Raw genomic sequence first — 72,089 nt, forward strand, 5'->3', positions numbered from 1 at the left:
GGGTCTGGAGGAAGAGAACACAAGGCCAACTCATGCTGACTTCCTAGAACTAAATCAAATGGAAACACTTCAGCTATGACAGGAAATATCCTCTCCATTTACACAGGTCGTACACCTAGTAAATGACTTTGTAACTTTACTTTATTCTCTTCATTTATGTAGGGTGTATACCAAGTAACCAATGGAAACCTCTAGAAGGTATTTAAACCCCAGAAAATGTTGTAATCAGGCTCTTAAGCCCCCTATCCTCAGGCCCACTCCCACCCTGTGGAGTGTACTTTCATTTTCAATACATCTCTGCTTTTGATGCTTCACGCTTTCCTTGCTTTGTTTGTGTGTTCTGTCCAATTCTTCGTTCAAGATGCCAAGAATCTGGACACCCTCCATTATGACATATTCTGGTGAGCCAGCCAGGAGGTAAGCCCAAAGTTTGGGATTTATTTTTCACCTTTTCCTTTCTGCTCCATACAGGGGAATATCTCCCTCTCTCTCTCTTTTCCTTTCCAACTCGGTACCCTTGATGAGCAGCGCCTAAACATGGAGGCAACTGCCGGTTTCTGGCTGGGGCCACTCTGAAGGACTCTTTCCTGTCTTTTTTGGTTGTGGTCTTTGATCCCTAATTGTGCAACAGCTCAGGGCAAACTCACAGCTCAGGGCGAACTCACACATGTTTCAGGTAACCTAAACCTTCTTTTCTTACGTTAAATTCTTCCCTAATCGTACTCAACTGACTTAGGACAAAAGAAGCCCACCCAGCCTCCATTCCTATTATTATAGTTCATGGTTATCACTCTAGTGGAACAGAAAGCATGGGAAAGCATGGCCTTATCAAATTATAAGGATGCTAAAAGTCGGGGATTACAAACAGGAACCAAAGGAAAGCTAATAGTAGGCAATTGCCTCTGGAGGAAAGACATGCAAAGCAGCACCAGTGCCCACCTAAGGTCAAAGACGTCTGACACTCTTAAGAGTGGACCCCAAAAAGGGTTACCCCAGGGGATCTTCTGGACCTCAACCTCTCCAAGGGGAATCCCCTTGGCAAAGGCTCTGAGGCCTAATACTAAGCCCTCCTTAGAATTTTATCTTGCCGTTGCAATACTGTTGGCCCCCATATTGTTTGGAATCTGGAGTTTGCTGTTGAATGGGAAAATGGAATGGAATTGCATGTATCCAGGCTTTGGTGCTGCTGTTCTAAGCAGGGTCAGGCCTAATTAGTATGTGATGTTCTCCTTTGGTGCTGTTTGGCCCCAGTGTTCTTTAGAGTCTGAAGAAGGTTGGCCTTTAAAAATCAAACTGCCACGGTAATTGCTTTACCCAAAATTTTGATTCACAGCCTTCATTGGATTACTTATTGAGGCAAACAAAATAAAACCGGTGAGCTTGTATTGCTATCTCGTGGCTAGGGTTCCAAGGTAAAAGCTATTGAATCTTTGTTTGTGTATGTATATGCATGTCTAGATATGTTTATTTGTATGTACACTTATAGCTATATGTTGTGTTCACCAAATTGGCTTGTAAGTAAAAGAGCATTCATAAATTAAGTAATTAAGTCTAAGCAATTTTCAAGTTCACATAAGTGTAACTTTACTAAACATGCTGGTTTTTAAATTATTGGTAAAATAAAAATCGAAATGCCTTCAGAATTGTCAGCATAGATTTTTGTCTGGATTTTATATTTGTCTCTGCTAGATATTTTGAAGTGTCAGGGTTTGGCATAGAAGGTAATAAAACTATAAACCCAGTCAAAGCAAAATGTTCTTAGTTTGCATGCCTATTTTTGTGAAAAATAAGAGTAATTTAATGTTAGCTAAATCTTCTGAGTTATTGGCAAAAATACCCATGTATTTAACTTTGAGACTCTTACTTAGGTTTACATGAGCACCTAAATGATGCTCACTGTTTATTAAAAATATGGTTAACAAGGAAATAGCTAACTTTAAATGATAGTGTCTAATATCTCAGTATACAGAAATAATCTAGATAAACTGTTAAAAGTGAAAGAATTGTGTACAATGAATGGGATAAATGTTTTAGGCAAACTTGTGTGTAAATTAAAATCTTAAAATTATTTTTGATGCACACTTAATATCTGCATCATTTCCAATAAAGAAAGGGTTGTGATATGGTGAAATATGTTTCTAAAATCATGTATTGTTCTTATCTATAAATGCCCATATCTGATAGTTCAGGGTTTCTTGCTCTTTAGGGTTTCACTACAGTTTTAGGTTACTAAAGATAAGAATTCTAGTTAACACATAATTCTGCATACAAAATGTGCCAGAAAATGTTGTGCTAATAGTGAGAAAAAAGTAATTTTGTCTAATTCATAAGTTCCTAAAAGTTAGTTCAAATTACAGATTTGAAAAGGTTATCTATGAAACAATGTAGTAAGGAACCAGTAAATATGGGGAAAAGATGTAGAAAAAGTTTAGATAATAAAATTTTCTTTAAAATATGATAGAGAATTGGCTAATTAACATTTTCATAGTTAAAGCTCTTAGTCTTGATTAATGCAAAATAAGTATTGTAAAGAAAGCCATCAGCAGTTTGGCAAATTTTTAAAATATAGTTAAGCATGAAGTTGGATTTAGTGTGGAGCCAAATTTATCACATGCATGCTTCACGCTATGTTTAATGTTTTGCATATATAGTGCTGGTACTGGAGTACTTATTGGTTGTTTGCCCAGAGTAAATCTCTTGATTACACAGGATGTATGAAGATATTGGTGAACTTAAGGTTATTATATTGTGTATCAGGAATAAAGCATTCATTGTGTGGGTTTTTTGGGGCTGTGCGTAACACACCTCCAAGGTAAATTGAGTAGAAAAAATGTAGGTTTGGTTTCCTGTTTGTTTTTGTTTCTAATTTTTATTCATTTGCTGTTTATTTTCCTCTGGCTTTGCTTGTATATGCACATATCAAACCATATTATATATATAAGTTTCTAGTGGAAGGCTTTTATTTGTTTCTGTGAATTGATATTTTGTTTCCTATGCATTTCTGGCAAGTCATCGTTTGTTCCATTTATCTGAAATTCCTAGGCTAACTTTGTTGGGACCACAGGAGTTGATAGAGCACACCAGCTTTTTAACCTTACACTAGCTTTTGGGATTTTAGGCTTCCTGATACTTTATATATGTTGAGTATAGTTTTGTAAACAGAATTTGAGTCATATTTCTCTTTCTGCCTGATTTCTCAAAAATTTGTAAGCTATTTGAAAATATTCTTAATTCATGGCAATGGTTTGCATACAGTCAAGCAGGGTCACTAGGGCCGCTCAGGGAGACAGAACCCAAAAATCTGGCAAGACAGCAAAAGGGTAAACATTTCTTACCATTCAGACTCTGGCCTCTCTCTCTCTCTGTGTGTGCAAATTGGTTAAATGAATGGTAAAAGTCACCATTTATCTCCTCTGTAAAGTTTTGATTAATACAAAAGAGAATTCTGAGGCTGGTCTTAAGCTGTAGTGAATCTGGTGTGTTTTGTGTGTCTTTCTGTATTGCTCTGTCATAAAGAGGAGTACCTTAGGATAAAATGCATGCCTAGAAAGGAACTTCCTCAATCTGATAAAGGGTATCTATGAAAAACCTACAGCTAATATAAAATTTAATGGTATAAGACAGAAAGCTTTCCTCTTGAATTCGAGAATAAGACAAATACACCCCCTTTAACCACTTCTATTCAACATTGTACTGGAAGTTCTGGCCAAAGCAATCAGGAAAAAAATCCATTCAAATTGGAAGAAATAAAACTATCTCTATTCCCAGATGATACGATCTTATCATAGAAAATCCTAAAGAATCCAAAAAAAAAAAAAAAAATCAGAGCTAATATATAAATTCAGCAAAGTTGTAGAATATAAGATCAACACACAAAATTCAGTCATATACCTACATACAAGCAATGACCAATCTGAAAATAAATTAATTCCATTTACATTATCAAAACATAAAATACAGTGAAATAACTTCAACCAAGGAGGTGCAAGACTTGGACAATATGTACTATACAATAGTGCTGAAAGAAATTTTAAAAACATCTAAAAATGGAAAGACATTCTGTGTCCATGGACTAAAAGACTTAGTAGTCCTGAAATGGCAATACTGCACAAAACAGTCTACAAATTCAATACAATCTCTATCAAAATTCCAAAAATTTTTTTTGCAGAAATGGAAAAGCCAACACTAAAGTTCACATGGAATTGCAAGACACATCCAATAGCCAAAACAATCTTGAAAAAGAGGAACAATACTGGAGGACTCTCACTTCCTTATTTTGAAATTACTGTAAAACCTATAATAATTAAAAACAATGTTGTACTGGCATAAGGGTAGGCATATAGACAAATAGAACAAAATTGAGACCCCATAAATAAAATCATACTTTTTTATATACCACATTTTCTTTATTCATCTACTCATGAACACTTAGGTTGATTTCATATCATGCCTATTGAGAATAGTGCAGCAGGAAATATAAGAGTACAGCTGCATCTTTGACATATTGATTTCATTTCCTTTGAACAAATACCCAGTAGTGGGACTGCTGGATCATATGATTAGTTATATTTCTTTCTTTTTTAAATGGGATACATGTGCAGGTTTGTTACATAGGTATACACGTGCCATGGTGGTTTGCTGCACCCATCAACCCATCATCTACATTACGTATTTCTCCTAATGCTATCCCTCCCCTAAGCCCCCACCCCCAGACAGGCCCCAGTGTGTGATGTTCCCCCCACTCCCGTGTCCATTTGTTCTCATTGTCCAACTTCCACTTATGAGTGAGAACATGCAGTGTTTGGTTTTCTGTTCCTGTGTGTGTTTGCTGAGAATGATGGTTTCCAGCTTCATCCATGTCTCTGCAAAGGACATGAACTCATCCTTTTTTATGACTGCATAGTATTCCATGGTGTATATGTGCCACTTTTTCTTTATCCCTATTATTGATGGACATTTGGGTTGGTTCAAGTCTTTGCTATTGTGAACAGTGCTGCAATAAACACACATGTGCATGTGTCTTTATAGTAGAATGATTTATAATCCTTCAGGTATATACCCAGTAATGGAATTGCTGGGTCAAATGGTATTTCTGGTTCTAGATCCTTGAGGAATCGCCACACTGTCTTCCACAGTGGTTGAACTAATTTGCACTCCCACCAACAGTGTAAAAGGGTTCCTATTTCTCCAATCCTCTCTAGCATCTGTTGTTTCCTGTCTTTTTAATGACCACCATTCTAACTTGTGTGAGATGATATCTCTTGGTGGTTTTGATTTGCATTTCTTTAATGACCAGTGATGATGAGCTTTTTTTTTAATAGTTTGTTGGCCGCATAAATGTCCTCTTTTGAGAAGTATCTGTTCATATCCTTCACCCACTTTTTGATGGGGTTGTTTTTTTCTTGTAAATTTGTTTAAGTACATTGTAGATTCTGTATATTAGCCCCTTATCAGATGGATAGATTGCAAAAATTATCTCCCATTCTATAGGATGCTGGTTCACTCTGATGATAGTTTCTTTAGCTGTGCAGAAGCTCTTTTGTTTAATTAGATCCCATTTGTCAATTTTGGCTTTTGTTGCCATTGCTTTTGGCATTTTAGCCATGAAGTCTTTTCCCATGCCTATGTCCTGAATCATATTGCCTAGGTTTTCTTCTAGGGTTTTTATGGTTTTAGGTCTTACATTTAAGTCTTTAATCCATCTTGAGTTAATTTTTGTATAAGGTGTAAGGAAGGGGTCCAGTTATGGTTTTCTGCATATGGCTAGCCAGTTTTCCCAACATCATTTATTAAATAGGGAATCCTTTCCCCACTGCTTGTTTTTGTCAGGTTTCTCAAAGATCAGATGGTCGTAGATGGGTGGTGTTATTTCTGAGGGCTCTGTTCTGTTCCATTGGTCTATATATCTGTTTTGGTACCAGTACCATGCTGTTTTGGTTACTGTTGCCTTGTAGTATAGCTTGAAGTCATGTAGCGTGATGTCTCCAGCTTTGTTCTTTTTGCTTAGGATTGTTTGGTTATATGGGCTCTTTTTTTTGGTTCCATATAAAATTTAAAGTAGTTTTTTTTGTGTGTGTGTGTAATTCTGTGAAGAAAGTCAGTGGTAGCTTGATGAGGATAGCATTGAATCTATAAATTACTTTGGGCAGTATGGCCATTTTCACAATATTGATTCTTCCCATCCATGATCATGGAATGATTCTCCATTTGTTTGTGTCTTCTTTTATTTCCTTGAGCAGTGGTTTGTAGTTCTCCTTGAAGAGGTCCTTCAAATCCCTTATAAGTTGGATTCCTAGGTATTTTATTCTCTTTGTAGCAATCGTGAATGGGAGTTCACTCATGATTTGGTTCTCTGTCTATTATTGGTGTATAGGAATGTTTGTGATTTTTGCACATTGATTTTGTATCCTGAGACTTTGCTGAAGTTGCTTATCAGCTTAAGGAGATTTGGGGCTGAGATGATGGGGTTTTCAAAATATACAATCATGTCATCTGCAAACAGAGACAATTTGACTTCCTCTCTTTCCATTTGAATACCGTTTATTTCTTTCTCTTGCCTGATTGCCCTGGCCAGAACTTCCAATACTATGTTGAATAGGAGTGGTGAGAGAGGGCATCCTTGTCTTTTGGTGGTTTCCAAAGGGAATGCTCCCAGCTTTTGCCCATTCAGTATGATATTGACTGTGGGTTTGTCATAAATAGCCCTTATTATTTTGAGATACGTTCCATCAATACCTAGTTTATTGAGAGTTTTTAGCATGTAGGAGTGTTGAATTTTATCGAAGGCCTTTTCTGCATCTATTGAGATAATCATGTGGTTTTTGTCATCAGTACTGTTTAAGTGATGGATTATGTTTATTGATTTGCATATGTTGAACCATACTTGCATCCCAGGGATGAAGCTGACTTGAACGTGGTGGATAAGTTTTCTGATGTGCTGCTGGATTTGGTTTGCCAGTATTTTATTGAGGATTTTTTCATTGATGTTTATCAGGAATATTGGCCTAAAAGCTTTTGTGTGTGTGTGTGTCTCTGCCAGGTTTTGGTGTCAGGATGATGTTGGCCTCATAAAATGAGTTAGGGAGGAGATCCTCTTTTTCTATTGTTTGGAATAGTTGCAGAAGGAATGGTACCAGCTCCTCTTTGTACCTCTGATAGAACTCGGCTGTGAATCTGTCTGATCCTGGGCTTTTTTGGTTGGTAGGTTATTAATTACTGCCTAAATTTCAGAACTTACTATTGGTCTATTCAGGGATTTGACTTCTGCCTTGTGTAGTCTTGGGAGGGTGTATGTGTCCAGGAATTTATCCATTTCTTCTAGATTTTGTAGTTTATTTGCATAGAGGTATTTATAGTATTCTCTGATGGTAGTTTGTATTTCTGTGGGATCAGTTCCCCTTTATCATTTTTTATTGTGTCTATTTGATTTTTCTCTCTTCTTCTTTATTAGCCTGGCTAGCAGTCTATCTATTTTGTTAATCTTTAAAAAAAAAAAAAAAAAAAAAAAAAAAAAAAAAAAAAAAAAAAACCGCTCCTGGATTCATTGATTTTTTGAAAGGTTTTTCGTGTCTCTATCTCCTTCAGTTCTGCTCTGATCTTAGTTATTTCTTGTCTTCTGCTAGCTTTTGAATTTGTTTGCTCTTGCTTCTCGAGTTCTTTTAATTGTGATGTTAGGGTGTCGATTTTAGATCTTTCTTGCTTTCTCCTGTGGGTATTTAGTGCTATAAATTTCCTTCTAAACATTGCTTTAGCTGTGTCCCAGAGATTCTAGTACGTTGTGTCTTTGTTCTCGTTGGTTTCAAAGAACTTATTTCTACCTTAATTTTGTTATTTACTCAGTAGTCATTCAGGAGCAGGTTGTTCAGCTTCCATGTAGTTGTGAGGTTTTGAGTGAGTTTCTTAATCCTGAGTTCTAATTTGATTGCACTGTGGTCTGAGAGACTGTTGGTTATGATTTCCATTATTTTGCATTTGCTGAGGTGTGTTTTACTTCCAATTGTGGCATCAGTTTTAGATAAGTGTGATGTGGTACTGAGAAGAATGTATATTCTGTTGATTTGAGGTGTAGAGTTCTGCAGATGTCTATTAGGTCTGCTTGGTCCAGAGCTGAGTTCAAGTCCTGAATATCCTTGTTAATTTTCTGTCTTGTTGATCTGTCTAATATTGACAGTGGGGTGTTAAAGTCTCCCAATATTATTGTGTGGGAGTCTACGTCTCTTTGTAAGTCTCAAGAACTTGCTTTATGAATCTGGGTACTCCTGTATTGGGTGCATATATGTTTAGGATAGTTATCTCTTCTTGTTGCATTGATCCCTTTACCATTATGTAATGCCCTTCTTTGTGTTTTTTGATCTTTGTTGGTTTAAAGTCTGTTTTATCAGAGACTAGTTTTTTTTTTTTTTTTAATCAGAAAACCCCTTCTTTTTTTCATTTGTTTGTTTCCATTTGCTTGGTAAATATTTCTCCATCCCTTTATCTTGAGCCTATGTGTGTCTTTGCATGTGAGATGGGTCTCCTGAATACAGTACAGTGATCAGTCTTGACTCTTTGTCCAATTTGCCAATCTCTGTGTTTTAATTGGGGCATTTAGCCCACTTACATTTAAGGTTAATATTGTTATGTGTGAATTTGATCCTGTCATTATGATGCCAGCTTGTTATTTTGCCCATTCCTTGATGCAGTTTCTTCATAGCGTCAATGGTCTTTACAATTTTGTATGTTTTTGCAGTGGCTGGTACCAGTTTTTCCTTTCCATATTTAGTGCTTCCTTCAGGAGCTCTTCTAAGGTAGGCCTGGTGGTGACAAAATCTCTCAGCATTTGCTTGTCTGTAAAGGATTTTATTTCTCCTTCGCTTATTAAGCTTGGTTTGTTTGGATATGAAATTCTGGGTTGAAAATTCTTTCAAGAGATCCACTGTTAGTCTGATGAGCTTCCCTTTGTAGGTAATCTGACCTTTCTCTCTGGCTGCCCTTAACATTTTTTCCTTCATTTCAGCCTTGGTGAATCTGACGATTATGTGTCTTGGGGTTGCTCTTCTCAAGGAGTATCTTTGTGGTGTTCTCTGTATTTCCTGAATTTGAATGTTGGCCTGTCTTGCAAGGTTGGGGAAGTTCTCCTGGATAATATCCTGAAGAGTGTTTACCAACTTGCTTCCATTCTCCTGGTCACTTTCAGGTACACCAGTGAAATGTAGGTTTGGTCTTTTCATATAGTCCCATATTTCTTGGAGGCTTTGTTCCTTTTCATTATCTTTTCTCTAATCTTGTCTTCATGCTTTATTTCATTAAATTGATCTTCAATCTCTGATATCCTTTCTTCCACTTGATCGATTTAGCTATTGATACTTGTGTATACTTCATGAAGTTCTTGTGCTGTGTTTTTCAGCTCCTTCGGGTCATTTGTGTTCTTCTCTAAACTGGTCATTCTAGTTTGCAATTTCTCGCACTTTTTTGCAATGTTCTTAGCTTCCTTGCATTGGGTTAGAACATGCTCCTTTAGCTCAGAGGTGTTTGTTATTACCCACCTTCTGAAGTCTACTTCTGTCAATTTGTCAAATTCATTCTCTGTCCAGTTTTGTTCTCTTGCTGCCGAGGAGTCGTGATCCTTTGGAGGAAAAGAGGCATTATGGTTTTTGGAATTTTCAGCCTTTTTGTGCTGTTTTTTCCTCATCTTCGTGGATTTATCTTCCTTTGGTCTTTGATGTTGGTGATCTTCAGATGGGGTTTTTGTGTAGACGTCCTTTTTGTTGATGTTGATACTATTCCTTTCTGTTTGTTAGTTTTCCTTCTAACAGTCAGGCCTCTCTGCTGCAGGTCTGCTGGAGTTTGCTGGTGGTCCACTCCAGACCTCGTCTGCCTGTGTATCACCAGCAGAGGCTGCAGAACAGCAAAGACTGCTGCCTGTTCCTTCCTCTGGAAGCTTTGTCCCAGAGGGGCACCTGCCAGATGCCAGCTGGAGCTTTCCTTTATGAGGTGTCTGTCCACCCCTGCTGGGAGGTGTCTCCCAGTCATGAGGCATGGGGATCAGGGACCCACTTGAGAAGCAGTCTGTCCCTTAGCAGAGCTCGAGCGCTGTGCTGTCAGATTTGTTACTCCTTCAGAGACGGTAGGCAGGAATGTTTAAGTCTGCTGAAGCTGCGCCCACAGCTGCCCCTTCCCCCAGGTGCTCTGTCCCAGGCAGTTGGGAGTTTCATCTATAAGCCCCTGACTGGGGCTGCTGCCTTTCTTACAGAGATGTCCTGCCCAGAGAGGAGGAATCTAGAGAGGCAGTCTGGCTACAGTGGCTTTGTTGATCTGTGGTGGGCTCCACGGAGTTTTAACTTCCTGGTGGCTTTGTTTACACTGTGAGGGGAAAACCGCCTACTCAAGCCTTAATAATGGTGGATGCCCCTCCCCCCACCAAGCTCAAGCATACCAGGTCGACTTCAGACTGCTGTGCTGGCAGCGAGAATTTCAAACCTGTGGATCTTAGCTTGCTGGGTTCCATGGGGGTTGGATCCACTGAGCTAGTCCACTTGGCTCCCTGGCTTCAGCCCCTTTCCAGGGAGTGAAAAGTTCTGTCTTACTGGCTTTCTAGGCACCACTGGGTTATAACAAAAACTCCTGCAGCTAGCTCGGTGTCTGCCCAAACAACTGCCCAGTTTTGTGGTTGAAACCTAGGGCCCTGGTCACGTAGGCACCCTAGGGAATCTCCTGGTCTGTGGGTTGTGAAGACTGTGGGAAAAGTGTAGTATCTGGGCCAGAATGCACCATCCCTCAGGGCACAGTCCCTCAGGGCTTCCCATGGCTAGGGGAGGGAGTTCTCCCAACCCCTTGCACTTCCCAGGTAAGGTGACACCTCATCTTGCTTCTGCTCACCCTCTGTGAGCTGCACCCACTGTCTAACCAGTCCCAATGAGATAAGCTGGGTACCTCAGTTGGAAATGCAGAAATCACCTGTCTTCTGCATTGATCTCACTGGAAGCTGCAGACCAGAGCTGTTCCTATTTGGCCATCTTGCCAGTCACCAAAATCATACATTTATGGTCAACTAATCATCCCAAGTCTCACACTGAGATACACAGAGCCTAAAGAGGGACAAGGAAAATCTTTCTTGGCATTGCACAGGTCCTCCTCCCTACTTCCTCCCTAACTCCCAGCCCTGGAGCAGAACTGCTTCTCAAAGCTGACCTGGCCTCCTTCCCTCCCTTCTTTCCCTGGTTGTCCAGATCTAAGAGTGATATTGTCCCTCTGCTGCCCTCAAACATGGCTCCTGACCTCTCCCTTTATATCTCATGATTGCTGGTCCTTGAGAGTTTCCCTGGCTCCCTGTCCCTTCTTCCCCACCAGTGTCCCATGTATGAACCCACAATGGTAGGAAGGATCAGGCAGCATGGAGGGAGAAGAGGAAGGCAAAGAAAACAAGAATGAGAATGGGAGGGCTTCGCTGTTGAGCCAAGAACAGAAGTTTGTAGGTGACCCCCTCCTTTAAATGAGGAACAGCTTCCTCCCCAACATGGTCATCACCATGCCCACCTACCTGCCATTTAGTTTTCTTCAAGGATTAAAGGGGAGGTAGCAAGGAGAGCCTTTAAATTACTTGACAAAAGACTAGGCCATGATTCCGTTTTGTTTATTCTTCTCTCCCTAACTCTGCCTTTCCACTCTCAGTTATTGTGCCCATTCCTCTGGGAACAGTGGAACACAATAACACTCACTACACCCTGTCTTTGGGCCCCTCCTCTCCTTCCCTGAAAGAATGAAAGTGGCAAAGTGGCAGGAGCAGGATTGGCCTGTGGCAGACGGAACAAGGCAATGAAGGAGGAAGAGGTTTCTTGGGAGTGGAGAAGGAGCTAGAAGGAACCCAAAAAGGCCCACGGGTAGAAGCCATGTCATTGTTTGCTGGGAGGGAAAAAGTGGAGACCTGAGTCTGTCATAGGGTAGGCTTGCCCCACTCACAAGCTCTTGTGTCTCATCCACAGCAAGCAATGGCATTCTGCTCCCTGAGTCCCTGACTTCCAATCTCAGTCCTCACAAATGCATACAAGTGGAAAAAGCCTGCTGTCCTCTGCTCTCCCAGACCCTTTCTTATCTTTTTCTGCTCAGCTCATCTTCTCTGGGAGCACAGAGACTGGAAAACGAGTTCACACCCCCTCACACTTGGCTCAGGTCTTCAGTTCCATCTCTGCCTGTGGGATCAAGAGTTGGAGCATTCTGCCTCTTCACTCTATCCCATGAATGAATAATCTGTCCATTTCTCCAGTTCCTGAGCTTTTGTATGCTGTCTTTCTCTTGTGTCCTCAGAAAGGCAATGGAGCTCCTGTCTATTAGCCATGTGCTGAGAAGATGGTGGGCAGTTATGCAATAGAACGACATCTCTTCCCTTTATCTCATTCTGCCATTTATTTCCTTACTTCCCATGTCTCCATGGACATACGTTTCTCCTCTTTTTCTGAGTTGGCAAGGGATGACATGAGTAGTCAGGATGCATGGGGAATGTGGCCCTAGGAGACTGTCAGAGGGCTGAAAAGGCAGACCGGGCACTAATGAGTCAGCCAGGAGCCCTGATTTCTAGGTCCTGTTCCACAGCCTCAGGGATAAGAATGTGCTTTTTCCTGGAGCCCTTGTATTCAAATGATGGTGGAGTATCTGAACTTGGAATAACAAATCTCAATTCTCTGTTTCTGCTCAGACCCATCTAAAGGCAGTCACTTCCTGCCACTTGCCTTAAATAATTGATCTCTCAAATAGAACCCATGTTCCCTTCTCTCAAACCCTGCTGATAATGATGCCAGTGTAGATGAGGACCTGCACGATAAGCTTTGAAGGTAACAGGCATTATAACAGGGGTAAGCAGCTTTGGGAAAGTGGAGTGCTCTTTTGCTGACTTGTTCTGGGGGACTTTGCTGTTTCTCGTGAGTATAACTGCTGGGTCCATTGATCTAGTACATCCTTGAATTTTTGAGTTTATAAAAATTCTTTATAAACTTCTTTATAAAAGCCACATGAATAAATTTATTTGAATGGTGGTATGATAGCAGCTATCCAGGATGCTAGCAAACATGAATTCACACAAAGAGAATGGAGTCCCCTGCAAGAAGTTGAATTTCCCCTTTTAGTTTCAACGCACAATCTCAGATCATTCTGGGTTGGGGGAGTGGTGAGGCAGTCATAGTCTCCAAGCCTTTAGGAATATAATGAGATCCTTTCCTCCCAGGTCACTTCCTCCTTTTGGCTTAGCACTTTCATTCTTTATAGAGGCCATTATATGAGGTCACCCCTTTCCTCTTTCATTTCCACTTTATTGGCTTGAGGATGCACCTAATAGCATAAATACTGTCCACAAAAATTCCACCCCTAGCCATCACCTCCCCTCCATTTTCAGGAATCTCAAGTTGAGGGTTTGTAGTATATTTTGGTTTTGTTACTCATGAACAGTATACCTAGCTGAACTGGGACATCAGTGTATTGTTTCAGGCTGACTAGAGAGGAGCATCTCTAGAACAGAATGAATGTCATGTCAGAAGGCTACCATTCTGACCATCATTAGTGGGCCTAAAAAAACCAGCTAGAAATGATGGAAAACTCATTAATGAAGAACGCTTAAAAGCTGGGCAAGTAGACAAAGTTTATTTTCTTTTCTAAATAACTAGCTGAAGGAAGAATGAAGAAAGTTCCAAATGTTTAGGAAACACCGACTGTGGCCAATCATTGTGTCAGGCATGCTCACATGTGTGCATTTAATCCTCACAGTAGCCCTAAGGAGTAGGAATTATAATCCTCATTTTATACATTTGGAAACAGGCTTAGAACGGTCTCCTGGTGGAAAAAATATCTGAAGACGTCCATTTCAAAAAAGCAAACATTGGCCATTTCTGAGTGATTTGGTGACAAAGTTTTCTTTATTGTCTAAATTTAACATAAAACATGTCATTTTCATTACAAAGTACAATTTTATGGAATACTAAATAAACATATATAAATAAGCCTTGGCCAACATTATAAACCAGGATCTGACATAGATATAAATCCATGACTTCCAACTTCCCTTGACGTCACATTATCTTCTCTTAAGAGATAGTCACTTTGGCTAATAGGGAAAAGAAGACCAGTAACATCAGAAAGCAATTTCCATCTGGCCTGGTTCTGACTGGGGTCATCACTCTAAGCCATATGCCTTACTTTGCTCTGACACTTCAGGATGTTCCCTTCTGGTATCAGCTGTGCACCAAAGCTAAAAGTTCACAAGGTTCTCCTTGCCATTCTCAATAAATCAGTTTTGCAAAATCTCCAGGCCTTCTTGCAGAGTATTCAGGCATATAGGGTTGTACTTGATCAGCCATAAAGATGGGGCTCCCTTTAGGTCCTGCAGCAGTATGGCAACAGTTTGAAAGCCTCCACACAGTCCACATAATAATGAAAGTCAGAAAAAGACCATTCACCACTTATCTGTGCTTTCTACAAAAACAAAACAAAACAAAACAGATACCTGGATGAGGGCCGAGACTGCCTCCCTCATCATTTCATTGTATGTCTATGTTGAAACAGTCAGCAAGAGGAGAGATATCAAGTGCTTGCAAGGTCCCTAGGTCTGTCCTTACATTCAGACCTTTCCTTGCTACTTGTAATTCCTTGACAGAGACACTGTGGTAGTGGGTACTCAGGAGAGAAGCAATGAGAATGGGACAATTCTCTCAGGGCAAACGTTGAATCCTCTCTTTCTATTACAGAGTAAAGTTCCCTGAGTCCTGGCCTCGATTGTTCATGTAGATAGAATGGTAGCTATTGAAATTGTCCCTAGTTTAGTAATTCTCTCTGAGCTCCCTTAAGAGGGCCCAAGTACTCTTTCCATTTCTCTTGACAAAGAATAAAGAATGAGACTAAGAGCCTTGACCATCATATGTCTGTTGAGCACTTGATACTTGAAAAATTTAGATGACTGGGGGTGTGGAAGTTTTGAATAACCAGATATATACATATAGATAGATAGCTAAAGGTATTTCATCACTACATTTTCATTTTTTTATTTATAAAATACTCCTTATGTATCACTCTTGTGCTAGGCACAGAAGATGCAATGCTGAATAAGACAATCAGCTTAGATTCCTTTTTGTGAAGTGTAACATGTACCCTTCCCAAATGTTCTATTAATGACAGATTCCTATCATTGGGTGCCTCATAATTTTGTATTATTCCATCACTTCTAAAGTCAAGGTCTACATGGTAATTTTCCTCAGTCTGAAGACAGTAGACATGCTTCCCTTCTTCTGTGGAGTTTCTGGTGTCTAAGAAGGCTTGATCGCCTACTAAAGTTTCTCTTGCATATGCTACATGTATAAGGCTGCTCACCTGTGTGAGTTCTCTGGTGTTTAATAAGGTGGGAGTTCTGAATGAATCTTTTTCCACATTCATCACATTTAAAGGGCTTCTCTCCTGTGTGAATTCTTTGGTGTGTGTGTAGATTTGTGTTATGACTAAAGCTTTTCCCACACCATGAGCATCTATATGGTTTTATTCCTTGATGGGTCATGAAGTGCTTATTAAGATCTGAACTCCATCTAAACCTCTTGTCACATTGTTGACATTTATAGGGTTTCTCTCCAGTGTGAATTCTCTGGTGTTTAATAAGATCAGAGCTAACTCTGAAGCTTTTCCCACATTCCTGACATTTAAAAGGTTTCTCCCCTGTGGGGCCTTTCCCATGAAGATCCATAAGTTTTGGAACCTCTTGTTTACAAGTTGCAAGTTTCTTTCTTTTCTTCCTTGGAAAAGCTCGATGCCATTTCTGTACACTGTGTGTATCACCAGGATTTTCCCTGCCCATTGTTTTCTGGGCAATTTTCATTCTGGTCTTTTTTGATACTTTGCATCCTGATGTTTGTATTTCTGATGTAGAAACAGATATAGGATGATCATTTCCAGTGTCATTTTTTAGCTTTAACCCTGTCAGAATAAACAGAATAATCAGCCATCTGTGTCCCAGTGCAAGAAAGCTACATAAATGGAGGGAAAAGTCAATGATGATTGCTTTAAAAGAAATACAGGAACAAGTGATTTCTGGTCCAGTCTGGACAAAATGGCATAGACCCATTTCTCCTTGATCCTCCCTGATAGGCACAACAATAAACCCATTAAGTAATATGAGATAACTAAAAGAAAATTCTTAAAATGTTAAGAAAAAGACAAACTGGTTTGGGACCCCACAACAAGAAAAATAACATAGCAGGGTGGCTTATATCCCCACACCCAACAGAAGAAGGCAATTATCAACAGAAGCCTGCCTGGGTAGGCTTATTGTTTCCTGAATGTAAAAAGAAGTGCAAATAAAGCCTTGTTGATTGAACTCTGGATAAAACAGAATATGTGACTAACACCAATGTGCAGTTCGTCTTGGGCAAACATACATGATTATATAACTTTAGCACTGGAGCTGCTGGAAAGGTAAAAGCTAAATGGAGTTTCTGCTCTTCTTTACGTTTTCCATGAACTAATGACAACTTCAGAAGACTAGTAGGATTGTGTACTTTGTAGTTCAGATGGCTACATTTTTGAGCATTAACTTGCAGCATATTTCACTATATTTGTAATTTTCTATTTATTACAACTGGACAGCTCCAAACTCTTATTACTATTTATTATCTTGTAGCTAGGTAATAGTTCACTTTTTGCTTAATTTCTGCAAGCCAATAAAAGAAAATGTATTTAAGTATCGAGATGTTCAAAGGAAAGAGTAAAAAGTATTCATGGGGAAAAAGCTCTGTTTAACACATGTTTTATTGGATTGCATTATTAGCTGATTTCACTCACTTTATATTTGCAAAATAATTGACATTTCTAATATTTATTGAAATTGCTTAATTTGCACACCCTGTACTCTACACACAAAAATGTATCAAATATAAGAATGAAGTTAAAATTGTGACTGATTCACTTTAGCAGCGTGAATTGCCCAGCTTTTTGAAGATACAAGCTATAATATTTGTACTTCCCTATGTCTGTGCCATAAATGCTTGAAAACATTAAAGTTTTCTGGTTTTATCTTTTATATCAAAATAATCAGTGTAAACCTTGGTTGGTCCCTGAGTTCACTGATATTTGAGGTAATGGGGACCTGTAGACATTCTGACTAGATTTACTACCATGTGCCTTTGCCTACTTCTCTTTGATATAGCAAAATATTTAATTGAGAAATCACTTTATGTTACCATGGTGGATTTCCACTGTGCTATAGCCGTTTTCCTTTGGATTCCCATCAGTGGTGCTGCTCAGTGGCTTGCATATAGACTTGCTATGAAGAAATGCAGAGGCAGCCCATGCTGCCCTGTTTCAAAGTTGAACTCTTTAAGCCCTTGAGAGCGGGCTTCACCCACTATTGCAGAGGCATTTTGCATTTGTCTGTAGCAAGAAATTCACCTTCTCAGGCCAGGCGCGGTGGCTCATGCCTGTAATCCCAGCACTTTGGGAGGCTAAGGCAGGCGATCACTTGAGGTCAGGAGTTCGAGACCAGCCAAGCCAACATGGTGAAACCATGTCTCTAATAAAAATACAAAAATTAGCCAGACGTGGTGGCACACACCTGTAGTCCCAGCTACTCAGGATGCTGAGGCAGGAAAATTGCTCGAGCCTAAGAGGTGGAGGTAGGAGTGAGCCAAGATTGCATCACTGCACTCCAGCCTGGGTGACAGAGTGAGACTCTGACACACACACACACACACACACACACACACACCCACACACACAGAGAGAAATTCACCTTCTCAAACCAGTAAAATACAGACTTAATTCATAAGGACTGGAGCTACACATTGATATGTATCACCTTAGAGCAAGAGCTATGTTCTAGGAACCAAATCACAATTTTCAGTCATGGAACAATATATCCCATGGCAGAAGACTTTACGTGTGATCTGCTCTACTTTCATGCAATAATTTAAACTTTGATTGCCCAGTAGTCCTTTAAGTTAACATTTCTGTCTACTGCTACTGGATTTTTGTTGCAAAAATATATTAATGACCCACATGAAACATACTAAGTGAATCATTATAAACAAAAGGGAAAAATGATTAAGAGAAAATTAAGTGACTATGTTACACCACTTATCCCAAACTAGAGAATAAGCCATTTCAAGCAACATCTTTGAAGAATCGTATGGTGTGAATTGGTTTGTATATGTTGGTATGTATTTATTCACACATTCATATACACTCAAGATACAGTTGGCCTAATTATAAATGGGGGCATTGGTAAAACTTACGAAGTGTCCTCATACTGAATTGTAATTTTCTCTTACCTGTAAAGTAAAATTTAGATCAATCCCATGTCTTTGTTAAATATATTTTTTACCAGTCCTAAATTTAGGGTTTATTTCTAACTAGATCAAAATAAATGTAAGTTGTGGAACTCATTGAATATGATGGATATGCTCTACATTTGAATTTCAAGAGGCAATAATACTATTGGAATTATGTGAATTCTAACTCATTTTAACAAGGCAACCTGACCTGCACAGGATCACTTGAATGTTATCTTTTTTAGGATTACACTAATATTCTTCTCACAAAAGGTCTATAAAATATTGTAGTTGGAAAAATAATTATATCAAAATGTTTGGAAATTAGAAACTTTTCCTTAACTTTTATTGATATTGACTTGAATTATTATTTTCTAAACTAAGAGCCATATGCCTACCTGTAAATCTTTCCACATATCATTTAAATTTTTGTTTGTATTGTTATTGTTGTTGATTTACAGATTAGTTATTAGTTTTTTGTAGAATAATGCCATTGATGTGCATGCTTTTATGTTTTTTACAAAAGGGTGTGTTTGGATGAAAGTTTAAAAAAAAAAGCTAAAATCTTCCACAGTCAAAACAAAATAATTCTACTTAGAATGCGGAAGTGTGACATGTATTTATAAAAAGCTCTCGAGGGGATCCTAATAATCCATTTATTTCCCACACATCATCAAGTTGAAAATCAATCAGCTGTTGGAACACTGGGACTCTCTCACAGGGGTGCATTTTCCATAAACAGAGGACATAACATATTACTTAACTTCTACACAAAGGGAAGGAAGAATCGTTACCTAGAGAGATGACAGTCTCATAGATATCCTGCATTACATCATTGTAGAGAGTCTTCTCAGGAGGATCCAATAATTGCCATTCTTCCTCAGAAAAATACACAGCCACATCTTCAAATGTCAACAAACTCTAAAGAAGAGAATGGGCTATAGTTTAGTACTTGCCACTTCAGAAGCTGTCCTACCACCCATTTCTGAATCACATGGTAGGCCAGGTGCTGAAGATGTTAACAGTACAAGATTTAGAGTAAAAGAGTGAGAAGGCAGAAAGGAAGGAGCAAAGAGGATCAGTAAATCACCTGGGAGGTGCCCAATTCCCACTGTGCCAAGCCTAGTTGCCTAGAGAATAACTGGGGCTAAAATGTCTCAAAGCACCTGCTGGACACTATGAGTCCTAGGAAGTAGGGACAAGCAGAGACAAGGCCACGGTCAAGTCACCTGAAAAAAGCCAGAAATAACAGCTCACCGGGGACTCAGGCAGGATGAGTTTAGATGCCATCTTTCAGTCTTTGGTTCTTTTCTGCTCAGAAAGGGCTAACATCTGTTGATCATGCACAGCTGTGTGTAGAAAATAGTCAGGGAAAATTTCTCTTTCCTATTTACAAACATCCCGAGCTGATTTCTAAAATACAGAACATCAGGATGCCCTCAGTAAAGATGGGTCACATTGACAAGTGTGTGTGTGGTGCCAAGAAGTGGCCATCTCATTGTAAATAAGAACCAAATATCTACCACTCATACAACCTGTTCCCCAGTTCATGAATTCTTTAGATTTCACAAAAGAAATTAATCAAAGGAAATCTATTCATTTTTCCTCTCATAACATAAGCTGGGCAAGAATTGAAGGTTTGAAAATGAAGGGCTCAGGTCCTCCAGCGTACAGTAGATAATGTGGGAGACTTTTGTTTTTTATTATTTTTTCCTAGTGCACAATTTTCATCACATTCTGCCACTGATAGCCCATGTCTGACCCCAATTTTTCCTACAACTTGTGAGGGGGAGGTGGCCCCACCTGTCCCTGTTCCATCTTCTCCTCTCAAGTTTCAAAGGAGTAGAGTCTACAGTGTGAATAGCAGGGTTCTGTGGTTTGGATATTTCTGTCCCCCAGGCTGACCCCCACCTTCAACCACCATTGACCCACTATACTCCCACGTGGGAGATATTATAGCTGCTAGCATGGCTGGCCGCCTGGAAAATTCCCATGGCATTCTAGGTGAACTAATTACCATCACAGCTCCCAGGAGAAGACAATTATGATGAAGCTCCTCACCTCTTTCATATACAGGCTGGGTTTCTTTGTGAGTGTTCCAGCCCAGCTGTTCTTGTAGTACCCGGTATGTATTCCAATATTCTTTCTGGAACACACCCATTGGTTGGGGCTCTGCTGGCTTCCACTTGAAGCCTGGGGCCACTGCTGTTCCTCCCAAGAGCACTGCCTCCTTTCCCAGCTCATGGGCTGTGACCTAGAAATAATCCCCATCCTCATTAGCACAGAACTTACTTTTGGTTTTGGGGTGGTAGTGGAGGGAGGAACAAGAGCAGAGCCCAGATTTGGGGAGTGCATGACATTAGAGAAGTAATAAAAAGAATGAAGAGTGCCACTATGTTCTCATAAAGAACTATACTCAAAATCTGGGATAATTAGGATAAAATAGAAAAAGCTGTGACTACTGCAGATCCCCACCCCTCAACCCAGTGGCCCCCACCCCGATGCACAGAGCCCTGGCTCCAGCCACTAGCAAAGTTGGGTGGGCAGCCTGTTCCCCTGCTGGGTAACTTTCACTGGTTTGCTTTCTTAACTTGGATCCTTGTTTTAGTGAATTTTTATCTTTTGGTTTTCTGTAAAAGAAAAGGAATTGAGTAAAAAAAGCTTTCCTGTTAGCCAGTTTCCAATCATCCAGGAAAGAATTTCACAGGGAATGAAGATGGATGGAAGAATAAATGGGGGGAAGAGTTGGGCTCCAATCTCTCTTCACATGATTTGGTAGTAATAAGACACCAAAAATATGCCCTGCCCTGGATTTTTCAAGGTAGGCTCCTGAAAAAAGGAAGTGTGCTGCCATCTTCCAAGGACAAACCTTGGTTTCCCACTCACCAGCAGGGCCAATGACAAGCCACTAAGTGAGGGCAATGCAGGTTCTTTCCTCCCAGCCCAGAGATGTGTGTTCCTGCTACAGAAGATACTACCCCTCAGCATCCTGATTCCCTCCACTTCTCTCTTGGCAATTGTCTTCTTTCCATATCCTTGTTTCCTTTTTTTCTTTCCATTTTGTTCTCTTTCTTTGCAGTCTCCCCAGAGCCGCTTGATTCATACTTCTGTTTGGTAACCTCTCTCTCCTTTGGTCTCTGTAAGTGCTGCCTATCTTGTGGATCTTCTCCCCTTTCCCAACTCTTTCTTGCCCTTTATTTCTCTGTTTCTAAGAACTCAACTCTTTTCTCCTTGCCCATGCCAGACTAGGCCCACCACCATCAACTCACCCTGGCCCTAGAGAAGACAAAATGCATTTATTTCCTCTAAGACCAGGAAAGGTTGTGCTAGGAATTTTGAAACCTGTGGACTGACTATTGCTGCATGTATGTCATTTTAGATCCTTGCTAGCTGTCCTAAATGAGCAACAGAAGAGGAACTTAATCTAGTTCTCTGATAACTCTTCCATTCTGATAAATTCACTTTTATCCTACTTCATTGTACATGTAGGGAATCTTTCTTCTTACCTCATTCTTTGTTCCATCAGGCTCCCTCTGCAAGAATTCCACCAGGACCAGAGCCTGTTTGACATTCTGTGGATGATGCTTCTGCACCCAGTTCTGGGTCTCCTTGGGCAGAATGCTCAGGAACTGCTCTAACACCAGCATTTCCAAGATCTGCTCTTTTGAGTGGATCTCTGGCCTCAGCCACTGATGGCATAATTTCTGAAGTTGGCTGATGGTCTCAAGCGGTCCAGTTGCTTCATGATAACGGAAGCTCCAGAAGTGCCTGCAAGCGCTCTCAGGACCAAGACTCTCTATGTTTGCGCTGTATTTCTTACTCTGACTGAAGTTCTCATTCACAGACCCACTAGTCTCCCACATAGCCCCCATCTGGGGGTTTGAGCATGAATCCGCCTTCAGCTCTCTCATCGTCATTTGCTCTAGGAACAGTTTTACTCTTGTGTGTGACACTGACACCCACCTGGTACCACCTTTGACAAATGAGGGTGCATCAGGTTTGGTACCAAATCAATGAATTGTTCTTCCCAAGAGCACTGAGGGAGAGCAGAAGAAAAGTACATGTCAAGAAGAAAACCACATGACACATATTTACTTGCTATTTATTGTAAGAGGAAAATGAAGAGAGAAGTTCCTGTCTGGCTTCTCCTCTAAAATCAACTGTCAAGAATTGGAACATTCATGATGTTAGATTACTCAGAAGGTAAGTTTCTCTCCTTTTCTTTGTTTTTCAACTTTGAAACAAAGCATAGCTAAGAGAAGACAAATGCCAATCAATCAATGTATTTCCTGTTTTTTTTTTTTTTTTTTTTTTTAACAGTTGAGGAAAGATTGGTGGGTGAGAAAACTGGCACCAATTGGCCAAAATGAACTTTGAGATTATCCAATACTTAATCTGTGGGTTTCCTGTCCTATATTGGCAAATAGGGCCTATTTGAGTTTCTCGAAACTTTAACAGATCATCCCAATCATTTTTCTTTAGTCAGAGGAAAAATAGTTTCTATACCCCTTCATCTCACTTAGACTGAAGACTTTACTAAATGGAACTCTTAATATTCCCTTTTATACTGTATCAATGCTGGTAGGAGAACTGAGACAGCAAGATCAGAGTAGAAGTAACTAGAGAAAAAGTAAGCAAATGTCCCCCCGCTAAGCAAGCAGATCATCAACATTTGATGTGGCAAGGTGTAGTACTTCTTTGAAAGACTTATAAAGGGCACTGCACAGGTTTGTACTTGTGTATTAAATCTTTTGTTTACTTTAACTGGAAAACTTTACAGATGGCCTTCCTTTACACATATACAAATGTCAGGTGGTTAAAAACAAAAACGAAAGAGAGATGGTGATGATTAAGGTTCTTCATAGACGGGAAGGGTCCTAGTAATGGTAACCTTTCTCCTGACTTAACATGTCCTCAAAACTGATTTTCCCGAGGTGATCCAGAAGAAATAGCAACAAAATTCTTTCAAGGATGCCACAGGTATTCAAAATAATGGTTGGCTCCTTGCTGACCATTCAGGCTCAGGAGGTACAGGAACACTTCGTGTGTGTGTGTGTGTGTGTGTGTGTGTGTGTATATATGTCAGCAGAAGCCATCGTCTTTAATGTTGAAATGAGTCTTTCTTTAGTGTTATGTTCATAAGCCATCAAAAATCAGGAAGTTTCGCTGGGTGTGGTGGTAGACATTACTGCCCCAAATCCCCATCCCTGATTCACTACAACTTCTAGATCAACCACAGGGTTGCCCACAAGAACTCTGAACGTGGGCAGCCTTTGAGTGTGATTCACTAGCATCCCTGGGTTATATTTGTACATCCGGTAGAAAGAAGTTGCTTCCGTAGGTAAGAAGTGGCTGTAGGAGCCCGCGGTCAGGCGGCCTCGCTGTGGACAAGTCCCACCAGCTCTCCAGCCGATCTGCCGCCTGTCAGTGGCGCCACTGCCTACTGAAAAATACTGTATCACGTCCCCCACCCCCATTCCTCGCTACACAGCAGCCCCAAAGGCTGCAACTGGCAGGAGCGGCCGGTATTTCTCAGGGGATCGCCAGTCAAATCTAAAGAGAAAATCAGCTTCTCGGTTACCTTCAGTCAGCTCTGGCTTCCCCGGAGGCCACTTTCCTCTTCCTCCGCTCGACTGCGCCTCTGTGGCCACGCCTCCCTGCTCTGGGTAGCAAAGCTCTCCGCTGCTGCGCGAATGTCAGGAAAGCGCGGGATGCCTGGCGAGTGAAGCTCCAAGATTTGGGGAGTCTTGGAATATCAGTTCCCTCATTCGATCCCTCCACCTCTCGAAGACCTGACTCCGACTCACTCTTCCAGGGTCGAGGTCTGTGGACCTGAACCGGAATCAACCAGAAAATGAAAGATGCATTTCCGGTGGCTTTGTGACAGCTACGCCCAGCCATCCCCCTCCCTCTACCTGCGGAGTCTCAGCCTAGCCACGTTAGGAACTGTCCCGGGGGTGCTTTCCATCCTAGAAGAACCAACCTCCTGCTCCAGTTAGGTCCTGGGTGCAAGAAAGAGTTAATGCTACCGGGTCTCCAGCCCTGCTGGAAGCCTAGAGAAGCCCCTCAAATGGCTCTTCCCTGGGAGCCATGTAGCTTAGAGACTCCTGGTGCCAAGGTCTCCTATCCCTGATTTGCCAGGTATTGTGCATCCAGATTGTTCCTGCTGGCTTCCCGGAGGCTGGCAGCCCATTCTACTAGGAGCCTCACCCAGTAAGGGTTGCCACCGCAAAGGTCTAGGGGCCACAGAAGAGTGGCTCACAAAGTCAGAACCACTTCAGCACTCTTGTGGGCAGAGCTGTGTACTGGGCCTTCCTGAGTCTCAGCCAGAGAGAGCTCCAGCTGTAGTCACTAGACTTATCAAAAGCCTCCTTGAATAAAAGGCAATTTGGTCCTGGTCAAGCCTCTTGTTAGATCAGAAACAACAGCCCCCTATATTTTCAAAACCATATTCTAGTTATCAGACACATGCTCCCCAACGGTTATCTCGTTTTACTCTTGTTAGGTAGATTTTAACCTTTTGAGATAGGTCCCATTTATACTTCTCTTTGACATATAAATAATTTGAAATGGTATCACATGACTTCACCTACTACTTCATGTTCAGGGTCACATAGATTACCGGTGGCAGATTTTAGCCAGGACTTTAGGTATCCTGTTGTCATATCCTGTCATTTTTCTACTACATTATGCTTTCCCTGGAGGACAGAAATCTTGCTTCCATCTTTATCTCCTGCAGTGCTTAACATAGTTCTCTGGGTAAAGTAAGTATTTCATATTTCCAGAATCATCTTTCTAAAAAGCCGAATATCTTGGGTTGTCCGTATTCTCCAAGTTTTCAGTATTTACCAAGAGTTGAGCCATTTGGACAAAAATTGCCAATGTGAATCTAACAGGAGAAACTGGGTGTAGCTTAGTTTTACAATGGGGATGAAACTGACATATTTTGGAAGCCAGTGTGAAAACCAACTCAGACAAGCCAAAGAGATGTCTGCATGTCCAGGAGGAAAATAAAAAGCACCTGTCTGACTTTTTATATATAAATGCAGATGACACTAAGTTAAAGTCAATCATCATTCAAAATCGAAGCTCCCCAAAGGTATGTAAAAGGACACAGTGCATTATCTATGATATATAAACTTAGTAAAAATGTTTGGTTCACCAGAGCATTGTCTTCAGAATGGTTCTTTCAAAACTATATTCCGCAAGTCAGGCATTTTCAACATAATATTTTATAACTCAATGAAGAGGAAGTCAGGGCACTGTGACTTCTGTATAATTCCCAGACTTACATTTCAATGAATCACTAACCAGTGAGGATGGTCAGATAAAAGTCATTTTCTTTCCCCTAAACACTTCAACATTGATTCACCCAATAAATCAAGGTGTGATCTTGAGCTGCAAACAACTTTATAGGTGGAAGCAACTTAAAGAGAATATTGTAATTTTGGATAAGGTCATGATGAGCAAGATAAAGAAGGAAAAAGAGTTTCCGAAATTAAACCTACAACCCAAGAACGCGTGATTTTTAAGTGAGCAAAGTTGAGATGGAGTAAAACAAACAACTATAGCAAATACCTAAGATGTCTTTACAGAAAGGAATCTGAAAATGATGAAGGCTTAACCAGTAAACATTTTTCGTGGTCTGGAAACTGGAAGACTGACATCAGGGTGCCAGCATGGTTGTTGGATTTATGGTAAGGGTCTTCTTCCTAGTCATGTCTTCACAAGGCCTTTTCATGGTGCATATATGCAAAGAGACAGACTGAGATCTGATGTCTTTTCTTATGTTTTCCATAAGGACATTAATCCCATCATGGAGGCTCCATACTAATGACCCCATCTAAACCTGATTACCTGCCAAAGGCCCCACCTCCAAATACCATCACATTGGGGATTACAGATTCCACCTAGGAGTTTTGGGTGTACACATTCAGCCAATAGCAGCATACAGGAGGAAAAATATAGATCAATTTTCGAGAAATATGGAAAACTGGAAACCAACTTAGAAGAAGATGGGATATAAATGAGAATGAAGAAAAGGGTTACCTGCCCCCCACCCTCAACTTTGTGATTACAAAGTAAGTTGTTAAAAAAAAGAGGAGAGACTGATGAAGAACAACAACAGATGGCTAAATTTAAATGATGTGCTGTGAGACAGAGGTTGTACAACCTCACTGATTTTTTTTTATTCTACAACTGAATTTTAAAGGTTTCATTTCATGCTGAAGGAGATGCAACAAGTAATAAAGAACAGTTTCAGAGTAGGTTCAATTCTAAAATTGGTAGCTTTCAAAATCAAGGCTTCATAATAGTGAGTTGTTAAACATGACTTTGATTTCTGATTCTAGAAATTAGAATTTTTTTAACTGCTAAATTATGATATAATTCATGAATTACATCATTTAAAGTATTCTAAATAACAGTGTTTTTAAAATATACTCAAAGAGTTGAGTAACCAACATGGCAATCAATTATAGAATATTTACCTCACCCCCCCAAAAATATTGAACCATGCAGCTTTAACTTCTCATTTCCTGTCATCCCCCACCTCCCAATCAGCACCAACCCTAGGCAACCACTGATCTACATTTTTTCTCTATACATTTCCCTATCCTGGATATTTCATATAAATGGAATCATATTATATGTGATCTTTTGTGTCTCCATTCTTTCCTTAAGCATAATGGTTCCAAACTTCATCCATATTGTAGCATGTGTCATTACTTCATTCTTTTTTACTGCTGAATAATATGCCATTGTGTGGATATATGACATTTTGTTTATCCATTCATTGGTTAATTGGTATTAGAATTTTTTCAATTTTTGACTATTCTGTATAAAGCTGCTATGAACATTTGTGTACAAATTTTGTGGACATATATTTTTATTTATTTTACATATATTTGTAGTGGTGTAATTGCTAGACCATATGTCAACTTAATGTTTAAACATTTGAGGAGGTGCCAGACTATTTTCCAAAGGGACCACACCATTTTACATTCCCCCCAGTACTGTGTGAGGGTTCTAATTTCTCTACATTCTTACTAACACTTTTATTTTATGCCTTTTAAAATTATATCCATCTTAGTGAGTGTATCGTGACATCTCATTGTGCTTTGATTTGCATTTACCTTATAATTAATGATATTGAGCATATTTTCATGTGCTTATTAGCCATTTGTATATTTTCTTTGGAGAAACTTTTTTCAGATCCTTTGCTCATTTTTAATTGTTATTTATCTTCTATTATTGAGTTGTAATCATTGTTTATATATTCTAGACACAAGCCAGACATATAATTTGCACATTTTTCTTCCATTCTGTGGGTTAACTTTCAACATTCTTGATGGTGTCCTTTGCTGCACAAAATATTTGAATTTTGTAATGGCCAGTTGATCTATTTTTTCTTTGGTTTCTTACGTCACATCTGAAAAAACAGCCACCTGATCCAAGGGCACAAACATTTACACCTGTGTTTTCTTTTAGATCATTTTATAGTGTTAGCCCCTAATTTATTTAGATCTTTCATCCATTTTGAGTTAATTTTTGTGTATGATATAAGATAGAGGTACAATTTCTTTCTTTTGCATATGGATATTCACTTGACCTAGCATAATTTGTTGAAAGACTATTTTTTCCCTATTAAATTGTTTTGGCACCCTTGGTGAAAATCAGTTAACTCAAGGTGTATGGCTTTGTTTCTGAACTCTCAATTCTATTCTATTGTTCTAAATGTCTAGCCTTATGCAAATACCACACTGTCTGGATTACTGTTGCTTTGTAGTAAGTTTTGAAATTACAAAATATGAATCTTACATCTTTGTTCTTCTTTTTCAAGATTGCTTTAGACTCTGGGTCCCTTGAATTTACATATGAATTTTAGGATAAACAGGTCAGTTTCTGCAAATAAGTCATCTGGGAATACCATATTAATGTGGTATTCAGTGTTCAATCTTCTTTATGCAGCAGAATATCACAGCTGAACAAAAAATGATCAAAAGTTGGCTCTTTCTCATACAAAGAAGCAGAAGAAGGAAATAAACTGAATGTTATAAAGCTTCCCCTTGCCCCTGCACTTTTTTCCAGGCATAAAGTGATGGGACAAAGCAGGAAGCATTCATACTTGGAAATCGACAGCTCAGGGCCAAATGGACCCTATACAAAAGGGGAAAGTCAGAAGTGGACCTTCATTGTGTCAACTTAAAAATCACACAATTTGGCCAGGCACGGTGGCTCACGCCTGTAATCCTAGCACTTTGGGAGGCCAAGGCTGGCGGATCATGAGGTCAGGAGATCGAGACCATCCTGGCTAACATGGTGAAACCCCATCTCTGCTAAAAATACAGAAAATTAGCTGGGTGTGGTGGCACGTGCCTGTAGTCCCAGCTACTCGGGAGGCTGAGGCAGGAGAATCACTTGAATCCAGGAGGCAGAGGTTGCAGTGAGCCAAGATTGCAGCACTGCACTCCAGCCTGGGCGACAGAGTGAGACTCCATCTCATAAACACACACACACACACACACACACACACACACACACACACAATTTATCCATTTAGAAAGGAGGACTTTATTTCTTAAGTAGGGGGTGACAACCTGCAGGAGAGAAGTGCAGCCTCTGACTGAAAACAAAAAGCAAACACTTTGAGGGAGGGAAAGATGAGGCAGGGCTTTATGCTGAACTATATGCATGCTTGGTTGGCCAAGCATAAATATTCAACAAGTGTATTAGTCTGTTTTCACACTGCAATAAAGAAATACCTGAGACTGGGTAATTTATAAAGGAAAGAGGTTTAATTGACTCACAGTTCCACATGGCTGGGGAAGCCTCAGGAAACTTACCATCATGACAGAATGTGAAGGGGAAGCAGGCACCTTATTCACAAGGTGGCAAGAGAGAAGTGAGAATGCAGGAAAAACTGCCATTTATAAAACTGTCAGATAAGAACTCACTCACTATCATGAGAACAGCGTGGAGGAAACCATCCCCATGATCCAATCACTTCCCTCCCTCAACATATGGGGATTACAGGTCCCTCCCTTGACATGTGGGGAATACAATTCAGGATGAGATTTGGGTGGGAACACAGAGCCAAACCATATCATTCCACTCCTGGCCCCTCCCAAATCTCATGTCCTCACATTTCAAAACCCAATCATGCCTTCCCAATAGTCCCCCAAAGTCTTCATTCATTCCAGCATTAACTCAAAAGTCCAAGTCCAAAGTCTCATCTGAGACAAGACAAAATCAAAAGAAAATGCATTACTTCCAAGATACCATGGGGATATGGGCACTGGATAAATGCTTCCATTCCCAATGGAAGAAATTGGCCAAAACAAAGGGTCTACAGGCCCCATGCAAGACCCAAACACAGTGGAGTAGACATTAAATCTCAAAGCTCTGAAATAATCTCCTTTAACACCATGTCTCACATCCAGGGCATGCTAATGAAAGGGGTAGTCTCCCATGGCCTTGGGCAGCCCCTTCACAGGCTGGCCTTGAGTGCCTGCAGCTTTTCCAGGCACACGGTACAAGCTGTTGGTGGATCTACCATTCTGGAATCTGGAGGATGGTGGCCCTCTTCTCACAGCTCCACTAGGCAGTACCCCAGTGGGGACTTTGTGTGGGGGCTCCAACCCCACATTTCCCTTCTGCACTGCCCTAGCAGAGGTTCTCCATGATGGCTCTGATCCTGAATTAGACTTCTGCCTGGATATCCAGGTATTTCCATACATCCTCTGAAATTTAGGTGGAGGTTCCCAAACCTCAGTTCTTGACTTCTGTACACCCACAGGTCCAACACCACGTGCAAGCTGCCAAGGCTTGGGGCTTGTACCCTCTGAAGCAATGGCTCAAGCTGTAACTTGGCCCCTTTTACCCCTGGCTGGAGTGGCTGGGAGCTATGAATATTCATGAAGGAGGGATATGTGCATGTGGGATAAGCAAACACATATATTACACGCATCTCATGTTCACTTTAGGGCAGAGACTTAACATTTAAATACATTATATTTAGGCCCTATACACCAAAGGTGAAGCAAGGATATGAAGGCATTCAGTGTGCAGCCTTAATCTGGCCAGAATCAGTTCATGTTCAGTGGTCTCTTATCAGGAGAGAGGTATTGAAATCTGTCTCTTGTCCAATAAAAGCTATAGTTATGGCTTGTGGAACAGGTGAGTGGAGGTCAGTAAGCCAACAAGTGAGTGAACTGCAATTGTTTCAATATTGCTTATCTCTAGGGCAGTGCTTGTTTAGCTGCTAGAGAGAAAGAAAAGTTTTGTGGCAATTAGAACATACTTTATTCTTTGGGTGTAGCAGAGTGGGAATTAACCCTTGACTGGCATGGCCTTAGGCTTTGTTTATAATTTGGTATCTTATTGCCAGAAAGAGTGCATTTAATTAGTCTCGTGATCTCTATTTGAACAGTAACTGTGGTCAGTTGTGATCTAAATCACAAAAGGAAGGGAGTATAATGTGGTAGCGTGGTGCAAAGTTTTGCATAGGTCAGGGATGGGCTAGTCAACTGTCAAGCTGGAGCAGATTAATGGTCCCCAGATGCCCACCAGCAACGGTCAGGTGCCTAGACTCAGGGATACACAAGTATAGAAGTTTCCCAGGAATATACTTAAGTATAGCCTCTTTCTAAGCCCCTATAGCCCGCATTGCTGTAAACAGGGACTATCCCTGGTCTAATTCAACTCTTTTAAAGCTAATCGAGAAGACAAGCAGTTGGGCTCCTTAAACAGAACAGGAGGCCCCAGTCACCTAACATAATGCTCAAAGAGAGCAGCCGGAAGTTGCTGTAGCTTCTCGGCATTTCATCAATAATCACTGATTTGTAAGACTGGAGATAGAAGAAAAACAAAAAGCAACACCAGTGGAGCTGGGCATTGCAAGTCCCATCTGAACTGCGACAAAAAGGACTCATTACTAGACTCCCAATACAAGCTTGAGAAGGCCATCTGTGGCTGCCAGTGGCTATGTTAGTGCTGAAATGGAGTCACCATCCAGAACAGCATTTCCAAGAACCCCTGAGGACAGGGGCACCCACTATGGGGACAGTGTACTGAGCGTGGACCTGGATGAGCATAGGTGGGTGGGAGCAATCTAATCAGCAACTCATCCCATTCCATAGAGAATATAATGATAGGAACATGAATAAAGTTCCAGCTGCTGTGGGAGACCTGGAGAGGAGGAGGTTTGTATTCCACATGCTGAGCAACCTCTCAACAAGAGGTGAGACACTGCAACTTGGGCCCCTGCAGCCTGAATGGTAAGAATAGAGTTTCTGACAAATGCAGCCCAAGATCTCCACGAAACCCCAGGGAGAGACCTGTGCCCGACACCCAGCATGGCACATCTGCAAGCAGGACACACTACAAAAATTCTGCTTTCTTTTCCCCAGTGGGAAGATTTTGATGTCTACAATGCAAATGTTCCCTCGATGGCTAACCTTGCATCTCACAACTCTCTGGGACAGAGTTCCTACAACCAGTTTACAATTAAAATTGATAATTGATAAAAACATTTAAAACATGCTACCTATAGTGAGGAAATGTAGCTCCAGTACAATCAAGATTTTCACAAATGGTGAATATTGACCTATTTAAGGAACAGACAGTGCCAAAAAGATTCTGACACTGACTTACATATTTAGACTCCGGCCCTGCAGAACTAAGTCTCACCTTTGCATCTACAGGGCTGCTTATGGCAACTGCCATGACTCTCTGCCTTGGGGGCTTTTTGTCTCACCCTTAGAGCATGCTGGACTTGACCCAAGGCCAACTGGAGGTGACAGAGATTTATATCACCCCTGGGGGAAGTCCTTTAAGAAGTATAGTTGGGTATTTGGTGGCTAAATACCCTCAAGACTTCTCATCCTACCCTCGGGATGAATGTCAGGTGTGTGTTCGACACAGTCTCCCATAGGATCCCCCTGAGAATTAGCTCAAATTACCCACACTGGCAACCTGTTAGATTATTCTTGCCACTTAATTAGCTGCATTCCTTCTACATCTCACAACACCCCTACCAGCGCTGCCTGGGAATCCCTCCTACATAGGCACTTTCTACTCATAAGTGTGCCTCAGGATCTATTTTTAGAGAATGCACATTTGAACACCTTGTATGCTAATTTACCCTCACACTTGAATGTCTGGCGAGACGTAGAATTGCAGGCTCAAAGTTATTTTGCACCAACAGCTGAAAGATGATTCATTCTTTCCTAGGCATTTCTGGTTACCTCATTAGCTCCTTCTCTCTTTTTCTCAACTGAAAAAGTACATCTCTTGAGATAATTCCCTCCCCACTCTGCAAGCCACTCTCATTTTAAATTTATTTGATTATAACGTCTACCCACACCCTCCCCCAAACTTCAAGGGAGACGAATCGAGACCTCTAAGTGGACTCCTTAAAGTCACCTCCCTCCAGAAATTTAGGGCTGCAGGGCTTCTCCACGTGTCCACTCAGTTGTCCTTCCACCTTCTCTAAACAGGGCCTCTCTTGAATCCAACACCCCCAGACTCTGCAATGTTAGTAAACACCCTCTCAAAGGGAAGTAGCTAGAGTTCATCTGCTGTGGTCTCGGGTAGCACAGAGACAGGTGAGAAGTTAAGAAATCGTGTGAACAAAAGGCACATCCAACCAAAACCAGTGAGAAAACAGCTTCCATTTGTAATAGTTGCATTAGGGGAAGGATTTATTGCCAGTGTGCAGGCAAGCCACGTCTCCTCATAATAGTCATTTTAGTTCCTCATGAGAACCCCACTATAAAAATCACAAAGCCCTGTCCTCACCATTATCTCTCTGAGAGCCTGGAAAATCCATGTCCTGCATCTAGACAATACCCACCTGGGTCACACTTTAATGGTAACAATATAGTTATTCTAGATCAGATACTTGGAAGGGAATATGGCTTGAGACATATGCATATGTCTCAACAAACAGGTCCAGTTTTAGTATAAGATTTTCCAAGGCATTAAAAGCCCACCTGCATCCCAGGTCCACAGAATAAAAGTGTGGAGTTCCACTGCTCTGAGCTTTAGGAGGGGGTTACACAGTTGTGCGAGACACAGCAGTGTTTAACTGCAGTGTTTAATTTCTGCAACTAAACCCTCCATTTACATGAACTGTGTATTATAGAGGGAGTAATTGCAGAGTCATGACAAAGACTGGATGCAGAGATTGACAAGCAAGTGGGAAATTCGACCTAAGACTAATTCCCTGATTGGAATATGGCGGACAAAGTTACTGATCACTACCCAGGGAACCTGGCAAGATGCAGTGGGTGCTGTTAATCTACACAAAGGAGAAATTTTAATGAAGGGATTTTGCACAAGCCAGGAACAAGCTCTGAGGCCAGGATAGCTGAATGTTTCATCCAGGAAGGATACATGTAGATGGCACACAGCCACGGGATATACCTACTTCCTCTCCCAGCAACTTCCACTTACCCTATTCTGCCCTGAGCCAGAGGAAGCCAGGTGATGGTTGCCAGCATTTGAATCTTGCAGACTGTTGGCATTAGGTTCTGAGAGAAGTCATGAGTAATCATAGTAACCATGACTTCACTTGGTTCTCAACCAATCAGGCCCTAGGACTCAGGGAAAAAGAGAGAGTGTGCTAAGGAAAGAGGTCATGTTTCCTCTCACTGCTACTTGGTTTGATACTTGTCACCTCACCCTAGATGAGCCAATCAGGAATTTTTCCTGATAATTTGGAGTTTGGAACTAGACCCCAAAACTCAGTGATTTTCCTCTAAGTTTCATTACTGCCATTTCTGTATAGAGAACATTATTTAGAATACCTACTATTGAGTTCTCTTGAGCTACCCTTGTTTCTGTCCTTGTGAAGCATGTTTGCTGCTTTGATATCTTGGATTCTGTAAAGTACTTATGTTCTTCTAATTAATTATTTTGTTGTAGAAGTTCCCATTTTGTATTACATGCAACAAATGTAAGCATTATCAAAGAAGTGTGTGGTTCTGCACTGTGCTTTATCAAGTATACCAGAGCAGAGCTCTGAAGTATGTACTCTGGTGCACTGAGGACAAAATATTCGTGGCAGGGGCATAGAAGTTTCCAGGCCAGGGTAGAAACTCTGTCCTTTGTAATAAAGGTAAGAAATGTAGTAGGTAATCTAATATCTTCCTATGAGGAGTGGTCTTTTTGGCCATTACATGAGGCCACAAATACATTTTGAATGATTGTGGAGGTGATTAGGGAAATTTACTGAAATGTCTAAGGATAAGGCAAAGTTGGGGGGACCAATATGGTTCTGCAAAAGATCAGTTCAGAAATCATGAGGACCTGAAATGGAAGTAATGGGCACACAGTTAATTCTTGGTCAAGCCTGAAGTAGAACTTTTGTCTCTTAGTCAGTGGTGTTTCTCATTATACCACAGTGTTTAGCTTTGAAGGATGAGAGTCAAAATAGATAAGCCAGTGTGAGAATCTTTTTGGCATTCTCTAAATATTTTAATATTCTACCTACTGTTTTTTAGTCTTAAAAATTATCTTTGCAACTTCCAAACAGACATCTGTCAGATTTTTGACGTATATAATAAAAATGGTATAATTTCAGAACCTTAAAAGAGGATCTTGGCTGGGCACGGTGGCCCATGCCTGTAATCCCAGCACTTTGGGAGGCCAAGGTGGGCGGGTCACGAGGTCAGGAGTTCGAGACCCGCCTGGCCAACATAGTGAAACCCTGTCTCTACTACAAGTACAAAAATTAGCCAGGTGTGGTGGCACGCACCTGTAATCCCAGCTACTTGGAAATCAGAGGCAGGAGAGTCACTTGAACCTGGGAGGCAGAAGTTGCAGTGAGCAGAGATTGCACCAGTTCACTCCAGCCTGGGTGACAGAGCAAGACTTCATCTCAAAAAAAAAAAAAAAAAAAAAATCTTAGAATCTAGAAAATAAAATATATGTTCCCAATCCATACTAATTGGCCTTTAGAGCAGAATATCCTTAATTCTTAAGCCATATCATTAATTAAATAAATTTAAAGTATATATATATATATCTCTTATCACTGTCTTCTTGATCTCAGAAATGTTAAAATGTAAAAAAGTAAGCATGCTGAAATACAAGAAAAACTGCTTATAGCCCTTATCTGGTTGTCTGGTTACTGTTTTATTGGATATACATGATACTAACAATTGCTTTGAAATATTTTTGATGGTTTTGGCAAATAAATGTTTATACACATTAGGTGATTTTTCAAAATGATGAATGATGGTTTCCAATTGTGTTTTAGCATCCTCAAGATCTTCACTTTTTTCCCTGTGAGCTCTTAATATGGAGAAAAATATGGGTCATTTTCCTAATATTATGCTATTCTTACTTTATGGGAATAATCTCCATTTGTTATGATGTACAATTCTTCTAATGCCTTATGGGATTTGTTTGGTTATTTTTCTTCAGGATTTTTCATCTCCATAGATGGAAATGATCTTACGGTTATCTCTCTTTATGCTCGCCTTGTCAGGTTTTGAAGTCGCTACAGAGGAAACAAATGAGACTTAAGGGGAATCAAGGTTGAGGTGCAGTTATGTTAGTCCATTTTGTGCTGCTATAACAGATTACCAAAGACTCGGTAATTTATAAAGAACAGAAATTTATTTTCTCACAGTTCTGGAGGCTGGCAAGTCCAAGATCACAGCACTGACACCTGGTCTGGTGAGGGCCTTCTTGCTGCATCCTCACATGGTATAAGGTAGAAGAGGAAGAGAGGATGAATGCTGTGTCCTCATATGGCAGAAAAGTGAAAGTGGGTGACTCCATTCCTGCAAGCCCTTTTAATAACAGCATTAATCCATCCATGCATCCATGAATATGGAACTCTCTTGACCTAATCACCTCCCAAAGGCCACACCACCGAGCACTGCTGTATTGGGGATTAAGTTTCCAACCCATGAATTTTGGAGGGGACACATTCAAATTATAGCAAGATTTATTTATATCATTTTATATTTTTAAATAGACTTCAGAATTGTTTCTATTTTTATTAATTAGAAAGAGGAAACATTGTTGATGTAGGAAGAGAAGCAATTAGTGTTGGATGTTTATGTAGGAGTGAAGTCCCCATAAAGGTAAAATCTTCATGAAGGCCATGTGCACAGTGGAGGGATTTGGGAAAGGGCTTAAACATCTCTCCATTGTTACAGGAGAGTAGGAAGAGAAAGCTGGAATGGATGTCAGGATGTTGATAAAGGAGCTCATGTCTAATGGCTTTTGTGTCAGATTCGGGGAATGAGATGTGACTGCAGAAGCAGAGGTTGACGTGATGGGAACCAGCAACCAGTGAATGTGAGCAGTATGTAGAAGCTGGAAAAGGCAAGGGAATATATTCTTCCCTAGAGTTGCCTGTGGGGGTTCAGTCAGGCTGGTGGGGAAAATTTTAGTTATAATAGCCACAAATGCTCCTGAAAGGCCTGAGAGTTTGCATAACTTCGGTAATAGATCTGGCTGAAGGCAGCCATAGTCTCTATGCAGGAGCCAGAGAGCTCAGGGCACAAATACGAAGGAATGTAGAGTAGTTTATCTAACTAACTTGTTTACTCACGTGGTCCTAAGACTAACCTTTGATTTACTGTGGCTGCTTAATTGCTTTCTACTCGGGAAGTCCACAATGTCAATTACCTTCTAGTGGTGTTGACTCAAGCCTTTGTCAATTAATCTTTACTAAATAAATGCGAGTCTCACTAGCTGGTGGGGACCGCGGCTGCTATTAAGTGGCCCGGACACTCAGCTGAACTGGTAAAGCAGAATATCTGTGTGTCAGTGTACTTTATTCATCCATCGTTGAGTCAGGGTCTGTGGGACGGACCCCCGCAGCTGCCAAAAAGAACATAATTCTGTCAACCCATTTTAGAATTCTGACTTTCATAATGTTAATATACTTGTGTCATTTTAAGCTACTGAAGTTCATGGTTATCTGTTAGAGCAGCAACAGAAAACTAATACAAAGGCCTTAATCAAGGCCTTTCAACCTTGACATCAAAGATCAGGAAATATGCCATAAAGTGCCATTTAGTTTTTCCAAGTTTAAGAACAGGTCAAATTGAGCTGTTAAATGGAGATGCAATGGGGATAATTACCACTTTCTCTGTCTCTCTTTCTCTCCAAATGTATTTATAGAGCAAGAGATAGGTAGATAGGTAGATAGATAGATAGATAGATAGATAGATAGATAGATAGACAGACAGACAGACAGACAGACAGGATAGATAGATATAGATACAGACATATAGATATAGATAATGGGTTTCAATACTTAAAAGCCCTGTTTTAATTTATATTTGCCTGCATTATTTCAACTGGTGGAGATGAAGTAGTGTGCACAGGGTTTATGGGGTCCTTTTAAAAATAAAGCTGATTGTAAGTGTCAAACACTTAACTTTTTACTCATTGAGTCTGAGTATCCATGCCCACTATGAAATAGGACATGGGTACTATAGCCATGGAAAATTAGGCAAGGTAACAGTTCTGTTGTTTAAGGTAAGGCATACTTGCGTATCTTCTATTTTATGTTTGATAACTACCCTAAGAATATAGGGCGTACTTTGTTTAAATGCAGTGGGATCCCCAGATACAGCTGTACTTTGGACCCCAGTACTGATTAAGGACATGAAGGTTTACCAATTGGTGTATTTTAGCAGGTGTTACAATTAATTCTGAATCCAGAGGCATAAAAACAAATCAGCACCCTTTTGTTTTTCCGTTGTATATAGTATTTTAGTAAATGTTTGCCTTCCAATTGGGTCAATTTTGTTTCTTCACCCTTGTATTCAGGTTTTTTAAGGAAGTGCTAAATACACTTTGGGGGGTCCTCCCTACCCTGCTCATATTTATTGGTTTCTTCTTCCAGATAGTCTCAAGTCATTATTATCAGAGTTAGCAGCCTTCCTTGTGGCAATGGTTGCTTTACTGGGTTTAAGGATCCTGGGCTTAAATCAGGTTTGAATGGGCCCCTTGATTGTGCAACAGGGCACATGAAAATATCACGAGCATTTTCCAGTAACATAATCAGGGGTTCTGTTGTTACAAAGTCATAGGCTGCAGTGACAACAAAAGCATTTTGTAGGGTCCTAGTGAGTCTTTTGCTCTTAGGAGCATGAAGTCAGCCTGTCACATGGTAACTGCTCTTCCTCCATATGAGTGACCACCTCATGGGCACATAAATTGCACAGGGCATTATTCTTTCCATTGAGTTCTATAGAATGGGGCCAATGCCTGGTTGAGACACACAGACAGTAGTCACAGGGTAAGATTCATTCCCCTGAGCCCAGTGACAGTCATGGCTTATTCTGGAATTCAGACAATGTAATCTGAGACACACAGATACATCTGGAACCAGACACAATACCCAGGGTCATTTTAAGGATGACCCCGATCCCATAATTCTATCCCCAAAGCTAACTGTTGAAATTTCCATATTAGGTTAGTTAAACTGAAGCTTGGTAGGATTCAATAAATGCAGAGCAAAGAAACATAGCTCAAAGAGCAAGATTTCTAGTAGAAAGCAGCTCAAAGTGCATCCTTTCAGTCTGCAGCTGAGCCAGTGAGGAAGCCAAACCAAGAGATGAAAGATACTCAGTGATAGTGGACATTGTTCAGAAAGCGTGCTCACTGTGCCAATACTTGTTGTAGCGCGCACACACACACAAATGCACACCCAAAGAAGGTTTTTAACAGGTTTATTACTCACATACCAAGGCTTTCTGGGGAGAGGAGGGCAGGCATCCCAAGGCACTGATTAAAATCTGTCGCAGTAAAAGATGAAAAACAGAGGTAAGATACTTGATGACACGTTTTCTTGACAAACTTTGAAGTAGGAATGATTATGACCCCAGTTTACAGATGAGAAAATGAAGCTTAGAGAAGTGAACCTAATTGATCTAAAAATAGTTTATAAGTGTCAGCAATGGGACTTGGATACACATTTACCTTATGTTAGTGACTATGTTCTCAATCCAGGCCAGATAAAGTGGAAAACATTTGAACTAGTAAAAAGTTGATTTCCAAAGCAATAGAGAGACATTGTCTTATTATGTGTGGATTCCTGCTAATAATAAACGTTGTACCAATTATGTGCAGTATACAATTACACTTTAAAACAGAGGATGCTGCTGTTAGTATACTAACTCTTGTTCGAATAGGACATTACTTTCCATCAGTGTCTCTTAGTGCACTAATAAAAATATAGTTTCTTACCTCAGGACACACACACCTCTGTGACACCAGTAACACTGTAGTCAGAGGCTGAAGGTCAGTGTGTCAGTAGGCTATTGGATCTCACAGTGTTGCAAGTGACTTAAGGTCATGACTCACCTGAGCACCATTAACATCACCAGCGGCAGGGCTTCAGGCCCAGATGCCTACACTGGAACATTGGGAGAACCAGAATTGAGGTCATGCATGGCTGCAAGGGTAGTTGTCTTAGGTCTCTGAGAATACAGTACATGCTGTGTTAGCCCAGCTGAGGTTCTCAACAGCAGAGGCTAGCAGAAATCTCAGGGATAAAAATGGAATGTCCTCTCCTGAGTGAAAACAAGCAATTCCATAGCCAAGGACCTGACCATCGGCCATGGTGTAGAGACCAGCTTAAGACTAAGGAGCCCTGCCCCTTCTGCTACTGTGAGAACCATGAGCTTTGCCTTACTCTAAGATGTCTTATTTGGAAATGGGAAGAAGGCAGGGGAAAAAACCCTACTGATGAGACACACTTTCAAGGAAATGTATATCCAATGGTGACTGCTTAAATCAGAGAGGTTGGCTGAGATGACCACATGATAAATGCTAAGGGAGGAGGATTAAATGAGATGATATTACTAAAGCACTCAACAGTGGCTGGCATGCAGAGAGTGCTCAGAGCCAGTGCACGCCAGCCACTGTTCTGAGTGCTTTAGTAATATCATCTCATATAATCCTCAGAAATTCCCAAGAATGAAGGTAGTATTGTTATCTTTACCATACAAAAGGGGAACTTGAAGATCACAGAGGTTTAGAGACTTGCCCAAAATCCCACAGAGCTTGAATTAAAAATCAGACCACTTGTCTCTTGAGCCTGCATTCTTAGCCATGTCTGTATGTAATGATGTTTTACTAATTTGGACAAATGACAGTCCCCACCCTACCATTATACAGCAGGGTTGAAGTTCATGAGTTCAATTAGTTTGTTGATGGCAAGTAAAGATGCTACATTATCTGGATGTATCTAGATGTTTTATCTCCCAGATCACTGAGCAGCCACAGTTCCTGAAGGAGTAACAATTGGTCTTGGAGAGAGGGTAAGAAGGGAGAGGGAAAAATTAACTTTCTCTTTCTCCTACATTGTTTCTCTGAGTCCCAGGACATGATTGGTTGAGTGCCAACAAGAGTCATGATGACTCACAATGCAGCTGAGAACCTTGCTACCATTTGCAATGACAAGAACTAAACACTAGCCACTAGCACCAGGGTTACTCCTTGTTCAGGGCTGAATACAGTGAGTAAGTGGGAGGTGCTGGCAGAGGGGGTAGATATTACTTTGTAACATCTGTTCCCTAGACACTAAGTTATCTTGGCCTCAGAGCTATTCCCTGGCTCATGCAAAATCTGTTAACAGGCCAAGAACACTGTTAAAATATTTTGGTAACTTCTGTGGGAGGAGTTACCACAATCTGTTAACAGTATTCATTGCATTTCCACAGGTCCACTGGGCAAAGATCAGCAATTCTGACTTTAAGAGCCAATCACCCAGTGAAAGCTACAAGAGAACTCAGTACAAGGTAGTATTCCCTATTCTCCCTCAATCTCTACATCCAGCTTTGGTCATGACTGTAATTATCACTTTTATAATACACAACTCATGTAAATGGGGTGTTTAATTGCAGAAATTTAACTGAGAGTACTCATATGTTTCAAGCCATATTCCCTTCCAAGTCTCGGATCTAGAATAACTATATTGTTACCATTAAAGTGTGACCCATATGGATATTGTCCAGAGGCAGGACATGAATTTTCCAGGCTGACAGAGGGATAATGGTGAGGGCAGAGCTTTGCGTTTTTTATAGTGCTGTTTCCCTGAGGAACTAAAATGACTATTATGAGTAGATGTGGTTTGTGTTAACATTGGCTCCCCACTCAGTCTCACATAAGAAGGGAGGAAACTGAGGTACAAGTGCCTGAAAGTGGGACATTTGTGACCCAAGTCACAAACTCTGTTGTTTGAGTGGCAGGAAAGGCTCAGTCCTCCAGGTTTTCTTCTACCCCAGGTAGAACCATGTAAAGACCCTGAGGCCGTGTTTAGTGTTCCAAACAAGTTGGAGAGGGACAAGAATCATTTGCTTGCCTTTCACAGGGATCAAGACGAGGCATCCGAAATAAGTGGAAAGCTGTGGCTCTGAACCCAAACTAATTGGGTTCACATCCTGGTACTGCCACATACTAGCTATGTGACCTTGTGCCAATTCCATGATTTTCCTGTGCCAGTCTCCTGCCCTAGATAAATAGGAATGACAGTTGCACCCACCTCAAGCTGTTATGAGGCTAGATGAGTTTCTGCATGTCAAGCCCTCAGAGAAGTGCCTGGGAAGCAGACAGTGCTCAGCTGAGGAGGGTGAGTAATGTTCGTATTGCTGGCGTTGTTATTCTTCTCATTACGGTATTACTGGTAAAACAGGGGGTGCAAGGGAGCCTAAGGGACTAGACAATAGATGTCTTCACCTCTTCACTTTCCCTCTGCAAGGAGAACCTCTTAAAGTCACAGACAGGGTTGACAATTTTTCCCTGGCTACATCTGTTCTCTTTCCTTGAACTCCATTGACAGGTTCACTGTCTATGTTTGTGTGGGTTTTTGGTTTTGGATGACTTCCCTCTGACCAGGCTCCTTGTGTTCCAGCGCTAGTAATAATTCCTTTGGAAGATATAGGTGAGACAATGACTGCAGGTCAACTTGCCTTAGTGTTGCCTGTCCATGTCTCAAATCTATACCTCTGAAGAATCTTATTTCATTTAAACATCACTGACAGAATTGGCTTGCACACACATTCTCACGCTTTTTTTGTGGAAATACACTCAAAAATGACACTTACACAACTGATAGTCGCAACTCCTTTGTTACACTCCTCCAACTTACATTCCTATACCAGAACTTCCATCATCACTACACTGTAAATTCTTCTAGACCTTGTTTTCTGCATTTACTTTTATATATGGCTCCATGAAGAAACAAAAATAAGATGATAAAATGCATAATGTTTTGCAAGTTTCTTTCTTCAATTACCACTTCTTAGAGATATTTTTCATGCCTTTTTAAAAATTATTTATTGAGATGGAGTCTCACTCTGTAGCCCAAGCTGGAGTGCAGTGGTATGATCTTGGCTTACTGCAACTGCCGCCTCTTAGGCTCAAGTGATGCCTCAGCCTCCGGAGTAGCTGGGACTACAGGCACATGTCACCATGCCCAGCTAATTTCTTGTATTTTAGTAGAGACGGGGTTTCACCATTTTTCCCAGGGTGTTCTCAAATGCCTGAGCCCAGGCTATCCACCTGTCTCGGCCTCCCAAAGTGCTTTCATGCCTTTAAATAGAGAACCCCATAATCTTTTTCAATGGCTGCTTTTTATTTCATATTATTGATATAACAATCTATTAACAATAGGAATTCAGAAAAATTAACTTGTGACTACCTTACATTTTTGTCAAATTGGGTGATTTCCTTGGTTGACAAAAGAAAGGCAAACACATAAAAGAAGATATTGTACGCTCCTCTAAGAATAAATTATGAAATAATAGGAATAATATATCCAGTTCACACTGGCCATCAGATATATCTGAATATGATTTTTTTAAATACTGGGAATTATTCATGAAACATTTTTATATGTTTCCTGTTTGACACTATTATACCATTATTTCTAGTTTGAAAAATTAATTACTATATCATTTCTGCCACCATTTTAATCCATGAATTCAGTGCAAGCACAGTCATGAACCTCCATATGATTTTGACATGAAACAAAATGAGTTAATTATTCAATTAAAAGGACAAGAACACATATGGGAATAACCTTGATAGGGAGCTTGACCTACAAGATATGAAAACCTACATGATAGATTTAGAAATTAAAACAGGAATGAAAATTGCCTCAATAAAACAGAGCAGATTCTAGATACAGACCCATGTGTATGACAGAATGAAAGAAATAATATCATTGGCATTTTAAATCAGATCATGGCCCAAAGCAATCTCTTGTGACTGCTGCTGGGAGCACAGTGTGTTAGTGTGTGTCTGTGTGGGTGTGGGTGTGTGGGGGTGATGTGATAGGGATGTGATAGTGGACAGTGAGGAAGAGGTCCCTGGGTCCACTTGGTTATCTGGATTTCATAATTTTTACCAGGCTTTCTTGGTTGTGCTGTCTTTCTGAGGCAACATGAAGTCTACCAGTCATGGACAAAGGACTCTCTGAAGTCAGTCCCAGCACACCTGCACCAAATATCAGGGGGAAGGCAGATGAATACTTAAAGTCCAACATGTCCCCCAACAATGTGCTGAGTTTTTTACTCAGTAGACAACTGGGGAGGCACAGAAATGATCTGGATCTGACAAAGTGATTGTGGATGCTGACACGAGCAACGCCAGGGTGGAGTTGGCCTTTGCCAAAAAAATTCGCATGACTTACAAGCACATGCCTACACAGAATCTTGGAAAATAATTTTTTAAAAAAAGTATTAGAATAAAATTCCTCCCTAGCTTCAGCTATTGAAATAGAAGCTGTGTTTTCATTTATTTTGGTTTGATATGTTTTTATGCTGATATGGCTTTCTTGAGTTACACTGGACAGGGGATTCTATTCATTCTAAATATTCTATGTAGGAGCACTCAGACACAGGGGAGATACAGGTCATGCTGCAGGTCACATTTCTTCCACCATAAATCTTTTTTTTTTTCAAAGCAAGGGACTAGTTAGGCTAGTACCAGGCCATGCAAGGACCCAAGACTCTTTTCCATAACCATTTCGAAGAGACATCCATCCACTTCTCCTCTAAAACCTGCTTATCCAGATGAAAAGATATTTGAGAATAATGAACCATGAGTTGGGTGGGAGGTTTAGAATATCTTTTTATTCTGATGCTCATGAGAGTACCATTTAGAAACTACAGCATTGTGGATTTTTGGTTCTATTTAATATTAAAAAATTAGAGCACAAGGCATTTTAATATTGAGAACAGCATACTTTCAGATCCTTCTAAAAGGAATTGTTCTTCTCATTGTCCCCAAAGAAGTAGAATCCCCAGGTGCATTTATTTGTGCCATGTGAAATAAATCTGTTTAGGCCACAGCCAATTGAAGAGAATTCATTTGACTGAAGTGGAACTAGCCCAGAGGATAAAAAGACTGTGACATGGCTTCCAGGAAAAAAAAAAAAAGCTAAAGGAGTGGGAAATACAGGTATTCACTCTGAGACAAGGGAAATGAGAATTATGTAGGCAGTTGGTCACTGAGAAGTGAGAGCTCAAGCTAAAGAGGGAACAGGGATTGCAAAGAGGTCAGAGTCATGGTGGATATGGTCAAGCTTAAGTTAGGAGTAAGATGAAATTAACATAAGGTCAACTATTAAAGCCATCACTGATTCCAAGCATTTCTCTTGTCGTTTCATGTGAGCTGCAAAATAAGCCTGCAAGCAGTCCTTCTGTCCCCTCTTCCTCTCCTCCCAAATTCTCTGGGTCCTCACAACCTGTCCAGCATTCCTCAAGGCTTCTTCCTGTCTCTCCATCTCCACCTACATCTAAGGGGCTGTTACTGTCTCTCCCCTTAGCCAGGTTTCTTCCAGATTTATGTTAGGTAGAAAATTTAACCCCTCTATGTCCTTTTCACCCTCCTCTCTGTCCCTGTCACCTTCTCTGTCCCTGCTTTGATTCAATATTGCAAAAAAATAGCCACCAACCTCTCTTCAGAGGATGCCCCTGGCTGTGGGATAAAACGGGGAGGGGTTAGAGACTACCAGGTACAAGGGCCTCCTGGGTGCACTATTGGTGGGAACACTGCCTGGACACTCCTACATTGGTGACTATTTACCTGCAGTCCAGCATCAAACAGTGGCTGCGATGTGGAGAAAAGGTGGGGAATGGAGACTGAAAGAGCAGCAGGTAGGCCAAGAAGGAGTCAAACCCACAGGAGCAGGGGCCTATAATAGCCAACCTCCTATACCCCATGGCCACACAACTGAAGAGACAGAAATTAGGATGCATAGTTACACATGGATAAATCTCACCATCATATTGAGTGAGAAAACAAGTAGTATAGAAGTGTCCAGTAGTGCTTATGCTATGCTCTGAAGGCTTGTTCCCCACCCCTCCACTTCATATGTTGAAATCCTAAGGTGATAGTATTAGGAGGTGGGGTCTTTTGGAGATGATTGGATCTTAAGGGTGGAGCCCTCATGAATAGGATTAGTGCCTTAATAAAATGGGCCCAAAGGAGCTCATTCACCCCTTCTGCCATGTGAGGAGACGCTGTTGTATAAACCAGGATGTGAGCCCTCTCCAGGTATTGATTCTGCTGGCATCTTGATCTTGGACTTCCCAGCCTCCAGAACTGGGAGCAATAGACTTTTATTATGTTACCCAGTTTATGGTGTTTTGTTATAGCAGCCCAATTGGACTAAGTAAGACAAGTTTGTTACACACAAAGATAGTAAAGATGCAAACTAGTGTAGCAGGATATTCAATTGGTACTCTATCTAGTCTCAGACTTGGCTGACTTCCTAGAAAAATTGATCAACTACTCATCATCTCACAGGCAGTTACCTGTCCATCCACAGAGAATTGGTAAATAAGGTAGTCACGAACAGTGGAATGAACTCTGACTATTCATCCACGTGAGGGTATGTACGCACATGGGAGAATCTAGGTAGGCTGGAGACAAGAGAAGCCCCACTTCACGGAGGTTGTATAGTATGCTAAGTTCACAGAAGGAAAGTACCCTTCACCTCAAACTTACTGGGGAAATTAAGTCTCTAAGTGTTCACTGGGAGGGCTCGATTTGTTGCTCCAGAAGTCAGAATCACAAGTAAAAAATCCAAAAGAGGAGTGACTGGCAGAGAGAGAGAGAGGCAGAGAGAGGTAGAGAGAGAGAGAGAGAGGCAGAGAGAGAGAGGCAGAGAGAGAGAGAGAAAGAGAAAATTTGGCTGCGATTCTCCTAAGAAGAATATTCTTAGGAGATCTTAGAGGAGGTTATGTGTAACCCTAACAGAGAAATTCTTGTGCAGGTGAACCTCAGGACTGGAGGCTGATTGGAGTGTTTTATTCTGTGTCATGGAAATACTCTCACCTTTCACACCTTAATTTCTGCCTGCTGCCTCTTATTGGCCAAATCCATATGCCTGCTGCCTCTCATTGGCCCACTAGTCAGAGGGCAAGAAAGGCCAGGTGATATAGCCTTTATGTGTCAAGTATCTGGGGAACAGAGCAGTATAGAGAAGGAAGTAGGATATATCTGATTAAACAAACTGAGAATAACAAAAAATAATCCACCACTTTTCCTAAAACCAGCACCCACTATTGCTTTGAGCAGATGAAGGAACCCTTTGCCTAGCACAGGGTACCACACAAAGTCCCATTAGCCCTTATATTATCATAAAGTGAGGTCACTTTTTATCATAATCCCACTTGAAATCTAAATTGTAAATTGTAACCTTAAGGCTGATGAGACATTTTCCTATACAATATCATGGGATGGACGAAGAACAGATCTTCCCCGGAACCTACCTTCCTGCAAAACAACTTCTGCCAAAATCTCAAAATATTGGTGGATCTTTACCTGGTGGGGCAACCAAAGTTTTAATTCCCCCCAAAAAAATGTCAGTCTAAAAAATCTCAGTCCTTAGAGGTGATATAATTATGGAATTGTAGCATTTTTACAACGAACATCAGAACTGGACACAGGAGTGCTAGGTGGTACCCCCGTGAATTCCCTCAGTTCCAGAAATAATCATCTTTTCATCTCTATGAAGCAGCAAACTGAAATTCCTCCTTAATAATTCAGTTCACTTACTTATTCAGCACCCCTTCTCAGCTATCAGTTTTGCAACCTCAACAGCTTAAAATGGACAGGAAACAATTGGTCAATGTCAGTTTCCAATTTATTGGAACCACGGATATGTTCCATGGGAGAGGCATATTGTCTTGAAGACTTTAATGTGAAAACCACCCGATTGCTATTTTGGCGGTAAGGAAAAGAGAAAATCTGTAAATGATTTTTTGGTATAATAGTGGGAGGGGTCACTTTCTACCCCAAGCAACCTATGATGCCATTCCCCCAGGCCAGGTTGGGGGAGAGAGTGACCCTTCCCTGGGCCTGCTCCACAGGACCAATTATGTCCACACTCATCAGCCTTAGGATGCCTCCTGGCCTCTGGTTTCCTTTGGTTTGTCTAGGGGCTCACAGTCCTAGTCTGATAAGTTCACCTGTGGAGCCTGACCAACATCTGTTGTCCAGTACCTGGAGAACCAATGCCAAATATCCAGGGAGATCCTTGATCATTCCCAAAGGCTCTCAAAGAAAGCAGCACAATGCCCACCCCTGCTCGGCCTTCTAGGGGTAGGGAAAGGAACAGGAACAAGAAGTGGGAATGAAACCAAGAAGGGGTGGACCCCCTCTCCCTCCATCTTTTCTATGGGTTGCCCTACTCTCTCTCACTCTACTTCGAGCTAGTGCCACCTTGAAGGAAAAAAGATGAAGGGGCTCCCTGCTGTGTATGGAGGGGCCTGTGCTCTGGGAGATGATCATAACACACAGCTCCATGATTACGGTGCAGGGTCTCTGATCATCGCCCAGTGTGTCATGTGTATTTATACATGTGCATGCTCGCTAATACTATTTCTTCTTAGTGCCAGGGAATCCAGTGCCTGAAATACTTTCTTTTTAACCTCACATTTACCCCCAAGACCACAGTTGTGAGGGAGCATGTGGCCAGAGAAGACATCCTCTTACCTATATCTGCATTCCTAGCCCTAGCCCTATTCCTAGCCCACTTATCTGGGGCCTTTAGCCTTGGCGCCTCTGCCTGAACTTCCTTATGGGGAGAGGGAAAGAAATCTTCAAGACACCTTTCTCTATGTGGACTCAGTACTCAGAACTTTTTCACTCCAGGCCCTCCCCTCTCCTTATTCCCAGGTCCATAAAACCACAGGAACCTTTGTTCAGGGATCCCTTGACAGTGAGACTATTCTTCATGCCTGTGCTGATCCACCTGACCCTTGAGTCAGTGCTATTCCATGGGGGAAAAAGGAACAGGATGGAGTTGGCACTTTCTCCGGTTTAGCCTCTTGCTTATACTATCACAGTGAGTGATTAAAGGCTTGACTGTTACTTTCATCTTGACTTGTTGTCCTGACAGGTACTCTGACACCTAGCAGCTCACCTCAGCCTTTGACAATGCCAAGAAAAAAAACATTACCATCACCCCCAGAAACTCCTCATTCTTTTTCCTCATTTATTCTTCCCTCCTTCCTTCCCAGTGGTAGTGAACTACTATTGTAACTTTGAACATTATAATCTGGTTTCACTAGTTTCTAATGTTTATTTAAATGGACTCATACAGAGGTATTTCTTTTGGTCTGAACTCTTTATTCAAAATCAGGTTTGTGAGAGTCATTCACATTCTTGCATGAAGTTTAGTTCATTCAATTTTGTTGCTATATAGGATTTTATTATACAAATAGAGCACAGTGGACTTAATCATTCTTTTTTTTTTTTTTTTTTTTGAGACGGAGTCTGGCTGTGTCTCCCAGGCTGGAGTGCAGTGGCGTGATCTCGGCTCACTGCAAGCTCCGCCTCCCGGGTTCACGCCATTCTCCCGCCTCAGCCTCCCAAGTAGCTGAGACTACAGGCGCCCGCCACCACGCCCGGCTAGTTTTTTGTATTTTTAGTAGAGACGGGGTTTCACCATGTTAGCCAGGATAGTCTCGATCTCCTGACCTTGTGATCCACCCGCCTCGGCCTCCCAAAGTGCTGGGATTACAGGCTTGAGCCACCGCGCCCGGCCCGGACTTAATCATTCTAATGTTGATGCTCATTTGGGTGTTTCCAGTTTTAGATTTTATAAATAAGGCAGGTATGAATGTCCCTGTATGTGTGTTCTGGTAAATATGTATTTCTGTTGGGTATATACCTAATCATGGAATTGCTGATAAAGTTTTGAGGTCTTTTAGATGCTGCATGTAATATAAGAAAAGTAATCAACAGTCTGGACAGAACTTAGAGAAAAATGTGTTCTTCCAATCCTGCTAACAGCCTGATGCACACTGGATGTCTCTTTCATTAGTAGCTCTCCCACTAGTGAATTCTCACTTTGGTCAGTGTGCTCACCCTTGGGTTTATTAAAAGGCTTCAACAAGGTCAGGCATGGTGGCTCACTTCTATAATCCCAGAGCTTTGGGAGGCCGAGGTCAGAGGATCACTTGAGGCCAGGAGTTCTAGACCACCTTGGGCAACATAGTGAGATCCCATGTCTACAAAAAATTTAAAAATTAGCCAAGCAAGGTAATCCCAACTACTCGGGAGGTTGAAGTAGGAGGACTGTTTGAGCACAGGAGTTCTAGTCCAGTCTGGGCAACACAGCAAGAACCCATCTAAAAATAAATAAATAAACAATCAATAAAAAAATTAAATGATGGGGATGGTACTCAATCAGGGCATGGACAAAGCAAGCGCATGTGCGTGCATGCACGCACACACACACACACAGGCATAAACACACAGATGCATAGAAATTACTTAAAATATCTCCCTGCAGGCATTCCACACTGATAGTTCATAATTAAATTCAGTCCTCTGAGTTGAACTCATAATCTACGAAAATGGTGTGATTTCTGTGCTTTACATTCAATCATTGGCCAATGTCATTAAGTTTTTAGGGATTTCCACTACTCAGATACCTGCAAAGAAGTCCTTTAAGTTCTTTCCCAAGGACACACAGCTAGTAAGTTGCAGAGGCATGATTGGAATTAGGTGTGTGTTATCTGTAGCCTGTGTGCCCTTAACCCTATGGCACCTAGAATGACATGGAACTTATCTGCATGTGGGGGCAGGTGAACAGATATTCATTAAAGGTATGTTGAAAATGAAGATAAGGAAAACTAACTTTTTTCTTGCCATCTAAACAAAATGCTTTTCATATTTTTTTATTTTCATCTTGTCCTTACTTTGTATACACACACATACACACACACAATGTATATAATTTTTCTCTCTCAACTTACAGTCATTCCACTAATGTTATTACTTTGTTTTTGTAACCTGTGTTTTTAATTTTATTTGAAAATAAGTGCATTCTTTCTGATTACAAAGCTGGTTTCTTACTGCAGAGACTTTTAGATTCATAATTTCATAATGACACAAAGCAGAGAATAAAAGGTGAACTATACTGCCATAATGTCAATCATCCAGAGAGAACAACTCAAAGTTTTACTTTTATTCATTTTTTACTTTTTAAAATATTTGTAAACATTTTTATATATTTCCTTCTACTCAGTTCTCTACATACCTACCCATTTTTCCTGTTATAAAACTGGAGTCACGTGAAAACTTTCAATTGTACCTTCATTTTGCTCAGGACAGAGTCTTGAAGACACCCACATGTAGGTGGCAGGAATGGAGGAGTGCATTAGTGAAATGGTGTCAGAGGAGGTAAATATTGGAATCCTAAATGCAAAGAGAATTCCAAGCACTCATCAAATGCTTCTGAGGGGTGAGATGTAAAGGAGAACTGCTAAGAGGAAGTGGCGTTCACTAACGAGATGTTCCCTTATGTCATTGGAAAGCAGGCCAGTAGGAGTCTAGAGCGTCAGTTCTAGACTCAGGGCAAAGGAGGCAGGGAGGGGTCAGGAAGGAGAGGGAGCAAGGACAGGGTGTGTCTCATGTCAATTTGGTGTGCGAGGTAAGCAGAGAGGAAAGATGATGCAATTTAAGGATTTTGGGGGTTGAGAAGCTCTGAGAGGTAGAGGATCTACTGACATGTGAGAGAGGGATGAGATGCAAGGAGGAGGAAGGTCACTGATGCAGCAGGAGCCAGAGCTCGCAGGATGGGGAGGGATCAGAGACACAATGAACAGAGGAGGAAGCAACAGTTATTCCAGTTGGGGGTTGGGTGCATCTGTGGAAAGGTGTGCTCAACAGACCTGTTTCTCTCTCAGAGAACATTCCTTCCCCTTCCTGTTCTACATTCTCTTCTGTCTCCTGGTTTCTGCACAAGACAGGTAGGCTCAGAATTGTCACCGCAATCTGGGGTAGAAAGGACTCTAGACAGCTGGGGCAGCCTGAGGGCACTGTCCACCTGAGGGGGTGTCAGAGGATGGAAGCAAATGGTACCCATCAGTACCAAAGATTCCAAGAAAGCATGCAATTACAAGTACATATTTCTTTTCTTTAACTCAGGTTTTCTTAATTTTGTTTTAGCATGGAGAACTTTCGTCCATATAATAGCTGATAAGGTATTGTAAAACTGCTGTTTCATGAAGTTTGTCTAGAGAAATTTCCTAATGTACATGTAAGCATTTTGGCAACACTTGGAAACTCTGCAGATGTTGACACTTCCTAGTAGATCTGTAATTTGAAGTAACAACTGAGCTGATCAGAAATGTGACTCTCTTTATAACTCATCTCAACGTGCTCATAAACTCTCAACCAAACCTTGCCACTTAAGGTGACTCAATTCCTTCTGATTTAAAATATAATCACTTTTGGGCAATTAATTGCTTATTTTGTTCTTGACTTCAGTTGTGTAGATTTAAAGTTCAATATCCTTATGAAGGCTGCCCTATCCTCTCATGTGCCCTTCCCTACTCTCCCTCCTTATCCTTCCCCCTTTTCCTCTTCCTTCATCCCCTCCTCATGCCCCCTTCTCTTCACCTCCCTCCTGCTATTCTTCCTCCTCTACTTCTCCTCCTTTTCTCCTTCTTATCCTCCTCCTCCTTCTCTCCCTCTCTCCCTACCCAGTCCTCACTTCCTTCTCCTTCAACTCCTCTTCTGCCTCTCACTCTTCTTCCCTTTGTCTTCCTCCCCAAGAAATTATCTGGCTACAGATGATTGCAGCAAGGAGGATGGGCCTGTCCCTTTTGCTCTCTCGTCTCCCTTGGTCTTTGAGTGTTTGCCATTTTCCCCTCTATCTTCAACAGATAAGACTGACTCTTCCTGGCCTTTGGCACACAGATGCTGGTATTGATGGTTTCCATCATGGCCTCCAGTTAGGACAGCTACATACTCTGAACTATTCTCTTCCAAGTCCTGGTCCTTGTCTTGCTGACCAGTCTTCTCAGTGCCTCTATGGAGTCTCTTTCTGGGCCTGCAGCTGGAACTCATTCATGCTACAAATGACCCATAGGGAATCTGACAGCACTGTGGCAAGACCTCTCTTTCCTAAATGCCAGGCTGTCATTTTTGAACTCCTGTTGCCGCTTCTTGTTGGTGTGGGGCACTGAGGGCAGGTCTCACTCCTAGAGCTACCAGTAGGATGTGGGGCAGCATGCCATTATGCTCCAGGATTCCCAATCTTTCATGGTTCCTGTCTCAATACTCTCCACTTCTTTCCCAAGCCTCCCTCCAGGGTCACTGCATACATTTACACATATTGTGCACTCTGCAATTAAAGTAGATTCATTCACATGCAATATATCCTGGAGTTGTGCAGTGTACAGCCTGCCTGACAGTACATATTAACCCTGTGGCCAGCCCCCTCCCTCACTCCACCTTGCTCAGCTCTAGAAGAGCCCCTACTCCCTCCTAGGGGTCAGATAACAGCACCTATATCTCTCCGAAAGATCTGAAGTTCAGCAAATGTATACTTAAACACAAGTTTAGCTCTAAGAAATTGTACTCTGAACTTCTCTCCATATATAGCAGTCACTGAAAGAGCTGTGCACAACTTTGGGCACCACAGTACTTAAACAGTGATAGGAAGAATGTGGAGATGGTCCCAATGAAGGGAGACAAATTCAGAATTAGTGCAAATGCTTTTATAGTTGTGATTCACTTTATGTACTTGATACATGAAAACAAACTTAAGCATTATTCTTTCTTCTCATGTGTGCTTCAATGTAGAAATTATGTCATATTTAGGTCTTGTTTTATGTTTTCCAGACTTTCCCAAGCTTTTTTCCATGAGGATTTTCCTACGTATGGAAAAGTTGGAAACATTGTTCAGTAAACACCTGTACACCCTCCACCACAATGCAATGATTAGCTTTTGGTCATATTTTATGGGCATCATTTTTAATCTCTATATAATAGTTCATCAAATCAATGCATCTTAATTTTTTTTAGACAATCCCCCCATTTTGGATATATTCCTTGACTCCAAATTCCCAAAATTATAAGTAGTAATGCTTAATGATAATCTCTGAGCACAAAGACCCTCCTTCCTGAATTTTTAAAGCCTGTGACAGCTGATAAGCTAGAATGTTGATGCCAGTGCCCCCGAAATTTTCATCTTTGAGGAAGGGTCTAAAGAGATTAATAGAGAATAGAAATTATAAGTGAATTCAGAAGAACAAGTACCTTGATATCGCTAGGAACACAAAACTTAGAGAAGGCACAGTCTCCTGGGACTCTGTGAGTGTGTGTTTATGGGGGAGGTGTGTCACTGGATTCTACTTGTTCTGCCCAGGAGTACAGGCGTGAGTCACTGCGCCCAGCCCATGACATTAAAGTGGATTTATCATATAAGATCTGCTTACCCACGCTGGAGGATCCAAAAAACATACGTCTCATGACTGTGAGAAACAGATTTGTGAGGGGAGCCCCTGCAACCCCAAAAAGCTTTGTAATCGCTCTTGTTTATAGGTCAGAAATTCTAGTGGAAACTACTGCCACTGAACCAGTATAATTAAATGCAATGAGGATAGCTGGATTTTGGGGTGGCAGGGGCCAAGTGGGGGCACTTAATTGACAAAGACAAAGTGTGCATAGTTACTGTAATGGGCAGCAGATCCAATGCAGCAATAAGAATAGTCTTACTTACAGAGACGTATGGCATTGATTAGTCGATCATGGTGTCCCGTGAAGAGAAACAGATGGGCAGTCTACTAAATTCTTACTTGAATTATATAAGTGGATGAATTCTAGATTGAATGCACAGAAGTCTAACCTGAATCACCAAAATAGTCCTAGCCCTTCGATCAATTCCCAGATTTGAGCCAATTTACAGACCCAGAACACTATGAATAAAGAAGGACTCCACTACAGTACACTGCCAAAAATATATACCGCTAATTTTCTGGAGCTTTCCCCAAAGAGATCTATGGCTTTAGGGGTCAATGTGCAGTAGGGAAAATGAAATAATCAAACTTTTCAGGGATTACTGTATATTGCTTCTGAACTAGCAGTGATTCCAAAAGCCTCAAAATGTCACTGCAGTTCACCTGTCAGAGTTAATAGTTTATGGTGGTCAGGTGATTAATGGAGTTTTAGTTCAGATCTGTCTCACAATGGGTCCTCTGGGTCTCTAAACTTATCCTATGGTTATTTCCCCAGTTCCAGAATGTATAATTGGAAGAAAATTACTCAGCAACTGACAGAATCCTCATACTATTTCCCCGATCTGTGGAGTGAGGACTCATGTGGTAGGAAAACCCAAGTGGAAGCCACTAGAACTGTCTTTACCTAGGAAAATAGCAAACCAAGAGCCGTATCACACTCCTGGAGAGATTGCAAGAGATCAGTAATACCATCAGTGACTTCGAATATGCAGACATCCCCATTTAACTCACCTGTTTGGCCTATGCAGAAGCCAGATGGATCTTGGAAGACGGTAGTGGGTCATTGTAAACTAAGCCAGGTGATGACTCCAATTGCAGTGCTGTTCCAGATGTGGTTTCATTTCTTAAGCAAATTAACACATTCCCTGGAACCTAGTATGCACCTCTTGACCTTGAAAATACTTTTTTTTCTCAATAACTGTTAGTAAAGACCACCAGAAGCAATTTGCTTTCAGCTGGCAAGACCAGGAATACACCCTCACCATCCTACCTCAGGCATATTGTACATCAATTTCCCAGCCCTACATCATAGTTTAGCTCACAGGACTCGTGATCACCTTTTCTACAAGACAACACACTAGTCTATTACATTGATGACATGCTAATTAGACCTAGTGAACAAGAAGTAGCAACTACTCTACACCACAGGGCTCCTCTAAGTATCCATTGGCTCCAGTTTGAAATCTCAGTATCCACTGGCTCCATGACTTTCATGCTGTTTTGTAAGGAAAAGGCTCTTCTGAAAACACTTCTGTGCTAGGTCTATGATGTATGATCTAGGAACCAACCTGCCATCGCTTATCATCATGACAGGGCTCAATAGAAAAGAAAAATTATGACAGGAATCTGAGGGTAAACCTTCAACAGAAAACCACAGTCTGTCCCTTTGGACCCAACAAGAGAAAGGGATGGTTTAAACTCAAGGTTTTTATGATGCCATGACCCTGAGTTAATGTGTGTATGTGCTTGTGTGGAGGGTGTGGGGAGAAAGCCCATTTCAGTACACACATGTTCCCCATAGGTCTTCGGTCCCTCCCCCACCTTCTCCTGATGCTCCTGTTCCTCTCATTTAGACAAGCTTACTTGGGTGCCCCTGGGACAGTGACCCCAAAGCCTCAGTGCCAAACTGTCTAAGTTCACAATTAACTGAGGCCCATCTCTGCAGAGACCAGACTGCTGCCCCTAACCTAACAGCAGCTCACAGTTTCAAGCACTAGCTGTGTGCCAGCCGTGCGATTACCACGGACATACTGCTCTCCCTTTAATCCTCCAAACAACCCCAGAAGGGTCTATTACCCTTTCTGCATTTGACCAATGCAGAAAGTGAAGCCCAGCCAAGCAAGAGTCACTTGCCCAAAGTCGCACAGCTAGTAGGGAGCAGAGCCAGGAGTTGAAAGCCCCCTTTGATCTACCTCCAGAGCTGACACTATGACAGCGACACTGCCTCCCTGTGGAAACCAAAAGCAATAGGTCACTCTTCACTGCACTGGGGGGAAATCTGGAGGATGAATGTTCCAGAGAAGACTATCAAAAAAAAAAAAAAAAAAAAAAAAAAAATCACTGGCCCGTGTAAGGTCTACTGAGGGCAATCAAGAAAATCTGAATGGGGAACTAAGACAGCGAGATATCTCAGTCCTCTGGACCCACCAGACCCAGAACCCTGTGAATAAAGGGGAGGCTGGACCTCCTTGAGGAAGATGGCAGATAAAACCTTTCTCACTCACCTATTCCCTCACTTTCACAAGCTCTATCTTTTAAAAGTCATACATATACTTTAAAAGAGTTACAGCTTCTTCACAGCTCGCCTGTTGCAGCTTCTGCACCCTGCTGTGGATGTCCTGGGACAGGATAGTCAGGAACTGTTCCAGCACCAGCAACTCCAGAATCTGCTCCATGGAGCGCATCTCAGGCCGAAGTCACCCATGGCGAAACTCTAAGAGCAGCCTGCGGGTGTCCCGGGCACCAGCAGCCTCTTGGAAGCAGAACTCTCAGAAGCACAGGTGGGAGGCCGCCAGACTAAACCTTGAGTCGGGCGGTAGCAGCAGGAGTTCTGGCTCCAGGCGTAGGAACTTCCATAGTTTCCCTCTCACGGGAGGGGAACCCTTTCCGCTCGTGGGAACCCAGGCCAGAAGTCACCGTCAGGCTCCCAGACCACCTTGGCCCCGAAACCAGTTGTCCCCGCCGGCGAAGGCGCCCAGGGCCAGGAGAGAGGAATGATGGCTTCAGCAGGAGTCCGACATGCCCGGGTTTCAAGTTCCAGCCGGTAAGCCCAACTTTGGACCCGGCGGAGCTGTCTCCGGTAGCTTCGCCTCACTGGGCTTGGGACAGTGCAGCTCCTGCCCCCGTTTCGCTTCCACCAGGGCCTCCGGGAGGCACAAAAGCAGGCAGCTTTCTCCTGTCTGTCTTGGACCCACGCAGGACCAGGCCCCCTGTCCACACGCAGAAAGTCCTAGCACTGAAGTTTGGCGTCCACAGACCAATTTGTCAGCTTAGGACCAACGATAGGGCTGCGTTTCACGAACGACACCATTGCTTCAGGCGGCCATTGGATCAGGTCTCGCCACAACTCGCAGCTGACCAATCAGAAAAGAAAATTTGGCTCCAGGACGGGACCAGCGAGGGACCAATTGAAAGACAAGAGGCGGGGCCAGCAGGCAAACCTTAAGACCCCAGAGACTTCTGTGGCTATCGAAGGCAGAGGGTAATGGGCGGGGTCGCGAGATCGAAGCTTAGGTCTTGAAGATGGGGGATACTAAAAAGCAAATCCAAAGCCACTGTGAACTGCAGGCTGACGACCGGAGTCAAAATCTCCAGAATAGTTTATTAAAATGCGAATCCCCGGGTTCCTGTGAGATTCAATGCATCGGGTAGCGGGTGGAGCCCCGAAACACGACTTTTTAACAAGCTCTCCCTACAAATTCTCCCCACACAGCCAAGTTTAAGAATCACTGACCGTGTCATAACAGATTTAAAGGTGGTCCCCACCCGCTCCAGTTACTCCAAGGCTCAAGGAGCAGAAGCGCTCATTTCGATCACGACCCGGGGTTTACCCCACCCAACACCCTGGGACTAAGAAGCGCTTAAACAGGAAACGGGAGCCCTTCCAAAACAGCTTGAGGCTGGTCGAAGCCAGGAAGAGTCCCAGCCCCTCCCACGTCAGCATCCCTGTGGGCGCACAGCGCGGCGGGCGGCGTGTGGCCTGTCGGGAGATGTAGTCCGCAGCGCAGCCCTGCGCCTGCGCCCTGGGCAGTTGCCGGTGAGCTTGGGAGAACCGTGGGCGCTGAGGCGGTGAGTCCCCGAGCGGCCAGAGGGCGTGGCCGTTCCCTGGGGCGCGGGCGCGGGTAGCGGGGCTCCTTTCCCTGGCCGGGACCATGCCAACTGGGTGATTCCAGCTGTGCCCCGGACGGCGGGCGCGGGAAGGAGTGGTGGGCGGCGGGCCCCTATCCGGCCAGGGTCCCCGCCGCCACTCCCTGCGACCCGACCGGGCCTTCCCGGGAGTCCTTCTGGGCTGGGAGCTCCCCTTCAGGTGGCGGGACCTCGTCACCCAAGAGTGAACAGGGGCCGCGCCCGAGACACTAGCATCCGATTTTGAACCAGCTTTTAGACTTTTTAGGGACGTGTCACTCTTGCCGTTCCTCGAGTGCTCTCTACACACATCGCTTTTCTTATAGGCCCCATGAGGGTAGATTCTCTACGAGAGGGTTTGGAGAGAAATCACTGGTCCCATAGTGAAATGAACGTTTCTCTGGGGAGGGTCCATCAAAGGAAACCCGAAGGGTCAATTCCCTGGTAGACGTGGTGGATGGTTTTGGGTCAGTCAGGGAAGGGCTGGCCAGCTGTGAGGCTGGAGCAGATTAACGGATGGGTCCAGAGCCAAAAACAGCACAGTTCCTGGATGCCCTCCAGCAACGGTTAGGTGCCTAGACTCTGGGAAATAGAGGCCCCCTAGGAATGACTCCTGACAAGCAATAAACTTTAATTGAGTGCTTCCTCTGTGCTGGGCATGCTGCTATTCGCTTCCCATGCAATTGGATCCACGCAGAACATTTTATAAAGTAGATGCTATGATTATCTTCTGTTACAAACAGAGGCACTGGGTGTCAGGGTCACACAGCTAGCAGGTTATCATACCTAAATCGATCTCCTAAAGTCAGGCTACCATCATGGTAAAGGGGGATACAAGGACAGAGTGCTGATTTGGGTTGACTGGGTAGGAAGAGAGTCATGAGTATGTTTTTTCCCCTTGAATCCCCTCCAGAGAAAAGAACAACTACAGCAGCTGTCTCAGCACATGCAGAGAGAGAGGAACCATGGCACATGGGCAGATACAGGTCTTGAGACGTGTAGAAACATGTATATGACTGTCTCTGTGACCTCAAAGACTACACCAAGAACATTTAGACCTTTTGATTGCTGGAGAATATAGATTTTGACATAATCACCATTTCCCTCTGGCATTTACCATGTGACCTTAGACAAGTTGTTCAATCCCCCTAAGCCTCAAACCTCAATTCCCTCATCTGTGTCCAGGGGATAATACTAGTACCCAGCTCCTAACCTTGGGTGAGGGTTAATTGACTAGTATATGTGGAATGCTTAGAACAGTATCTGGCACATAGCATGAACTCAATATCCCTCGTTGAGAATGCATAGCAAATTCCTAATGGCCTCCCTATTGCAGTGTATTTTTCACATAGGAAATCCTCTTGGAATGCTGTGGTGGAGAGAAGTGGGGAAGGAAAGGCATGGGGTTACTGGGGGAATTACGCAGACTCGGTAAGGGCAAGAATGAGAGATGGACAATTTGCTGCCTTTGCAAACCATGGCTCTACCTAAGTTCACTTTGATTGAAGGCCATTAGGGGGTACTTAAAGCTAGATGGACTTTCAAAGTTTTATGGAAGTATTGTTAGTATTCCTTCTCCATTTCTTTTGAGATCTACATATATTCAGAAACACATGACAATTGGAATTGAACTGGGAATAGGTTAAATGCCAAGAGATCTATAAGGGTTCGTTTATTAATAAATTCAGGATCCTTAGCCTGAGACCATGGAATTCTAGAGCAGAGCTGTCCAATAGACCTTTTTGCAATGAAGTCTATTAAGCATTTGAAATTTAGCTAATATTACTGAGAAGCTAAATTTTTGACTAAACTTAAAGTGTCACATGGGGCTGTTGGCTACCATATTTGACAGCAAGCACAATTCTAGAGGCTTTGAGATTTTATAAACTTTTGAAACTAGATGCAGAATAGGACGTGTATATGTATTTTTCTAGGAAGTGAGTCTGAAGCTCTCATCAGATTCTCAAAACCAAGAGAAAAATAATGAACTACTTTAGGTCTTTGGTAAAGAAGTTAACGGAGGTTCTTTGGTAAAAAAAAAAAAAAAAAAAAAAAAAAGAAGTTAACGGAGGTAAGTAAGCCCTCTTGTGACCACTCCTGTTTCTCCTTTCTCATTTTTTTCTGTCCTTAGCTGTAGGTGGCTCCCTCCCACCCCAACGATTTCAGAGAGAAACGAGTTGGAATCTGAGAAGTGAGGCTCCAGATAAACTGTAAACTGCTGGAAGGGGGCGATGGCTGTGGCCCTGGGTTGTGCAATCCAGGCATCCTTGAATCAAGGCTCTGTGTTTCAAGAGTATGATACTGACTGTGAAGTTTTCCGTCAGCGCTTCAGGCAGTTCCAGTACAGAGAAGCAGCTGGGCCTCATGAAGCATTTAACAAGCTCTGGGAGCTTTGCTGTCAATGGCTGAAGCCAAAGATGCGCTCTAAGGAACAAATCCTGGAGCTGCTAGTGTTGGAGCAATTCCTAACTATCCTGCCCACAGAGATAGAGACCTGGGTGAGGGAGCACTGCCCAGAGAATAGAGAAAGAGTTGTGTCACTGATAGAAGACTTGCAGAGAGAACTTGAGATACCAGAGCAGCAGGTAAGAAAAGAATGTGGGATCTTTGTGATTGGTCCAAAGGAAGTAGCTGCGGCAGCTGGGACTAGACCACACATTTGTCTCTGTGTCATTCCCCAGCCTCAAGATTTCTCCAGAGTCCTTTTCCTTTTTCTCTTCTGCTGAACTCAGCAAATGAGTCAGTGCTTTTAACTCTATCAGACTCTTTCCCTTCTATAACAAATAGTTTGTAATGTCCACTTTCCTATGCACAAATGAAATTGATAGATAGCATAATCTACCCACATACGTCAACCCAAAGCATCAGTAAATTGCTCAATGGCCTGAAGGCCAATTCTAGCCTGTTTATCTGTACTCTGTATGTAATGGTTTTTATCTTGTTGAAAGGTCATTGAAAAAGAGAGGAAGAAGGAGAAGAATTGACAGTGAATGTGCCCCACAGTGCCTAAAATGTTTACTATTTGGCTCTTTATAAAGTTTGCCAACCCTGAATCAAGTCTAGAAGGAATAGAAAGGAAAAGAAACATAGTTTGTTACAAATTGATAGGGATTTGTACATATACATGCTGAGGCCTGACCGAACGTCATGAAGTTGTCAGATGCTTGCATCTGTGCTTACAATCATTGTGAATGGGACAGCCAGAAATTCAGACTGATAAAGCTCAAGTACTATGAACAGTTTTCCTGCTCATCATGTGATTTTCCAAAGTGGCATATGACTCTTGGTAAATCTGAACAATAAGCAGTGTAGTCTTTGCTTTTCACATTAGTGCATTCCTAGAAAATTTCATTTGTGCTGAAACTATGCAAAAAAACACAAAACAATTGTACTTATTTGACCAATAGGGTGGGGTTCTTGACAGGTTCTTTTTACTCACATGAATGTTTGAGTGGGACATTCCACACTTGGTAGGGACCTGGAACAATTCTGCATTGTAAATTATGTTCCATTAAATTCTGATAGCCACCACCTGTCAGCATATCCAAAACTCCCCATGGGGACAATGGCACTGTCTGCCATTCAGAATGACTATGTAAAGCCTCTTTTCAGAAGTGCCATGACTGAGAGAGTGCAGTATCTTTGGGAAAAGGGAGCAGGAGCTTCCAGATGGGCATCAGGGATACTCCGATCTTGTCTATGGGGGTTCTCTGCAGGAGCTGTTAGCTTCAGGGCTCCTGAACAGGAGTCTTCTGAAGTTTTCTGTCTCCCTAGGGTACTTGGGTTGGTGGTTGCCCTTCCTTTCTCTGTCTCCTTGGTTTTGTTTACTATATAAGATTTTATCTTCATGTGGTCTAGACATTTGCTGCTGAATACAGTCACTACTAGTCATGTACAGCTCTTGAGCCCTTGAAATATGGCCAATGCAAATTGAGATCTGCTGTAAGTATGAAATACACACCACATGCAGAAGACTTGGTATGAAAAAAGTAGGTGAAATATCTCACTAATAATTGTTCATATTGATTACATGTTGAAATCCTGATTGTTTGCATTGGATTAAGTAATACGTACTATTAAGATTGGCCTTAACTTTTTAAAAAATTTATTCATATGGCCACTAGAAAATTTAAAATTACATGCATGATTCTCATACAATTCTACTGGGCACTGTTGGTCTAGACTTGAGAGTGATGGTTCTGGCATTTCCCCCAGGTTGATATGCATGACATGCTCTTGGAAGAACTGGCACCAGTGGGAACAGCACACATACCACCAACCATGCACCTAGAGGCACCTGCACTCCAGGTAATGGGACCTGCCCAGGAGGCCCCAGTAGCAGAGGCATGGATCCCACAGGCAGGGCCACAAGAGCTGAACTATGGTGCTACTGGAGAATGTCAGCCCTTTCTGGACCCTGGTAAGACAAGGGTTTCTCTCCTTTCTTTTGTTTCTGTTTTGAGAGTTCAGGAATTCTCAAGGGTTGGGGTTGGGCTACAAATACCAATTACCCAATGGAAACGGACCACTCAGATAAAGAAGAGGAAAAAAATCTCTCTGGGAATAGTAGGGAACAGAGTACTTTGGATAGAACCCTGGGATTAGGAACCCTTTAAGCTAATGACCCTGATAAGGAGTCTTTTGATCAAGAATGTTACACAGGAAAACTATGGGAGTTTGGATTCTGGATAAGGACTCATTTCTCAGCCCAATTTTAATCAACAGGAACTGTGATGTCGTGGGCCCCTAGGGCCTCGGTTGCTTTCATGGCATCAGAGCCTTATTCAAACTTAATACTTTAGTAATATAGTCTCATTAGATCCTGTAAGATCAACCACTTACCACAGTCTAAAGGAAATATCTACCTCATTAAATCAGTACCTATTACAGTGTTTTTCAAACTGTAGTAAGCAGACCATTCGCAGCATGAACACCAGGGGTGTATGTTTAGCAGGCTCTGCAGGTGAGTGCTATACACACTAAAGTTTGAGAATCACTGGCCCAGACACAACAGGGGTTAGTTCTAGAGGGAGAAAGTCCAAGTGGAGAAAGGCAGCAGGATCACATAGTCCAGTTGCTCCTATATTTTATTCCCCATGGGGTTTTTTTTTTTTTTTTTTTTTTTTTTTTTTTTTTGAGATGGAGTCCTGTTCTGTTGCCCAGGCTAGAGTGCAGTGGCGCAATCTCGGCTTACTACAACCTCCACCTCCCAGGTTCAAGCGATTTTCCTACCTCAGCCTCTCAAGTAGCTGGGATCACAGGCATGCACTACCACACCCAGCTAATTTTGTATTTTTAGTAGAGACAGGGTTTCACCATGTTGGCCAGGCAGGTCTTGAACTCCTGACCTCAGGTGATCCACCTGCCTCAGCCTCTCAAAGTGCTGGGATTACAGGCATGAGCCACTGCACCCGGCTTCTCCTTTGAGGTTTTCTTACCCAGTGTTCCCTGTACCTCTTCTACCCCTCACATTAAAGCTTTGACCCAAGTGTGGCCAGAATCCTCTCCCCTGACTCCTCCAGGCACTGTTTCAACATGGTGGCATGTTCAAGAGACTGTTAAATACTGAGATCACAGAAGACACATAAGAAATGAAAATAAGAACTGTCCAAGTTATAAAATGTAAATGTCTGATCCATCCATAACTAGCTCAGTACCCAGGATTAGTAACCATGTCCCTTTCCACATCATATTAATATCATTTAGTCATTTGACCACTATCTACGAGCACCTTTGAGGAGCCAGACACCATGCCAGACCCTGGGGATTCAGTAACATACAAGGCAGAAAAGCAGCTCTGGTCATCCTGAAGATTACAGTTCAGTGGACAATTCAGATATGTCGGTAGGACTTTTTGTCCTGTATGTGACAGAAATCGGACAGTAAATTGTGTGTTGGGAGGAATAGAATGCCCGGGAGCATGGATAAGGGCCACCTAGCCAACTTTTGGCTGAGAGGGAAGTCTGGAGGAAGGAGGATCTGGATTAAAACCTACAGGATGGATCAAAGTGAGCCTGTGGAGTGGTGTACATGGGAAGCAGAGAGGGCTGGGATCAAAAGCAACAGCATGTGCAAAGTCCTGAAGGGAGAGAGAAGACCTCCTGCTGCAGTGCAAGGGACATAGAAGAGCAGTGGGATGGGAGTGGCAATAGAAGAGGCTGGAAAGAGAAGCAAGGTCCTAGGTCATGAAGAACTTGTAGCCTCATGGAGAAGTCACACTTGATTATCAGGGAAGTGGGGAACCATTTTGAGGTTCTCCAATACCAGAGCAATACACACAAATTTGCATTTTAGGAGATTATTCTGGCTATAGTAGGAATGGGTACATACCACTGAAAGCAGGGACCCCATTTGGGAGGTTGTTGCCATCATTCAGGTGAGAGGATGTTGTTCTAAAGCAAGGGCATGTTAGTGATGATGGAGTGAAAATATAGTTCAAAAGATATTTAACAGGTGTGAAATAACAGAGCTTAGTGATTGACTGGGTGTCAGGGTGATGGAGAAGAAGGGATTAAGGATGGAATCCAGGTTTCTGGCCATTCAACTGGGTAGATGGTAATATTATTCGCTGACATGACAAACAAAAGAGGAAGATCAGATTCGACGGGTCAAGTTGAGTTTAGATTTGAACATACAGAGTATGAGGTGCTTGTGGGTCTCCAGCATATTTTTAAATAAAAGTGACAAAAGAGGAAAACTTTACAAGTATACATATTGTGGTCAAAGCAGAACTATGTAATATTGCCATTTATGTTCCAGTCTTTACATCATCTACATTTCATAGTCTATTGAGGAATTCTTAAAAAAAGTCTGTGTTTATGTGTATATGCCTGGAACAAGTAGTAAAACTTAGCTAGTAATATTTGAAGTATAACTCTTTCTGTATTTGCATTCTGTTTCCGCATGTTAATTCGCTCCTTTTGTCAACATTGCAGGTACAGATATCACATAGTAGCAATATTTATCTGGTGTCAATATTTTGCTCTCTAAAGCACATGGAAATCTAGTATATTTAACAAAGGATAGATATAATTAAAAGATAAAAATTACAAATTTGGAGGACAGGAAATTATCCTTTTCTTATGACCGTTTAAAGTGATATATTATGCTTTGGAAAATGTTGCAAGGCTTATTCTATTATTTAAAGGTTACTTAAACCTTTACTTTAAACGAAAGTATATTTGATGTATCACATGAAATACGTTCTATTGTAAACTGAATGGAAAGTACAAGATGCCAGCTGAGTGGAGAAGAAATTCAAAAGTAATGGAAGAAGTCAATTGATTTTATATTAACGTTTGGAACCTATTTCCTATCAGCAAAAAATTAGGTTGTTGAGTATATGTGAATTGTGCATATATATTTTTTTCATGTAATATAACTGAAAACACATATACACATTCATTGCAAACTAAAAGAGAACTTAAGTAAACAATATAAAGTGATCTAAGGAAGACATAAACTTTAAAACAAAATCCCTTATTTGAATTCATATTGGACACTTTGATGCCAGAGATAAGCAATAATATTAGAATGTCTGCAATCAGAAAGAAAAGCAGCAAGGAGACGCTGGTCCTAAAAACATAAAATATATCATGCTTATCTTTGAAAATATGGAGTTCAAAATTTGTATACCAAAACTGGATTGCATTTTGAGTTGTCAAAGCCTTGGGTTTTTCATTTCAATTGATGAGGTTTCATTTGGAATGTCTGTGAAATGTGAAAGATCACATCTTTTTGGTGATGAAGGATATGAGAGATGAAAATTTAAAGTAAAATATAGGACAAACAAATGCTGTCTAGAAAGCATCAGAAGATTCTTATAACTTAAACTTCCTCAGATTATTCTACTATACCAAAAAATTTACCATAAGCTAATATCTAACCCCTAACTATAGTAATGACATTTCTTGGTGTAGTGAAGCTCTTATGAGACAGTCTTTGCTAATGGGGCTTAATGAAGCCATTGCCTGAGTATAGGATGAGGAGAACATTCAGTGAAGCACCTTCTTTGTTAATCTCCAATTGCTTTTCCCTCTTTGCATTGGATAGCTATTGAAGGGTAATTAATTATCCCCAAAACTTAGCAGCTTAAAGGAAAAAGTATTTATCATGTTACTGTTTTTGAGAGGAATTCACGAGTGGTCTACTAGATGTTTATGGCTCAGAGTCTCTCTTGTAGTTGTGAAGATGTCAGCAGGGACTGGCAGGATGCCTCAATTCCTTGCCAAAGGAATTTCTCCATAGGTTACCTAAGTATCCTTATGATGGGGCAGCAGGCTTCCTCCAGAGCAAAGGATCCAAGAGAAAGCAAGGAGGATGACACAATGTCTTTGATTTTAAATCAACCATGCCTGGACTTAATAGCCTTTTACTTAAAAAAAAAAAAAATCAAAAACTGATTTCCTTTTTTTTCTTCAGTTAACTTTTCCTAAGTAAAATTTCTTCACTTAATTTGGTCAAATATAATATATCTTATCATGGATCTCTTAGTTATAGCCAGAGGATGAGTTTAACATCCTGGGCAATATAGTATTGTCATTGGAAAACTAATGTTCTAGACTGTGGTCTCCAAACCAGGAGACATGATTAAATTTAAGGTAACAGGCTTTGGTTTCTATCTGTAGGGCCCTCCTTTTTTTCCATTTATTTATTTTTTGAGATGGAGTCTCGCTCTGTCGCCCAGGCTGGAGTGCAGTGTTGCGATCTCTGCTCACTGCAAGCTCTGCCTCCCGGGTTCAATTCTCCTGCCTCAGCCTCCCGAGTAGCTGGGACTACAGGCGCCCGCCACCATGCCCGGCTAATTTTTTATATATTTAGTAGAGTTTCACCATGTTAGCCAGGATGGTCTCAATCTCCTGACCATGGCCTCCCAAAGTGCTGGGATTACAGGCATGAGCCACCGCACCCAACCTTTCCTTTTATTTTTAATTGATATGTAATAATTGTACCTATTTATGGGATACAGAGTGATATTTTGATATGTGTGTACAATGTGTAATGATCAAATGAGGGTAATTAGCATATCTATCACCTTAAACATTTATCATTTCTTTGTGTTTCTCATTCCTGTGGGAGCTAAAAAAAAGGGGGGCTCATAGAAGTGAAGTGTAGGGCCCTTCTCTTTTTACTGACCAGCAGTTAATGTTTCTTCTATTACTGTAAAACCACTCATCCAATAATAGTACTTTACAGATAGCTTACATTGAGGGTAAAGAGAAGAGCCCCCTGACAGAAGTAGGCATTAATGCCTGCTTTTTTATTGCCACTCAACTTTGACCCAGAAGCCATAGAGCCAAACTAGAAAACATTTGGAGAATACAATATATGCAGGTATTGATATGATAAATTTCTAGAATTGGGATTGATTGATTAATGGGCATTTAAAACTTTAATAGATATTGTCAAATTGCCTTCTGAAATTATTGTACCAGTTTATCCTCCCACCACAATATATAGGAATGCCAAATTCTGCTCGTCTTCACTTATCTTTGCTATGTAAGAGCTATAGCTGTTCTCGCTATGTTGGCCAACAGACAAGGGCAAATATATCTGTGGAAACGCTTTCAGTAAGCGTCAGTTTTATTCAGCATTCGTGGTGGTATTTTATTCAATATGTAAGAGTAGAGGATGGGAACTGATACCTAAAAGGTGAGACATGGGTCAAAAGTGAATGGGAATTGGTTTTAGCTGACTTGGACTGTGAAAATAAGGTTGAGAAATGCAAATAAACTGATAATAGTGTCCAGAAGTATCTGAATATTACTCAAGACAACAGGGGTGGGGTGGGGTGTGCTACACATATAAGAAGTGCTTTAGGTTGACATCCATGAAGAAGCTCAAGTTTGAGCACCATGTTTTCACATCCAAGGTGTGGAGACTCCTGATGCACCCAGTTTGGGGCCAAGCTTTTTGAAAGCCGGCACCAGGAATATGATGCTGGGGACAAGGAACCAAAGCAAAAGTACTCAAATCTCTGTAATTTGGTGCTGTGCAGAAAGTAGCAGCTAGACTTGAGGGCCAATATGGGAGGCCCATGAGAGGCCCATGAGACGCAGCTGCCCTTAGATCTCATGGGTACCAGATTCTGCTTCCAGGGCTACATTTAGTCCTTCAACTAGGTCATAGAGCTTCTTTTACCTAAGGAGCAGGTGTCTGGGCCTGGTTTTGAAGTGATATTTGATGAAATCTATAACCTTAAGAGTTTCAAGTTTGTGCTCTGTAAGATGAGAATAGCCATACGAACAATTCCTGTCATTCCCAAAACTGTTTTTCTGGCTTTCATATTGAAATCTCCTGGGCCTCCAGGCTTCTACCATCCTAAGTCTTTGCTACTTGCTGCTCTCCCCAGTTTCAATTCCTTCTCCCTTCTACTTGATGGCAGCTTTAATCAATGAACTCCAGTTTATTTTTTCCACTAACTTAAAAATTTTTTTTGTTTAATTTGTGTGGGTACATACTAGGTGTATATATTTATGAGGTACATGAGATGTTTTAATACATTGCATGCATTGCATAATAATCACATCATGGTAAATGGGGTATCTGTCTCCTCAAGTATTTATCCTTTGTGTTACGAACAATCCAATTCTACTCTTATTTTTTAAATGTATAATTTCTATTTTTTTGGGGGGGCCTGTTCCACCACATCATTCAATTATCCCACTCCTGGGTTTAAATCCAAGCATTGTTAACAAAATAGTGAGTTTATGAAACATTTTATTGGAAGTGTATTTTATATTTCTTAATCTAAAATCTATTGTTTTTTTCCCTGTGAAAATATGAAATAAAGTATTTTACACTACTTCCTAGGATTTGATATAATGTACTGAAATCTAAATTTTACTTCAGATTAATGTTAGCCAAACTAATTTGTTAATATCATTTAATGATGTCAATATTTAAATGTTTTTTTCTACATTTACATCTTTTTTTAAGTAGCATTATTGAAATATAATTCACATACCATATATTGTCACCCCTTTGAAGTGTACAATTTAATGTTTTTTGGTGTATTCACAATATGTACAACTGTCACCACAGTCAATTTTAGAATATTTTCATCACCTCAACAAGAAACCCTGTACCCTTTAGCTATCACCTCTTGGCCCCCATCTCTCCCACTCCGAAGCAACCACTAATTTACTTTCTGTCCCTGTAGATTTGCCTCTTCTGGATATTTCATATCAATGAAATCATACAATATGTGGTCTTTTATGACTAACTTCTTTCACTGAGCATATTTTCAAGGATCAACTTTGTTGTAACATGTATCAATACTTTATTCCTATTTATGGTTGAATAGTCCATTGTGATGTTATACCACATTTTGTTTATTCATTCAACAGCTGATGAACGTTTAGATTGTTTCTATAGTTTGGCTATTATGAATTATGCTGCTATAAAAATTTGAGTATGACATTTTGTATTTATATATGTTTTCATTTTTCTTGGGTATATACCTGGGAGCACAATTGCTAGGTCATATGGTAACTCTATGTTTAAACTTCTCAGGAACTTCTCAACTTTTACAAACTGGCTGTACTCTTTTACATTCCCACCAGCAGGGTACAAGCACTCTTATTTCTTCACATCCTGGGCGACATTTATTATTATTATTTGACATTTTTATTCTAGCCATCCTATGGGTATGAAATAGTGACTCATCGTGGTTTTGATTGTGGATTTGATACTCTTCTTTCTTTGAAGAGTAACAATGCTGAACATGCGTTCATGTGCTTATTGGTCATTTGTATATTTTCATAGATCTATTTAGTTCCCTTGCCCATTTTTAATTGAATTATTTGTCTTTTTATTATTGAACTGTCTGTGTTCTTTATACAGGTGACCCTTGAGCAATGTGGGGGTTAACGGTGCTGACTTACTGTGCAGCTGGAAATCCATATACATAACTTTTGTTTCCCCCACATTTAACTACTAATAGCCTACTGTTTGACTGGAAGCCTTACTGATAACATCAGTGGTCAATTAACACATATTTCATATGTTATATACTGTATTCTTACAATAAATAAGCTAGAGAAAAGAAAATGTTATTAAGAAAATCATAAGGCAGAGAATATATTTACTATCCATTATGTGGAAGTGGATCATTATAAAGGTCTTTATAGCAACACAAATGAACTAAGACAGTGTGGTACTTCCATAAGAATAGACATGTAGATCAACAAAATAGAGGAGAGTTTAGTCTCAGGGGTGGCAGAGGTGGAAGAAAATCTGCCTATAAGTGCATTTGTGTAGTTCAAACCTATGTTGTTCAATGGTCAACTGTGTATTCTAGATAAAAGTCCCTTATTAGACATATGATTTGCCGATATTTTCTCCCATTCTGTAGGCCGTCTTTTCACTTTCTTGATAGTGTTCTTTGTAGCCCAAAAGATTTTTTTAATTTCGATGAAGTCAAATGTAATTGTTTTTTCTTTTGTTGTTTGCCCTTTTGATGATTTAAGAAATCATTGCCTAATCCAAGGTTACGAACATTTTCCCCTGTGTTTTCATCTAACAGTTTTATGATTTTAGCTCTTACATCTAAGACTTTGATCTATTTTTCATTAATTTTTAATAGGGTGCAAAGTAGAGGTCCAAATAATATTTTTTTTTTCCCATGGAGACGTCCAAGTGTCTCAACATGATTTGTTGAAAAGGCTATTCTTTTTATATTGAATATCCTTGAAACCCTTGTCAAAATCAGTTGACCACAGGACAGATATATGGATTTATTGCTGGATTCTCATTTCTATTCTGTTATGTTTAGTTGGTTTATAGTATTTTCTTTGTCTTGTATTATTGATCTTCTGCCTAGATTTTCTATCTGTTAGTGCAAGGAGTTATTGAAGTGTCCAACTACTATTGTTGAATTATCTGGTTCTTGTACTATTTCTGTCAGGTTTTGTTTTACATATTTTAGTACTCAGAAATTAAGTGCATACATGATTATAATTGTTATATCTTCCTGATGGATTAATATTTTTATCATTATAAAATGATCCTGTATATCTTAGTAATGAGTTTTTTTGTTTGTTTTAATGTCTCTTTTGACTGGCTGTCTTGTGGTTGCTACTTGTATGATATATCTTTTTCCATCCCTTTACATTCAATCTATTTGTATCTTTGAATCTAAAGGATACCTCTTATACACAGTATATGGTTGGATCTTTTCAATCCAGTCAGACCTTCTCTGCTTTCTGATTAAATCATTTAATCTATTTACATTTAATTTCATTTTTGATGTGGTTAGATTTATATCTGCCATTTTGCTTTCTGTTTTCTATATGCCTCAAGTCTTTTTTGTTCCTCTATCCCTCTTTTACTGCTTTCTTTTTCATTAAGTAAATATTCCTCATGTAATATTTTACTTTAATAATTTTACTACTTTTGTTTCTTTGGTGGTTGCTCTAGGATTTACCATGTACATCTTATCATTGGTTTCAGAGTTATACTAACTTAATGCTAGTGAGATATAGAAATGTTTCTCCTATGTAGCTCTGTTCCCTTTCCCCCTTTTTGTGATATTACTATCATATATATTACATCAAAAATGTTTTAAACCCAAGAATACATTGTTATAATTATTGCTTTATATAATTTTACGACTCTTAAGAAGCTGAAAGAAGAAAGGAAAATATATATTATAACTTTTGTTATATTAACATTGTTTATCATTTCTGGTTTTCTTCATTTGTTCCTGTGGATTTGAATCACCAACTGGAGTCATTTCTTTAGTCCCATACACTTTGCTCTTACCCACCTCATTTCTGCTGTTATTGGGAAATATATTACATTTCTCTATGTTGTATGCCCAGCAATACACTATATACATATTTTTATACAGTTGCCTTTTACATCTTTTAACAAAAGAAAGAAGTGGTAATTTTCATTTATACTGTCTTTTCTCATTACATATTTATTTTTACTTATGCTGCTTTGT

At 41.1% G+C, this 72,089-nt stretch overlaps 2 protein-coding genes across 3 annotated transcripts in view; one reads left to right on the forward strand and one right to left on the reverse strand.

Moving 5' to 3' along the window:
* Window positions 1-13,858: 13,858 nt before the first annotated feature.
* Window positions 13,859-35,200, reverse strand: ZNF75D (zinc finger protein 75D). The gene is given in 7 exon segments (XM_050776708.1): window positions 13,859-15,921; window positions 19,064-19,190; window positions 19,527-19,618; window positions 20,331-20,523; window positions 21,776-22,305; window positions 23,851-24,101; window positions 33,726-35,200. Coding segments are annotated over 5 exon segments (1,533 nt in total). The 5' UTR covers window positions 22,187-22,305; window positions 23,851-24,101; window positions 33,726-35,200; the 3' UTR covers window positions 13,859-15,211.
* Window positions 35,201-58,019: 22,819 nt separating this feature from the next.
* Window positions 58,020-72,089, forward strand: part of ZNF449 (zinc finger protein 449) — an 18,725-nt gene continuing 4,655 nt past the window's right edge. Inside the window, exons 1-3 of one of the 2 annotated variants that reach the window (XM_050776706.1) lie at window positions 58,020-58,084; window positions 60,273-60,726; window positions 62,357-62,561. In XM_050776706.1, the coding sequence (XP_050632663.1) occupies window positions 60,373-60,726; window positions 62,357-62,561 (559 nt within the window). In that variant the 5' untranslated portion in view covers window positions 58,020-58,084; window positions 60,273-60,372. Of the gene's footprint in view, window positions 58,085-60,272; window positions 60,727-62,025; window positions 62,131-62,356; window positions 62,562-72,089 lie in introns of those variants that run through there. The other variant, XM_050776707.1, reaches the window with a different exon arrangement.

The sequence above is a fragment of the Macaca thibetana genome, chromosome X (assembly GCF_024542745.1).
Source record: "Macaca thibetana thibetana isolate TM-01 chromosome X, ASM2454274v1, whole genome shotgun sequence".
Lineage (NCBI taxonomy): Eukaryota > Metazoa > Chordata > Mammalia > Primates > Cercopithecidae > Macaca > Macaca thibetana.